A 72,089-nucleotide genomic window follows, 5' to 3' on the forward strand; every position below is an offset into this window, starting at 1 on the left:
AAAGTAAATATAAAAAACATGATAAAACCATTATTAAAAACAATATTAACAACTTTTCAGACGCATTTTTAAATCATTTTAAAAGCAAAATAAATACATTCCTGAAAAAATCCTTGAAAAGTTTAGAAATACCTAAATTTTATAAAATTCATATAATTCATATATTCATATAATTCATATATTCATATAAGGAAATTATACGAAAACTACTTTTTAAAATATGTTAAAAACCAACTGAAAAAATTTATTAATTCCGTACAAAAAAATATGAAAACAATTATAATTTTTTTAAAATAATGTTTAAAATATTATATCCTATGGTTAATTAAGCCCTTTAAAAAATATGGTTTAAAAGTTTTTTGAAGCGTCTTTGTTTCCGAAAGAAAATCAAATGGATGACAAAAATCGTTTGCACTGAACAAAGGAATTCAGATTTAGAAAAGACATGGAACTAACTGTTAAAAACTAATTCGAAATAATGCTAAAAATTTATAAATCAATTTATATTTTAAGAATTATTATAAATTTTAAATATAATGCTTAAAATATTAGACCTTACATTATATTATGAATGGTATATTATGAATGGTTTATAAAACCATACATAATATACCTTTTAAAAAAGTTTTTAACGGAGTAATCATTTCTGAAAAAAATTCAAAAGGAATGTTCAAATTTTAAAAATTATGAAATCTAGTTTTCAATATATGCTAAAAAAAATTTAAAATAATGCTGGAAAATTTATAAATCAGTATTAAAAATTTGAACAGTAATAATTTTTCTTAAAAATAATGTTTAAAAAATTGGACTTCATGGTTTATGAAACAATTCATAATATATATTTCATAAAATGCGTTTTACTATGTACTTATTTTTGAAAAAAATTCAAGTGAATGGCAGAAAAAGGTTACAAGAAACAATCGAAATTCAGAATTAGAAAATATATAAAATCTTCTTTTAAATATGTGTTAAAAACTAATTGAAAATAGTGGTATAAAAATATGAACAATTAAAAGTTTTTTTTAAATAATTTTTAAAATATTACACCCTGTGGTTTATAAAGCAATTCATAATATATCGTTAAAAAAGTTTTTGACAGTGAACTTGTTTCTGAAAGAAACTCAAATGGATGGCAGAAAAAGCTCGCAAGAGACAAAAGAAATTCAGATATCGCCTTTACAAACGTTATCTAATACCACTCGGTGTTAGTATGAAAGAAAAGAAGAAATCAGATTTATTGGAATTCACTTTATACTTTCTTCCACAGTTCGCATCTTTTCCGATCCTTCTCACTTTACTCTTCCCTTACATCTCGCGTATACGAAAGGGAAAAATAAGGAAAAATCGAATTTCTCACAATTTACATAGAAGGAAACATGTCTCCCTTTCCTTTTTGTAGGGGGCCTCCCACCGAATTTATGACCTTTTTCTTTCCTGACGTATACTGATTCGAAAGATTTAGGAAAAGAAAATGTGAGTATACTTCACCTGAAAAGACTTTAAATGTTGTATACGGGCATTCTTATGCCGTTTTTAGGTCAATTTAACTGAAAAATAAAGAATTTTAAATGCTTGAAGAGTTTTTTTTTTTTCCTTTTTAAATGATAGAAAAAAATGTTAGTGTGTCTTTTTTAAGGCTCGTGTAAAAAATCTTTAAGTGAAAATTATGATTTGAAATGCTGTATTTGAACATTTATACTTCTTTTTAGGAACAATTTAACTGAAAAACAACGAATTTAAAATATTTCTTACCAATTTTAAATGAAATAAAACAACGCAGGTATGACGTTTCTAGGAGTTGTATCAATAAAGATTGTTTGAGTAAATGTTGTTAACTTTAAATACTTTAAGCTGGAATTATTAAGAGTATTATTAAGAGTATTCTTATACCATTTTGGCTTCAATTTTATTGAAATTTCAAAATTTTAAATGTTTGAAGAATATTATAACTAATACAAAACATTCTCGTTTGCCAGCTTTTTGGGATGCAAAATGAGTATTCAATAAATATACGCATCACTATAAATACATATATAAAAAAATATTTTGAATATACTTCACGTTAACAGACTTCAAATATTGCATACGGGCATATTTATGGCACTTTTAGGTAAATTTAGCTAAAAATTTAAAATATTTGTAAAGTATTTAATCAATTGATAAAAATTTCTGATGTGATTTTCTTAAGAGTTGCATTTGAAATGTTGTACATGAGCATTTTTCGACCATTTTTTTCATCAATTTAACTGAAAAATAAATAATTTAAGATATTATATAATAATTTTACGTGAAACAAGAAAATCAGGTGTGACGCTGTTAAGAGCTGAATAAATAAAGACTTATTGAATAAATGCTGTAAACTTTAAATGTTATGTACGGGCTTTTAAAAGACTCTAGATGTTGCATAAAAGTATTTTTAAGCCATTTTGGTTAGAACTTGATTGCAAATTAAAATTTTTCAAATGTTTGAAGAATATTTAAACTAATCCAAAAAAAATGCTCGTGTGCCATTTTATCAGATTGTGAAATAGACAATATTTAGTCAATATAAGTTCATTTAATTTAAAACAACTGTTCTTCCCCTTAAATAAGAAAGTAACTTCGCCAAGTAATTGCTAAGAATTGCTTTGAAATTCGCCAAGTAATATCCTGTTGTAAAATGTATTAAATTTTTGTTTGCAGACAATGATATAATTGAGCAGCTATTATCGGAGATAGGCGAGTGGTAGTGAGCAGGGAACAGAGCTATCAAATGTATGTGTATTAAAACAAATGAACCTATTATATATCCGGAATATTAAAGAATAAATTTGTTCAAATACGACGGTAATCCCAAAATTAAGATCTCTTTCTTTTAATAAATTAAAGGATTAGTTTATTTTTAATAATATTGTATAATTTTAATGGCAATATGCCTATATTTCTCAAAATATTTGCCATTGAATTTAGTTACAAAGTTTTGTTTAGTTTAAAAAATACTTAAGCAAAAAGTATCTGGATAACAACAGAGGTTCGAGATAAATTTGAACAATGATAAAAGAACAAAAGTGATTAAAGAACAGGTAAAAGTTAAAACTTTAATTTTTGTACATATGAGCCTAATAACTTTTGAACGCGTCGTCTTGAAATTAATTTAATCCAATCTAATGAAAAGCATAAAATCGAAAACAGTTTGAAAAAATGGTATGCAATTTTCCTTCTAATTAAATTCCCTCCCCCCCCCCCCGCAAAACCAGGAGCTCTAACATTTTATCATTTCCTGTAAGGAGAGACAGTTTGCAGCAATTTAGAACATTTTTTTATATCAGTTGAAAATCCCATACCTACTATACTAGTATGTTTATTCATATAAAGTGCATTTTGTGCCTTGATAAAATAAATTTAAATATTACTTTAAGTAGCTAATTTTTCTGTTTAAAGTATCCCTCGTCAAACCAGTGAAGGATTGCAATTTAGTGTGATTTAAAATCTGCCATTAGAGCGAAAGTTATTCTGGCAACTCCATTTCTTTTATTTTGCATACTGTGTTAAAATTGCTATGTGTTTTGTATACTGTGTGATACTTTATCACCTGAATCTTTTCTCGAAATTTTTAAATAAATATATAATTGAGATGAACGTAAGGTTTAAAGACAAAAATTCAAAGGAGTGCGTACTGTGCAGTAAGTTAAAGCAAATAAATAGATAAAGTTTATACTGCAAATTTATTTTCATAAAATGCAATACATTGGTAAAACAGTACGTACAAAATCAGATGAAACTGTAAATACATTAGAGTTACACAAAATGGGCAAAAATAGTAATCAGAATAGATTAGGGTTATATGATAGGTCAGAAGGTATCTATTTTTTTCATTATATCTATTTTTTGGAACTAAAGCTTGTATTATGGTTTCAAAAATGTAAAATCACATGAATATCAGATTCTTTAAAGAAACAGCTTTCTCCAAAGTATTATTTATAAACAAAAAGTAACCTTTCAGATCATTTTGTATCTCAGTTGCAGGTGTTGAAATATCTTGCAGAGCTGTAAACTTTTCAGATTTACTAAAATTTATTTTATGTTTATTTTTTGCAACTCGTGTTTATCCATGCAATTCTTGCTTTCAACTTATTTTAAATCCTTTGGAGAATGAAGAAATGAAAAATAAAATACAAGGTTTATCCGAATTTACATAAAAAAGCATGTCTTATTTTTCCTTTCTTGGAAAGTCTGAATTTTTTTCTATTCCAACATACACAAATTTAGAAATCTTTCTGAGAGTAAAGTATTAAGACTATTTCGCTTTTAAGAAAAAGTATGTGAAAGATTAGTTGCTTATTTTCACCGAAACTACTAAATAAAAAGTTGCATTTCAGTTATCCGTATACTAATGAAACAACAACAATTAGTACAAAGGAGAGCGTTGTACATTATGACGCATGTACAAACGTGAAACAGTTTATTTTTAAACAGTACAAAGTTTCAATTCATATTAACACAAAAATGGTGATAACTAATTTATAAAGCTGTGTGCAACCGAGGAAAGTTTTTGGTACAGTGGAACACCAAGAATGTTCTTCTACTCGACTTGGTGTAAAGTAGCTACCACTATTTTTGGTATACAAATGGTATTACAATGAAGTATTACAAATGGTATTACAATAAGGTATTACAATTGGCATTACAATAAGGTATTACAAATGGTATTACAATTTGGATTACAATAAGATATGATGCACTTAAGAGACAGTGAAGCCATTTTCTAGTGACCATATCAAACTAGAATCCTTAATTTAGGATGCATATCGCTCATGGGTAGCAATAGCGGCACAACTCAAAAAATCATGTTTTGAGATAAGTGGGTTTAAAGTTTTCATTGCTAAGGAAAATGCATAAGACATGCTTTAGTTTGCTTAAACAAAGATTACCTTCAAGTTGAATTATGAGTTGTGCGAGTATTGCAGCTGAAAAAATGTGTATTTTCATATTCACACCTGTTCTTAGTAGAAAACGAGTGTTTTTTTCATTGGGTCAATATTGCAGCCCATGAGCAACAGATACACAATTAAAATAAAATTAGTTTTTGATCAAGCAATGCGTAGCACTGAGAGAATATTAAGAGAATTAAGCTTAACAGAGCTATTCGAAGCTCTGTTTAGCCTTATTAGCTCTGTTCTGCTCTGCTAAGCTATTCGAATTAGGCTTAACAGAGCAGAAGCGGATAGAAATTATACATTATAAAAATATTTAATGCAAATTTACAGATACTTGAAAAGTAAAATGTGAATATCTTAGCAACACAACTAAATTCACGTATACATATTCTGACATCAAATTTTTATCTCTGTTGATTTATAACAACGAAGACAACAACAAACAAAATTAGATCTCTTTATTGATTATAACACGATACTGGTGATATAAACGTGCTACTCAGCGATTGGCATAAATGTGCGTAAATTTGGAGTAAACTTTTTCCATTGTTAGTGTTTTCATTCTAAATGCACCCTGTTAAATTGTATATGAAAGCTCAGTTTGGTGTTAATGTAAAGAGAAAAAAGATTTCTTTTACACCATTTCTAAGGTTTTTCAGCATTAAATTCGGAGAAATAGTAAAAAACTAAATTTCAGTGTAAAAAACCAGCGTAAACTGCAAAACCAGTGTTTTTGCAGTGTAAAAAACCAGAAGGCAATATCAGGAATAATTTTTATACTTCTAACTATGACCTCAACCAACATCTGATATTAAAGCAAAAGTTAAAATACAAAGCATTAAATTAATGTTTTGGTGATGAAAAGGAAGGCTTAAGTTGAAAATATTCAACGACTTTTGCATTTCCAGTAAGCACTAAGGTGCAATTTTTTTCTTAAATAAATAAGAATTAATTTTAAAAGCAATTGGCAAAAATATTGTTTATTTATTCATAAACATTTTAAAACATGGCAGCTGATCCTTTTTTCAGAACATTTAATAAAAATTAATACGTTACTGAAATAAACTGGTAGATAGGTAGGCATTTTATTTGCGTTGTTCTTGAGCTGCACAATGAACTATTGGCGACAGTCTGGGAAACATCCTTGAGGATGATCCGAAGACATTCCAACACAATTTTGATCCTCAGCAGAGAAGATCTATATCAAACAATCAACCTTAATTTAACATTTTATTTTATTTAATAAGTTTTATTTAAATTAATAGATTTGATTTAAAATTTTTATTTAACGTTGAAACCCTTTGAAACATTAACATTATGTTGAAACACTATTTTTCGTGATTTACTTGTATAAAGAATGTTGAATATTACACAGATACCTTTATCGTGTCATTTAGTTAATCTACTTATAATTTTTTTCATCTAAAAAAATATTTTGCATTAACTACAACTTTTGTGTAGTTTTTTTTAATAATCAACTTATCAAAATATTAAATTTTTTAACATGTTTTATTCTGTTTCATAATGAAATTCAAAATGTAAATATTTTGTTGAATATTGCGTTAGATTGTTTCTATTTACGCTTTCATCCACCTACTTGGTATTTTCTATTTCTATTTCTTTTCTATTTCTGATGCTAAAAATTCGAAATTCGTGTCACATTATTCAAATTTTACCTGATTTTCATATTATTTTCCTTTCTTTTACACTATTCTGCACAAAGACTTAACTTTTAGACTTCCGACTGTTTTCTATTATTCTCAATGGAAAAAACAAGTCAGATAATGGTTTAAGCATTTTTTCGGTTTTTAAATTTATCTAGCGGTTAAAGATAAGAATATTCATAACTCTATATTATTATTAAAAAATTTTTGTGTTATTAGTTACAGATTTACATTTGAACAAAAATTTTAAAGAGAAAAATATGGTTTAGAGACTAAAATTTTCAATAACGTAGTTCATCAAATAGTTTTTTTCATTTTAAATATTTAATGTATTTTTTCCAGTTTTTTTTTTTTTTAGATAATTGATGCAGTTTTTCAAATGTAAAATTTTTATTGTCTTTTTTGTTTGGTTAATAACATAGTTCAAATAAATATTTACTGAAATATTTCGTTGCATTTTGTCTATTTACGCTTTTAAGCACTTATTTATTTTATTTTATTTCTTTTTATATTCTCTTTTTCCTTTTACCTGCTGAAGAAATTTTTAAAATTCGAATCACATTATTCAACTCTTATCTGATTTCCATATTCTCTATCCAATCTTTTTGTCCAATAATATTTTGCCCCAGAGATTTAAATTTAAGATTTTCAACTATTTCTTATTGCTCTCAATGGTGCAAACAAATTATTAAATGGCTTAAGTACTATTTCAATTTGATAAATTTGTCTAGTGGTTAGAGAAAAAGATATTTATAACTTTATATTTTGTATAACTTTATATTTTATATTATAAAGCTTTATATTTATAACTTTATACTGAAGATTTAATACTTTATTTGTTACCAACTTATATTTTATGAAAATTTAAAAATAAGACATGGATCTTAAGATACAAAAATTATAAAAGAGTTTAAGTCATTAAAAATACAGTCGCTATATCTTTTGTTTATCAGTGATTATTTTAATAACAATTTAAAATATTATACTAAATAAATACTTTTGTTTTAATTCCGTAATTCCCGGTAATGTGTTTAGATGATTCGTGGGCGTGGGTTCGAATCCCACTTCTGACACCAAAAAATGGGTTACTAAATAACTGAAACTAACGACCCCTTAAAACTGACATAATTTAATGACGAACACAAAATAAAAACATACACAAAATACTAACACGACAAACACAATACCTATTTGTACGACATTCTAAGGCGAACTAAACTGCATGAAACATTTACTAATCACGTGACATTTTAAATTGAAATATAGATGGCAGCACACAATTCTTTAAACAGAAACAATACGAATATATTTATCTCTCAGTTTTCAAAAAAATAAAAAAACAAGACGAACAAAGGAATAAAAAAGTTTATTATTTTGCAATATCACAATATATTGTCTGAATAATACAAATTGCATGAGACTTTAAGCTCTCCATTGGAAGATTTGAGATTCGATACCCGGTGGTGACTTGATACCCGCCAATATTCAGATGAATCAGTGCACTGTTAAATTTTCATTCAAAAAGTATCGTAAAATAACCGGCATCAGTATGGCCATCCAATTAACTAAAAAGTTTACGATCAAGAGCATTTTTCACCTTTACAGTTTTGAAACCGTTTACTACAAGTATGGTTATAAAGTAGTGAAAACTATACGGTTTTTTAACTATTTACTACCAGAACAACCATACCAAACCAACCAACCAGCGATGAGCGTTTAAATTCTTGTTTTTTGACATAAGCTTCATGTTCCTTGACACGGCACTATGCGGCCTTTCATAAATTTGGCCAAACTAAACGTGCCTTATAGTGCCGTGTCAAGGAACATGAAGCTTATGTCAAAAAACAAGAATTTAAACGCTCATCTATTGCCCAACATTGTTGGGACTCTAATCATAATTTTAATTTTTCCTCCTCTAAAGTCATTCAAAATTGTTCTTCAGTATTCGATTTAGAATTTTACGAGTCTTATCATATTTTCAAAAATTCCAAACTGTTGGTCAATGACCTATCAAGTGTTCCTTATATTTCTCCTGTTTGGAAATCTATGATAAAAACTAACTAACTCTTTGTTTCCTTGCTTCTTATTCGTCGTCTTCCGTTCACCCTCCCCTCCTATTGGCCGTTGCTCTAAACCCTCTTGTGACGTCATCTTTCTATATATATTTACTCTGTTCTCTCATTGTTTTCTGTTGCACTGATGAAGGTTGCCTTTTGAGCATCCGAAACAGCTGTCTGCTTTTAATAATATTTTTGTGCTCTTTAACGTTGTCTGCCTTAGTTTGTATTTTAGCACAAAGGTCGCCCACTTGTGTATTTAATATAGAACTAAGTTGCTTCATAAGGAGGGGGGGGAGTTGGTTTGATAAAATCCTGGTTGTTTAACCGCATTAGGTGAAAGCAGTTACTGAATGGTTTTTCTCACAGTTAACAGTTTTAGTAATTCGACAGTTTTGTTTGAATATGGTAATATAGCATTTAAATCAATTGTTATTTAACCATTTTTTTGAGAAATTTCTTGCAGTTTACTAGCTTGTCTGGGAAGTAAATGTAGCAAGTACGTATTTCTGCCGAAATTTTAACCGTCATGCTGTTCACGAAATTGTAAAATTTTAAGCAGAACTGGTGAGGCACGAAGACGAGTGATTTATTTCAACCATTATTTTATCCTGAATACAAGTATTTTACCGCTTTACCGCTCGATATGCAGATAAGTTTTAGAATTTTTCCATGGTATTTGCAGATATACTGAAGTTTCTACTACTGGAATAGTTTTTATTACTACGTGTTATCTCACGGCATGCATGGCACATTATCACCAAAATCATGATTTTTACGAAAAGTTTTTTTTAAGGATAAATATATTTTAAGATTTATCCTGTAACATACTCTACTTTACTCGAAAATAAATTGTGTACTACTCTAGTGTACATAAGTATGACGTTTACATTCGTGTCTTTATTTTAGTGTAGTTAAGGAAGAGATGAATCAAGAAATGCACCTACGTGAAAATTACCAAATTTGAAGTTTCATGATTTTGATATGGTTTGAACGTAATAAACATTATTCAAAGGTTTTTAAATTTTATTGTTTATTTATTTATTTATTATTTTATTTTTTTGGAAATGAATTAAAAATGAACTTAACCTGATTTCAAGCAATAACAATAATATAATTATATTATTTTAAATTTATTGTTGTTATATAGTTTGATTTATTAATGATAATTCATTTTTACAGATTTGTAATCGGAATACTTTGCATAAGCTAATAAGCTAGAATTAAATAAAATAATCAACAACTTAGTATGATGATTCAGATAAGCAGAAAGATAAATTTGTTATTTGGAAAATGTTTATGTGAGGAAATGAAATGCTGAGAAACAACAAAAAACCTTTATATTTTAATGCTGCCATCTGTTGCTAGAATAATGTACTACATTATTATAATAGTGATAGCATGATAACATTTATGAAAAAAAGCATTTATTTTCCAGTTTATGAGGGTTAAATACATTTTTACATTTTAAATTTAAACAATAGATTCATTTTCGGAACTGTGACAACTGAAAAATATATATTGAACCCTGTGAGACCAACAATCAGCCCTAAATTTCATAAATGAAAATGGAAATTTGTGAAAATATTAGAGAAATGGAAGTATACCTCATAAATGCTGATAATTCAAGGTCGTCAAATCAATAATTATAATCATTATTGTGACTATCAGTCCATGTCTGCAGATTTAACGAAATGCTTTTCCAAATGATGGTCAATTGCTTTAGCATTGTCTGTAAAAGTTTTTTCTTTTTTTATTTACAGCACTTACAAATCGAAACTTACTAACAAATAATTTAATATTTTGCATATCACTTACAAATAATTTAATATTTTGCATATAATGTTAGTCAAAACTGCTTTAATTAAAATAATAAATCAAGAATGAAATGCAAAACTAAAATTTTTGTTATTATTTTAAATTTTGAATAAAAACTGCAACTTGGTAGCTGAGTATACATATATCTTCATATTACAGCATGTCGTGTGGGGCAAAAAATTTTTAAATCATATTTATAAGGAAAGAAAAATAATTTATACAAATCTTTACTATTAAATTAAATTAAAATCATCGGTCAACCAGCGAATGTTGAAAGCATTGCATCTGTGCAATGATTTTATCCTGGCAAGCTCTTCTCTGGGGTTTATAGACTTTTTTTTTCTCAAAAACTTAATAACATTAACTAAAAATTTTATTAACGTCAAAATATTTGTATCATGTAATCATGAACTTCAAAATGAGGAATCGAGCCTTTCAGTAGTCCGAAGTTTACTCATTTTTCTTCCACTGCAAACTGTTGAAGGATCTGCTTTCTCACGTTTATATTAACCCTTCTCTCTTCCAGGAGGTGTTGGGTGAGCCCTGGCCTTCTTCAAATTTTCATTTCCCTCCACTCTATTAGTTATATTTTTTTCCAACCCATGATAGCTACTACCCATTTTTTAAGTAAGAAAATCAATGAACTTATATATCAACCACCCCACTCAAAAAAAAATATGTTTCTTTTTTCTTAAAAAATCGAAATTTTCTCACTTCACAAATGTTAACATAAATTACTGCAATTTCATGATACATTTTGCAAATGCTGTTGGCCTTGTTTTCCGAAGAATAGATTGTACAAATTTTATACTGTAGCCCTTCATTTGAATTATAAAATTTCAATTTTTTAAATTTTTTGCTGTCGATATTTATTTTAAGGATTTGTGTTTTTAAATTTGTATTAGGAATTAAATATATTAAATTCAAATTTCGGAAATCATCCCTTTCACGAAGTAAACTACAGTAGCAGTTATAAGAAATTACAGTCATGCTGACGCCTTTTATGTATTATTTATAAACAAAAAGTAACTTTTCAGATCATTCTGTATTTCAGTTGCAGGTGTTAAAATATCTTGCAAAGCTGTAAACTTTTCAGACTTACTAAAATTTATTTTATGCTTATTTTTTGCAACTCGTATTTATCCATACAATTCTCACTTTCAACTTATTTTAAATCCTTCGAAGTAGGAAGAAATTAAAAATAAAATACAATGTTTATCCGAATTTACATAAAAAAAAGCATGTTTTATTTTTGTCTTAAGAATTAAATATATTAAATTCAAATTTCGGAAATCATCTGTTTCAAGGAGTAAACTGCAGTAGCAGTTATAATAAATTACAGTGATTCTGGCGCCTTTCATGTAGTTTTTAGCCTATATAATTTGCCCTATAATATTATACTATTATTATTATTAATCATACCAAAATCACTCTAACACTTATTAAAATTCAAGAACTGCAAATATTTCACACAAGGCTAATCTCGCTTATTTTAATGACATGAATCTAAATGGATAATATTAGCATCATCCATAAGCGTAATGACTAGCTGGTGGGTATCAAACTATATATTTGCTTTCAAAACTGAAATTAGGGGATAAGTCTTTAAAGGTATTTTAAAGCATGCCATTCTGTCAGCATTAATCTTGAGAGAAGATTTCCCAGGATTTGGGGCTAAAGGAATTTCAATTGACAGATTGGAAATTTACTCTCTAGATAACAATTCTAATCGGAGCTGTTATTTAATATGCCTTAAAGTTTTCCATTAATCTTTTGCTTCTAAATAACACGACATTTATTTTGAATTATGCATGCGACAATTAAATGAACCAATAAATGATCGATTTAGCTTTCAATATCTGGATTTTGCATTTTAATTTAAAATGTTTTAACCTAGACGCTAAGCATACATGAATTTGTTTGAAGTATAAAATGTTTAAATTAGTTTTTAAATTGGATAAAAAAAGTTTTAATTTCTAATTTTTATCCAACTTGCTTAAAACGGAGAAATTAGAGTATAAATTAAAATTTCTTACACTTATATTCTATACTAATTTGATATAATTTTTAAAGGAGATTTGTCCATCAGTGGACTGATCGTCAAGACACGGTTCCCAGCAGATCACTGAAGTCAAGCATCGCTGACTTCGGTCAGTGTGTGGGTGGGTGACCACTTGAATTAGTTTGCGTAAGGACCGAGGGTGTGCGGTATGGGTCCTCGTTAAACTGTTCTACAGTAAAGTGCTCGACTTCGCGTGCAGGTCGTCGAGCTACAGAAGCGGGGGTGCCATTCCCTCTGCAGAGGATCAAAAGGATGCTTCTCAGGGATGCTTCCCAGACCGTCGCCAATAGCCCATTATGCAGCTCTAGTTAGACGTAAATTAACTACAACTAGGACTGGGCGATATTAGAAATTATATATCGTGATGCATCGTCAGTTTTGCATCGCGATATAGCGATGTATCGCGATATAGCATTTTTGAATTTCATTTACTTGTAAGGCAAAGAAAGTCAGATTTCTATCAAAACTTCATACTCTGATTGATTTAAATCAATTTATAAATTTGAAGATATATATGTTTTGTTTAAGAAAGATATTAAATAAATTGACTACAATGTACAAATCTTACTTAAAATATTTATTGAAATGTTTGTTTATAAATTCATAATATGCGTAAAACAAACTGTTAAAAACTTTTTTTAAAGCGTTTTTTACAAATTAATATTTTCTTGTACTATTATGCATAAATAATTACATAATTATTAAGTTCGATCGTAATGTTCAATTTCTAAATGAAACGTTGAAAATTATTTGTATGTTTAAAACAAAGTGCTAAATAAATTTCAGAAAAAAAAAACACTTTTAAAACACTATTTTTTATTATTATCATTTCAGTTATTCTAGTTCTATTCTAGTTCTATTATAGTTCATTTACGTCACACGTAGAGCTGCACAATGGGCTATTGGCGACGGTCTGGGAAACATCCCTGAGGATGATCCGAAGACATGCCATCGCAATTTTGATCCTCTGCTGATGGGATGGCACCCCCGCTTCGGTAGCTCGACGACCTGCGGGCGAAGTCGAGCACTTTACGGTAGAACAGTTTAACGAGGACCAATACCGCACGTCCTCGGTCCCTACGCAGACTGATCCAAGTGGTCACTCACCCGCACACTGGCCGCAGCCAGACGGCAATTTTTTTGTATAAACAAAGTTGATTGACTTATGTCCAAATCCAAATGACAAAAGTAAATTTTGTTTCAACTTTATTTCTAAAAATAAAAACAACAAGATTTATAAATTTAAAATCAGTAATAACTCATTAAATTATTCGAAGTTTCATCCAAAAAGTTTTTAATAAATTAAAAGAAAGTAAAAAAAATAACCTAACAAATTCAATTCTTTATGGGCGCCTAAATTAGATTGCCGATAATTTTCACATTTAAAAATAAAAAGAAGTTTTTTTTTAAAAAAAACTTATCTAATTAATGAAGAAACTCTTCTTTATATATTCTTTTCAATAATAGATTGCCTTCAGAACAAGGTAACATCGGCTATCACGAAGTTAGTCCCACTGAAAATAATCTACAAGAAAAGTCGCGACAAAGAAAAAAAAAAGCTAAGAGGTGCGAAAAGGAACATGCGATATAACGATATGTGTTCTCAAAACTCTGATTCTGATTCCCCAGCCCACCAATCAAGGCCATTTCAACGTAACGAAACAAACATCGTCTTCCACAGCGCGAGTCGACATCGGAACGTAAGAGAAGAGTTTTATATCGCTATATCGTTATCTTATATCCTTGTGTGTCTTATATCGCTATATCGTTTTGCGCTCGTTGTCTTTACTCGACGGCTTAAATCAGATTTCTGATGCATCGCCTTAAATGAAAGTCGCTGTATCGTCTTGCCGATATATGCCTTAAATCGATATGTCCCGATACATCGATTTATAGCCCAGTCCTAACTACAACTAAAGGAGATTTCCCAGATTTCAGCCAGAAGAATTGTAGTTGACAGATTGGAAATTTACTCTCTAAGTAACAATGTTAAAAAGCAGTTATTTAATATTTCTTAAAGCTTTCCATTATTTGTTGCTTGAAAATAATTCAACATTAATTGGAAATTATCAAAGCTAGAACTAAAATCAATTAAATAGTTAACAGCTTCTATATTTTAAACTTTATTTTAAATGCTTTAACCTCAATACTAAGAATACATAAATTGATTTGGATTGTAAACGAATTTTAATTTGCTTTTTTTTTGTTTTTTTAAATGTTGTTTAAGAATTATTATCTTTTTAAGTTGGTTAAAACTTTTCTCTGAAATTTTTAATTTTAATCCAATTTGTTTGAATTGTAAACAAAAATGAAATCATTCTTCAGATTTTTTGAGGTTTATACTCTATATTATTTTCATATAGCCTTGCACTTAGATTTACCGGGATTTAGAGCATAAAGAATTTCAATCGACAGATTGAAAATTGAGTTTTAACCTTCATACTAAATATGCATTGCATACTTTATTTTAAGCCAAAAATCGAGTTCAATTTTTTAAGGTTGTGGAAAAATTATTAAATCTTAATTTTGTTTAAAATTTTTATAATTTTCATTCAATTTGTTTGAAAGGGAGAAATCAATTTTTTTTAAAGATTTTTTGAGTTAAAACATTAAGCAAGTGAATTTTTTACAGTTACTTTAAATTGATGAATATAAAAATAATGATGAATATGGATTGATTAATGTAAAAAATTATGAATATGAAAATGATGATGAATATGGATTGATGAATGTAAAAAATTATGAACATGAAAATGATGAATATAAAAAAAAATTTCGTGCCTAATGCTTCTAGTAAACGAGGAAAAAGTCTGGTAATATTAATATTCTCTGCATATTTCTGGTAAAAAATGAATAAAACCATAATTCTAGTTAGTAAAACCAAAATAAACTGTATTCAAACCCTCCATTTTGTAATTTTTTCGTTTATATGGCGACTGTTTACTGGAAATTTTTATTTACAAAGCTATTCTTCTTCAAATCATACATTCAGTAATACGGTTTTAAATTATTCTAATTTCATGCTTCAATGTGTAAAGATAAAAGTATCAAATCTTACCCAATTTACAAAATCTTATCACCTTTCATTATTTTCTTAATTTTACAGAAACCATTACAAAGCACTTCGCCGAAAATTACAAGCTTTTTGGTGTTCCCATTGAGCCAGAAACACGGTAAGTTTGCGATATTTTGATAGTTTCAGCAATACATTTTCTTTCTCTGAGTACAAAAAGATCGATTTCCTTTCGTTCCTTTCATTTAAAGAATAAAAAAGAACATCATTTTTATTAAATTCTTATGCATTGAAAATGATACAAAAATGCAAGTTCAAAAAAAGTGTATTTAAAATTTCATTTATTTCTTATTCTTCTAAAGAAAAAACAATTACAAATAAGTTAAGATGCAAATTCTTTTCAGGAATTTTTCTAATATACATTAAATGTACGCAAATGGTTATCAGGATTCAAACATTTTTTTCACCTACCGCTTAGCAGAAAATATCAAAATGATAGAAGCGGAAAATTTTAGCAACATTTATCATTGCCTATGAATTTGCAGCTGTGTTTTAAAACAAATCCATGCATTTTAATGTTCTTTACATTGTTGCAATTTTAGAACTAAAACTTATTTGGAGCATATGAATAACAACGTAAATAAATAAAAATAACTTAACCGAACAAATTGACATAGAATAGATTAATATTTCCATATGTTCGTAGACGAGGAAAATTCTTGCCGCAAGCGTATTAAGAATTGAAAATTGTTTGCGTAACACTGATTTTGTAGCGATAATTCTTAACAACCGAATAACAATGTTTGCCAATGAAATGTACTTGCAGGCGATTCGGAAAATTTAATAATGATCTTTGTTTACTTCTCTAATTTTGCTGTCTTCAGTAGTAAGCGTAAATATTTAAATAAATCGCTTTGTTTTGTGGATATATTTAAATACTTAAAAATGTAAAACGTCAAAAATTGATCTATGATTACTTAGTACCTGAATTAATTCTCTACGTTAAGAATATTATGTAAATTTACACAAAAATGTAAGTATGTTAGCTTTATTAATTACAAACTGGAATATCTGTCTTTAGTAAAGTGATAAAAAAAAATTGGTCAAAACTATCAGAATATGGTGGCCGTGTTATTAGTTTTGTAAGAGCAGCAAAACTTTCGTTCTAGTAATGACGTTCAGTAGTTTTGACCGAAGTTCTTTGCTAAGAACTAGGTGAAAATAACAAAAAATACGGTTATATAATATGTAATAAAATTTAGCATATATGATAAAATTTAGTAATTTTATTATGATACCTTAAGAAAATGGCATAAAAACCTTTTATTCTTTTAAATTTACATCCAAGTTTCGTATTTTTTTATGAAGTGAAATTTTGAAAACCAGAATTTCCAGTAAACCGTTATCATATAATTCTACCACAATCATTATCAAAGCGCCCCGGTAAAAATTACCGAGCTTTTATTCTCCTATACAAACAGAAATACTATACATTTTATAATATTCTGGATGTTTGGATCGTATTTTTTTTACATTAATAAGCTGAGCTTTAAATGCCTTTAGACAGATATTAATTATAGATATTAATTTACAAACTCCCCTGAAACATCATTCTCAAATATGGTTGACTTTTATGCAGCTACTTTATTATGTACTTGTTTATTTATTTGGTTAGTAAAGAGCGTATATGACATCTTTTGTCTATTTCGCTTTGGTAACAGTCATATGAACTGTATAAGAAACCTTCCTTGAAAGGAAATTTACTTCATATTGAATTCTTATAAAATTTTCAATGTTGAACAAATGAATGCAGCGTTAATTAGCATCACAAAAATCTAAAACAATAACAGAATATTTCAATTTCTAAGAAAGTAAATTATTTTCAATAACTGGAATAAAATAAGCTAAAAAATTGTTTTTTAACTTTCATTTTCAAATAAAACAAGCTTATAATTCCGCTAGTTTATTTCTCTAAATATTTTCTGATAAAGTTAATTCAAGTGAACTAAGAAGATATTTGTCTGTAATAAGATAATATTTGAATGGATGCCATTAAGAAGAAAAAAAACAGTTTAAATTTCCTTCAACTTATGTTATCATAACTGTTGGCAACATTGGATACATTTTTAACTCAATTGTCTCTCTTGAAATGAATGCCTTGAGGGTACAATAATTTAAGAAAAAAGTAAAGTATATTTAAACTAATTTAATTTCGTGTTGAGTTATGCTTGAAGAGGCAAATAAAAAGGTTTATTTATTAATTTTATTTCGCTGAAAATATCAGTTTCTGATATTTTTTCTGAGTGAGTTTAGTGAAAGAAAGCAAAAGGAGTATATTAACTATACACTCAATATAATTAATATTTTATAGTTGCATTGTTAAAAGTTAAAAGTATGCTTGAAAAAACTGAAAATAATTTTTGATGATAAAGTGTATAGTTGCTGTTGTATGTTAAACATAACTAATGTGATATATATTTCTGATATTAAGTAATTTCCAATATTATTTTAGGAATAAAAAGAAATTAAAGGAAAAGTAAGGAATAAATGGACTGATTTGTATCGTTGAAAAAGTTAATGATTTATTTTGCTGTCCTCATCAGTTTCTGATATTCTTATGAATATCAAAAACCCTTTTTTCTTGGAAGAACACCTGGCGCGGTATCTTTCATCTCACACATGTAAGATGCGATCGTTCTAATGGTCACAACCGTAACACTGGCATTTCCATCAGAAAGTGGGAATGACACTAAAAAAATAATAGATATAACACCTCAACTCTCAAAAATAGGTAATTTCACTTTAACTTTCAAGCACTCGCATAAATATAGAGCGCGAAAGACGCTCATTGCATTCAAATTTTTATAGTATCATCGATAGTGACACTCGGCAAGAAAGTGTATTTTCTTTCTTTCTTCTACAGAATTTATTTTTGATGGCATCGCCATTGTGGCTTCCCCAGATGCTGCAAGTTAGTTCGGCTTGTTAAAAATCATCATTATGTCATTTTCTTCAGCTTTATAAAATAATTTTTGTCTACAATGTTTTCGGCAACTTAGATCCTTCCTAAATTGTCTTACAAGATGTGTCCTTACTTAAATACCTCTTCGCAAGGGACGGCATCCCAACCTTGTGTCTTTTTGTGATGTGATTTATAGCAGAAAATGGAATTTACAGAATGTGTCAGTGCCACTCACTCCAGTTTATCCAAATATCTCCATCTCAACACTGCAATATCCACCACCCAGTTTGTCTTTGATTTCTTTTCGATGCAGTAGTAATGACCGCCAAAATGGTGTTCAGATGTTGTGCCGTTGCAAGCAATCCTCCAAAAATAAAGAATTTTTAGAGATCTACAAAAAGTGTTGTGATTTGACTACTTAAGCTTTCCTTTTGTGCATCAGGGATTATTTTTTAGGTGATCTTATCCCGGCTAAGAGGTATGTTGTAAATTCCATCCCTGCCTTTCTTTTTGATTGCTTTTTTGTAAATTATCATGGGTTATCACAACCGCTTTGTTATAAAACCACTACACACATTTTGATTAATTTTTTTTATTCTAAAATTCAGTTATTTTTATCTCTCTAATATATATTTATTTTTAATACCCAACCAATAAACAGCACAATATATATATATATATATATATATATATATATATATATATATATATATATATATATATGCTATGTTAAACGTTATTCTAAGCTTGAATAAAAAATAGTGTGGTAAATGAAACATGACAATGAAATTGCTGAGTAAGAAGTGCATTATATATTCATAAGCATGTAAATCGAAAGTATTTTCTCATACTGAAGTGTATTATTAGTATTAACTTTTATGCATTAAACCAGCCAGTGGTTCCCAAAATATAGTTGTGTGTGCAAAAATATGTTTGAAAAACATTAAATATATAAGGAACTTGATTATCTAAAGGACTTGGGACCAGACCTACTTCGGATAATAAAAATATTTGAATTATCGAGATAGCATCTCTTTGTTTAATTAACTGCGTGGCTTCAACTCCTGATCCATCTGCTTATCGTCCCTCCTGATAGCATCTCATCAATCTTTACATTTTTAAGTTTTTCTTAAAAAATGATATTTTTCAAAAATAAAAATAATTGTGTTGATGAATTATATAACTATTATAATTTTATGTAAGGACATCAATATATATTACTATTTATATATATATATATATATAAAGATATCCAGAGCAGAGTTAAAATTACTGTTGGATAAAAAAAAGTTCTCACAATATATTCAATTTTAATGACCAGTTTCAGAATATCGCTACTTAAATTTCATGCAAGACCTATTTCTTGAGGAATTTATTTTGATTGTTTCAACATTTATCGAGGGTTAGGACACGCTTATTAATTCCTTCAAAGAATAAAATTTTTTTTCCAAGAATTATTGTCCAATTTAGACTCGCAACCTCACATGGTTAATTTTGCGTCGAATATTGAACAAAATTAAGCTATTAACCAATTTATAAACATGTCTGTTTCTAACAAATAAAACCTAATTTATCTGCTTATCTAAGCTTTCCAAATTCTTGCAAGAGACACATCTTTAAATGAAACATTTAACAATAAATTTCGTGGAACACCATTTGTTCTGTCAAAACTCTTATTTAAACAAATATCAAGATATTTAAAAGATTATACAAAGCTACTGCTTATAATAAAACAATCAATTCATCTTGAAAAACGATCAATACAATTTGTAAAGCCAGCAATTCACCTTGTAATAGGTCAATTGACCTTAAGGAGCAAGCAGTTCTACTTTTAAAAAAATCAATTTGATTTGTAGACTACTTCAATTCCAACTTTTAACCCTACATTGGTAATTTGGTTTTGAAACTTGAGCAAAATTGTGCTACAATCGAATATAAAAATGGGTTTGCACCTAACAAATAAAACATATGTAAACGTGCAACACTTGGAAAATTCATGCACGATATGCATCTTTAAAACAAACATTTAACAGATAATTTCATGGTACATCGTTTGTTCTCTCAAGAATCGCATTCGTACAAAATGTTCAGATATTTAAATGATCACACATAGCTACTTCTTATAATAAATCTTATTTCAGAACACAATATTTAGTTGCTCGTTCAATTGCAAAGAGTAAATTTCAAACAACCATTTACATTGATCTCTTTCCAGAGTAAAGGCCTTAGATAAGAATGCATATTGACAAGTACTTAGCAATACATACTTATTATATGTTTAATGAATTCAAAATAGACTTACCATATTCAGATTCTAAACATTGAATATTAATGAGACAACTCCAAGGAAGTATTAATTTTAGATCTGGAAATTCTATAAACGTCTTTATTATAACGTAGAATAAACGTTAAACCATTTCGTCAGTCTAACTTTAAATTCCATTTGTCTTGTGTCAAGCGATATTTTATCGCGTATTTGAACAGAATGTAAATTCGTTTACAAATCTAGTCTCAAACAAGATATGCCAGGGAATTTCGAGTATTTGTAAAGTATTTGTAAATAACTTAGGAACATTCTGTGTGTTCCTATATGTAAAAATGATTGTAAATAACTTTACTTCAACAAATTATATTTCTGAAATGTTTAATGAAGAGTAGATATTTAAAAATTAGTCGCTTTTCTTTTAGAAATAAGTTAGGAGAGAAAAGTAATTGTAACAAATGCTATTGGAACTTAAGAAATTGCAGTGGTAAATTAGCGTATAAAATAAAAAATATATATAATTGAAAAGTTATCAAAAGTTTAAAACATAACTCATATAAAAACGTTTAACCGTGATAAGAGTTAAGTTTAAAATAATCCACAGTGAACTTTTTAGAGAGAATTTATGTAGTGAAAAAAAATAAGTTATAATTCTAAAAGTTTTCTATTGAAAACTATTTTTTCCAACACAAGGGGCAATGTTCGACATTTATGCTATTAACTGAATGACGCCAACAAAAGTTTTCTGTGTTTTAAAAATTAAAAAAAAAACATAATAAATGTTTAATTGGATGTGTAATTCACACACTGAGAAAAGGTATCGTCAAAACTACTAGGATATGATAAAATTTATCGTGAACTCTATGAAAGCACCGGAAAACTCGTTAATTTTTACCAAGCATTTTTTAGTAAGCTTTAATGAGGAATTTAATATAATTACAGTAGTGGTTTTAAATATGTGACTAAATTCGCTGAATAATTTTAATAACATACCTTAGAGTATGGCGTAAAAGCAACTTTGAAAACCAGGATTTCTGGCAAATGGTTTACCGTATCGTACTGTACTTTAGCACCGTACAGTAGATTGCGTAATTTGTACCGTATCGTAGATAGTGATATTTTATTAATCAAAACTACATTTTTTAACCAGAATTATCATTATCTCACGGTAGGATAATTTTACTAGAATTTCTTCTTTTACAATTGGCATCACTTGATTAGTCAGACTTTTAGAAAAAATAATCTGGAGTTTTGAAGCATGTCCAAATATAACAAATTCGACACAATTCCTAAAAATAATTTTTATGGAATATTTTTGCAAAGAGGTGCCATTTTCTTGAAAGTAGCGAATAGTCCGTGTCTCCTGAAAATCGCAAGGCTGAAAATTTTGCTATTAATTTATTGCTTAAGACACTCTGGTGATCTAAAAATCTATATAAAAAAGTTACTAAAGCGTTTTGAAGCGAATTTTTGAATAGAAAGTCGTTTTAAAAAAGCAACGTTTATTTAGTGCTTATAACCAAAGTATCATTAGAATTCAAAACTAACTTAATTCTTCCTCCTTGCAAAAATTTCAAAACTCAAAACTCTTAATTGCCTTAGAAGTATATGATTAATACTTCCACGCGCTATAGCAATATGTTAAATCAATATGTAAGCTTTTTTTTACATTTTTTAAACTTTGTTTTTTATAATTTTGATGGTTTTGGAAATACGCTTAGTTTCAGTAAATTCATTATTACGAAGGAATTACGATACACTGCAAAAAAATTATGTTATATTACGAAACTTTTTGGCAGCATAATTGCCAAATATTATCCGTGTACTACGGAACAGAAATTTCCAGCAACAAAACAATATAGAAAATTTTTGTATCCGATATTTACCATAGGTCATTACATCAAAGAAATTTGTCATGAAAGTAGTTGTATACCATCCTGTTTGCATAGTGAAATAGATTTCGAAAATTTTTATAAGTTTAATTCCGTTTTCTGGATGACTTTTTGCGATTTTTTAGATATCAAAAACCACCATGTTTAAAAGAACCATCGGAAAATTAATATTCTTTCCATCGTTAAGTTTAGATTTTCCGAAGCGAGATAACTCAGAACCTCCCTGATTTGAGGCCAACTCCTTGACCACCATACATCTCGGTCGGTTTTTGTTTCAATGTATCAAATTATTTGTTGCTGCTTTGGTACCAAAGTTTTTCATATTCAAAACTGAATAATCTGTATACTGCAAATACAATCTGCATCAATGGTAACAGATTTTATTTGTTAACACAAAAAAATTCTCTTTTGAGAAATTACAATGTAGTTTAATAGTAAATTTCTGTCGTTTTAGAGAACAGAAATTTTCTATAGGAAAGCTACAGAATTTTTTTAACAGAAATTCCTTACAGTGTACTTCAGCTAATTTAAGAATTAGTTTGAAACGTAATGTATCTAAAATTAAGTTCTCTAAGTTTTAAGTTCTGCTAATTTTTTTGATTTAAGTTAAATCTTAAATTAATTAGTGCATGTTCTGTGCATGAAAAATCATTGGTAAATTTCAGAATGAATCAAATCAGTTTACTAAATTTGAGAATAATTAATAGTAGTATTATAAATCTGGATATAAATGAAAGCAATTTAGAGAGCATAATCAACTTTAGAACTTTGCGAAAATGTTAAGAGTCTGTATACTGAAAAAAAAAATTCAAACTATAAAACTCATTGTTTGTAGGTGATGATTAAAACAACTTTTCGGATTGATCATTAAAATAAAACATTTATTTAAATAGTATTGTTTAATGAAATAATGTTTTAAACTTGTGTATGAAAATAACATATTTCAGAACTTTGAAAATGAGATATACATATGAGTAACATATTACCATGTAACTTTAGAAACACCCTATACTGAGTGCTTCATATACTGTTTAAAATGCAAGTAAGTACAGAGTGCTTAAAATACACTTTAAGAATCCCTGTTTACCATAAAATCATTAAAGGTGGCATATTAATATTTAAGCAAGTAAAGAACAAAAGGACTATCGAAATCTAGCCAATCACTTCTGAGGTAGGTGGGACGGAAAATATCAAAAACCATTTTGATTGCTAAAGGAATCGAAAGCGTTTTATTGAAAAACTTACAACTTTCATCAGACAATTAAATTAGTTTTGGTGTATTCAGTATCGTATTACTCAGTAATGATTGGTTAGATTTCAAAAGCATTTTCTTCATTAAAAATTTCAATTTGCGTTTCTAAGTGCTTTTACATTTACCAACTTTTTTTTTGGCAAGGATTTCAAAAATATGTATTTTCAAAAATATGCAATTTCAAAAATATATATAAAGGATATTGACTATAAAACACCATATATAGTTCAGCAGTAAATCTAGTTATAAAAAAATTAGAAGCTATAAATAAAGGGCAGTCATTAAATATTGCCCCCAGAAGAAGGGAAAAAATTTGTGAAATTGGGAGTGACAATTGTAAAATTGTAACAAGAAGAAGGAAGAGGGTAAGAAGTGCGACATCCAACAATTTTGTTAAAATAAAAATATATATAAAATCAACAGATTAAATATTTTTTAATGTTCGAATATCAAGGGGGAAGAATGGTTTAAGCCCATTTTTCGCAAAAAAAGCGATTTGATCATCTTTTGTTGTATTCTGAGGATTACTGTGTCTTCACAAATCTATTACGAATAAAATTGGTTATCCCCGAGAGTCATTCCATAATGAACATTGATTGTGTTGGGCAAAAGTAGAAATTCCCTTTTTTTTCCTCCGAATCAGCTTTCCTAGACAAAACTCATTCGTCCAAAAATTGGCAAATTTAATTTGACATTTTGTTTTATGAAACATATCTAATTGTCACTTAAATTGTCACATATCTAATTGTCACAAATGTCACTTAAAGTCATAATTATAATTTAAAAATAAAACTTGAAGTATGAACTATAGTTTGTGTTTTGTTTCGGAACTACTACCATATGTTTATATTATATAGCATGACATGATACATGAGGATTTGGGGAATGGTAAAGTGGAACATTTTTTGCAGAGGGAAGGAGGGGTCGCACACATTTGAAGAAAGTATGGCATCATTTACGAGCGACCCCAATAATATTTATTTAAGAAAATCAATGGTTTTTTCGGTTCAAAACATTGCTTTTAAATAAATAAATAAATATAAATGAAAGCAAAAGTGGAATTATCTGTTCATTACTCCATTAAGAGCTTAAAATAACAAACACTTTACTCAGCAAAGATCTAAAAGAAGTGTTCTTAAATCGTGTATCTATACGAAAACTCATACAATGTAATACCAGAAGCAAAATAACCGAAATAATTTGCAAAGTAAAAGAGATATCATCATCTCCATCTAAAATGTCATTTACACAATAATTCCTATAAGAAATACTCTAAGCAGATGAGTCTCTAGGAGAGCTAGACTTAATTAGTTTCGATTTCTGACTGCAATAACATTTATGAACATGAGAAAGAGAAAACTTGTTTAGGTCGTTTCTATTATTTCGATTGCTTAAGATTAGTTTTTATTTTTGGATGTTATTTTGTATTTGTAATTTCTTCTACTAAATTAATCCGCGTACTTATAAGCAAATAGTTTTTTTTAAAACATATAAGCAGATTACTTAAAATAGAAATACATATTACATGCATGTATATAGTTTTAGATTTGTTTCGTTTAATTTCGAAAGGTTAAAAATTTGAGGATTATTTTTTGTATCGAAATAACAATTGCAGTTTCTTTGGATACCGAAGAAAAATCCATTTTTAAAGTTTTATGTATTGAAGAATGTGTTTTTAATTAACCACAAAGATTATTTCCATGATTATACTGGAAAAAAACGCTTAGTCAAAACAACCAGAATATACAAAAATTTACTGTGTTTCTGGTTCTGTGAAAACCAGAAAGCTCGGAAATTTTTACCGAAGCGTTTTGGTAATGGTTTGGGTAATTAATAATAAAAAGCGGTTTAATAATATATGATAAAATTTGGTAAATGTGGGAAAATTTAGTCATTTTATCATGATAAGTTAGAAAATGGCAGAAAAACCAATTATTCTGTAAAATTTCCTTTTAATTTTGAATTTTTTTTACTGTCTGGTAATTAAAACCAAAATTTTGAAAATCAAAATTCTCATCCAACACTTTCCATATGAACGGAAAAACTACCAAATGAATGGTTTATATATTTTGGTTTCTACCAGAATTATAGATTTCTTCACCCTAAATCTCCTGATCTTACAGTACAGTAATTTTACTAGAGTTTTTTTTTCTGTGCATTTTTACTTCCGTTTGTTTTTGGTCTCTTTGATAAATGTAATCCTTCTAGCAATCCCTGTATTTACTTATTTTTCCTTTTTTCGTAGTGAAGCTTATTTTCTCAATACACATTGACATTAATAGTCATTGCATAAATCTTAAGTATTGATTTTTTGTATGCCTGATATTAAATAAAATCAAATTAACCAAAGAAAATATTGCGTCGTTTAGCTGCAAAACCTTATGACGTTTAGCTGCATCTCCTCAAATATATGTAATGAATTCTTTTTCAATTTTTAAGTTTTTTGTAAACTTTTTTATCAAACTGAAGTAAAAAAAAAGGAAAAGTTTTACTATCCACGTTTCACGTGAACTTTAAAATTACGACTTACTGCACAAAAGGTCAAATCCTTCAGCCACTGAGTTTCAAAACAGTTCATCTTAACATGATCTTAATTGTTCATGTCACTCTCAATCCAGTAAGCTCATAACGGTTACAGAGGCTCATAGGTATAGGGTCACAATGGTTACTATACTTTATATAAACAGAATGGACATATCATGGTTATGTGATACTCCTACTCTCTACGTTTTCTCCTTCAGCTACCATGGTCATGGGCAATCCTTTCTTTTTTCCCCGGCAGTACATTTCAGCAAGAGACTGGAAGAAGCAAGATTTTGCAAAACCATCGTAGCGAGGAGTGATATAGTATAGAGAGTGGGAAAATAATTTAAGGTTGAAACAACTATTTAATTTACTCAGATGAAAGTTGATTAGCGTTATTATTTCCACTTGTGATTCTAATGGATCTTATCGTTTTTTCAATTTCGATTTTCTTAAAAACTGTGTGGCCCAATACATCAAGAAAGGGGAAAATAATCTTATTTCATGGGAAAAAAGACAAATCCAAAGATCCTACATACCATAAAATGTACCATGAGGTATAAAGCAGAAAATTGACTATAAAGAACAAAATACTTATTATGAACAGCAACCATGAGTCTCTAAAATTTTGAGAATACCAAAACTTACAGACAAAAAACTTCAGATTGAATTCGAATACAGTCGTACAGTTATTTTTTCCAAAACATCTTAGAATGAGCAGCTAAAGATGAAAGAAGAAACGAAGAGGGCGAAGAAGCCCTGGATGAAGAAAATTCACAGATAAATCAATACTACGAAAAACATGAAATTTCGGAGGGGGGAAATCTAAAGAGCATGTGATTTCTGAATAGAGATTTTTTTTTGTAAGTTATTAAAATCCTAAGATTTCAAAATCAAAGATAGTCATTTTCCGGACAACTCCAATGCCGTTTTTTCGACAGCTCATTAGCCAGACAAGCACAATTGCCCGACAATTTTTTCGCAACGGATACTTTTGCCCGAGAGGACTAGCATGTAAGGGAAATAAGTGTAGTATTCTTTTTTGGCAATTGTTTAACCTTTTAAATAAGGCTGGTCTAATTATGGCAAGAAAGTACAAACGACATTAAGTGACTTTTTATGTAGTAACTGTTTACATTTCAAACCTTTCCCTCAACTTAATAAAGGACATGGAACCTTCCGGAATTATAGTTAATTATAGGTAGCATTAAAAGCTTGGCAAATGCATAATTGAATGACTGATTTCTCCGGCAAACGAACTTGTCGGGAAAATGCACAGCCGGTTAAACGTACCTGTTTTGAAAATGAGCTGTCGAGCAAGTGCATCTTTCGATGAAATGAGAAATGAGTAGTCAGGAAAACGGAATCGAGCAACAGAACTGTAGGGCAACCAAGAGAATAGATCCTTCTAAATAACATCATTCAATAAGTATTATGCGTCTGGAGAGTTTCAAATTAGTTTTGGAGTTTATTGCGACTTTAGTAGTTGTGATTCATTAGTAAATTTTGTGAAATAAAATTCATATAGTTAACTGCAGTTTAAAAATTAAGTTTTTTAAAGTAAAAATAAAATTTAGTCGAATTAAACAGTTTTGTCAATTTGAATTCCAAAAAAGCTTAGTATTTACGTTAAGCAATAGTAGTATTTTGCGAAAGTTTAGTTTTGATTTATAGAAGATATATACATAGCTCTATGAAGACAAAAATGGATGAAAAGGAGAGAGAAACGAAAAGAATTAATAAGTTTCATTAGCTGCGCATAAGCTGCAAGTACTATATAGAACTCATAAAATAAGTTTAAATATTGAGAAAACAATGAAAATAATAAAGATTATTTAAAAGAGAAGAAGAAAAATAATAAAAATAAAATTATTTTTAAAAAACATTTAAAAATTATTTTATGTATCTTAAAAAAAAGCATTGAAATTCCAGAAAACAAAATAAAGAAAAAAAGATATAACCTCTTCATCAGCTCACACGGTAACATCCACAAAAAAGAGTGCTTTCTAAAAATTTTTGAGTGCTCCCCAAACTATTGTATTGATGTATTTTGCTTTGGCCATATTGATACAATATTAGAAAGCACTCCTTTTTTGTGGATATAAACGTGTGAGTTGATGAAGAGGCTATATCTTTTGTTCTTTATTTTGTTTTCTAGAATTTGGATGTTGTTTTTTCTTAAGAAACAGAAAAAAATTTAATGTTTTTTAAAAATAATTTTATTTTTTTAATTTTTCTTCTTTTTTAATTAGTCTTTATAATTTTCCACGTTTTCTCAATAATTAAACTTATATACATATTGAAAATGAAACAAAAATTATGCATTTTTCGCTTCTTCGTCAGTTTGGTAAGTTCAGAACATGTATTAGGTATCTCAAATTAATATTCACAGGAATAACTATATCGAAACTTTACACGCCTGTTATAAACATTATTTTGCTATCCTAACCTGTTTATTTTTTAATTAATTTTTCCCAATGCCAATAACGGACATCCGAAAATGTCATTGCATACCACTGAGGGTGCATTTAAGTTTTAAGCTGGCTGTTTTTGAGCATCTAAAACAGTAGGTTTTTTTTTAAAAATTATCTCACTAATGTCAAAAGTTTGTTTCAAATTTACCCAAAAGTAGCTGTTTTATCATACTTTCATCATTAAGCGAGATTTGACAAATTCGTTGCTAAATCGCTTTACATTTTAAATTGCTGATTCTGAGTATATTTAAATACAATTCTCGACAATAATTACTAGCAAACGTTAAATGAACATAAATTTATGATTATTTAGTTAAATAAAACTAACGTTTCAAATACGAACGAACAATTCAAAATAGGACGACACGTGGCTTTCAGACATGGGATACACGTGCAAAGTTTCTCTTTCCGATTCAGAAGAACCATACTTCAATTATTTTTTAAATAAAATACAGCGTCTTTCTTTTCTCAGAAATTGAAATGTTTTCAAAATTTCGAAAATTCCTTTCTGTGTTAATTAACCAATATTAAAAAGAAATGATTGATTGTGACTTTTCGAAATATAAAAACTTTAAATGTTCTGTCATTTTCCATTTTAACCACAGAAAAAACTGAAAAAGTCAGCATTAAATTTACAACTAAAAAATATTAATTATTTATTGGGAATTTAAGAACTAATTAGTGAACGACAAAATAAGCTTTTTTTTTCTGAGCAGTTATTTTTAAAGATTTTCTAAGACATATTCACAAGATTAACGGGACTGTCTATGCAGTAATTAAGACTAATTGGTTTCGGTCATTGTTTTTCTATGATTTGTGAACTGTCAGTTTGCAAACTTTCGGAGAAAAAAAAAGTATATAAATCTTTTCCCAAAAAAAGCTAGGTTTCTTGGATTATATAGATGTCTGTCTTTTTTTACGTGGTGCATTTTTTGTTAGCAATTTTTTTCCTTATGTCACCTTAACTCTTTTAAAGGTAGTTTATTTATTTATTTTTTTTTTTGAATGCTCGTGTTGCTCAAAGTTATCTTAAATTATAAAAAAGAAATGGATTATTATTTTTAAAAAAATGTGCTTAGCTTATTTTCTAAACATTCATAAAGCATTAGGGTTTATGTGAGATTTAATAATTGCTAGAAAAATGTGATTTTGAAATCGCAGTTTGTTTTTAAAAATGCGACATAAATATTCCTTCAATTATTATTAAAATTTCATCAAAACTAATATTTTTTTCGTCAGAATGAATATTTTTACCCCTTTCTAAATTATACACTAATTCAAAAAAATAATTGCAGAAATAATTCGTGAAGGGCTGGAAATTGTTTAAAAGCTCTGTTTGGGGTTTAATATCGATATCTGAATTTTGTCCCCTCCCCCGATGTGAGCTTTAATTGTCATCTTAAATTGATTATGAGAAGACCAAAAGGGCAAAACTTAATTATTCCATATTTGAGGCTTTTAAGGGTGTTTTTTTAAACATATATTGGTTATTTTTAAACTTATAGATTTTTTAACTTATATCGTTTTCTATCTTGTTCCGCACCTCGTTACCAAGTTTTCACAACTTCGCTTATAATTTGGACGAGTGGTTTTAGTTTCATTGATTTGCTTGAGCAATGCCTGTATGGTTTGGTAAAACAAACGTCTTAACAGCCATCCAATTAAAATGCTCGAAGAGTCGATGTTTCTAAGTAATGCTAGGTTTGTCAGGAGAAAGTTGCGCTGCCATAACTGATAAGACATTCCAAAACTAATTATCACAATGTTCTTGGTATCTTATTTTTTCAGTTTAGCATCTTTAAATTTGTTTTCCCCTCAGCTTTGATTTCATAAAATATTTTTTTGAAAATTCTCCAAATCCAATGTACCAAAATCATATCCTCAAATTCATATTGTACTTTTTTGACTCGAAATTCCTTTGGCACCGTGCATTTTAAATTACAAAACTCCAAAAGTGGTTACTTATATCTGGAGTTAGTTTCTCTTTGTGTTTCTTTTTTTTAATTTTTAAGACTTCCGAAATTTGTTTTTGAACAAAAAATTTGAAACAATCATGAATCTAAAAATTTTAATATCTTAAATTCAGTCATTTTTTGAACCAAACTGACATTTTCAACAGGTCTCAGTCGCTCCAAATTCATGGGTTTGCGACCATCGCTACCAGAAAATGCGTAATTAACATAATTAGAAGATATTCGTTGCGTTGGTGATGCCTTTTCCAAATTATCGCCACATTTTGGCAACCTATATCTTCACCATTTGATCGTAGACCAGTTTCATCTTGTGGAGAATCTTGTGATTCACAAAATGGAGATTTGAGTTCGTAATTTGTCGTAATGATAAATATTCACCTTGTAACCTGAAGTAACCAGGAATTCAGTAGTATGCTGTTTAAATGAGTTATTATCAGTAGGTGATGGATTTGTGGCGTAACTACCACTACGAAAATTAAACTCCAATTCACTGGTATATAAGACATGCTAACTTGATTCAATCAAGAGGTACCTTTGTTAGATAAAGGTTTGCATGGTCGTTAACCCCGCCCCCACATTGGTGACTTACGGACGTGATATGATCACGCAAATCTTGGCAGTAACGCCAACTTCGATCTGGTAAAGTCTACTTCGTTGGATGATCCACATTGAATAGTTGACTAGCTACTTGTGACTGCAGCATTAACCATTTGACCTCACGCTGTTGCTACTCAGTCTCGTCTCGATTAAACACAACGTCTGCCTGCATACACTCGACTGCTAATGGGACTGCACAGGAGCGACTACGGCAGTGAATTTAATACACCTCTCACATTCAGCACTCAAAATTAAACATCAATTCACTGGTATATAAGACATGCTAACTAAATTCAATCAAGAGGTACCTTTTGAAAGATGAAGGTTGGCATGGTCGTTAACCCCGTCCCCACAGATTTATAATTTTTTGAGCTGTTAATGCATCTTCCATTTCATCTGATAAGAATTTAATAAACTCCATAAAATTAAGATTAGAAATCATGTTTTGTTTAGCGTGGATAACTCATTGGTCACAATTGTCACTCTAGTAAAATCTTTGACACTGAGATCCGGCCAAATGAATCGAAATTCTCTCCTGATGAATCTAAAGTTTGAAATCTCCTATTGTTTTCTATATTATAATTAAAAGTAAAAAGGGGAATGATTTTGTATTGGCGTTAAGTTATCAAAGTAGTCAAAATAGGCTTGATTTATTCTTTCTTTATTACCATAGTTTTCAATTAGAATATTAGTTTCGTACGTACTAGTAATGAAACTTATTCCATCTACTAATCATTTTTGTTCACCTTTTAAATAACTTTTCAAGAAAGCATGCTTATCAATTTTAAATACATTTGAATTCTCGTCGATGGAAGATTTAAACTGTTCCCAAAACACTGCGAAGTATCGATGCCACCTCGAAATGGATCTAGCTTTCTTGTATGTAGTTTCATTACGTAAAATTGAGTAATAGATTTTGTAATAGTGTACTTTAAATTCGTCGACAAATTCCTTTATGCTAGGCAGCAAGGTTATTCATTGTTGAAGATAATTTACTTGGATTAATTTAGGTCTTTAAAATTGGGAGTTATGTAGTATCCATATAGCTCTCATACTGTGTAAAATCGACGTATTTATATATTTATCACAAAATAAACTTTCAATTTTGCTATCATTTCATTTAAGGCACTTGTTAGATGATTAAAAATATATACTATGTCTTCAAATAAAGAATCATGAAGTGGATCCTAGAATAGTCCACGCAGTGGAGATTTTTTGAAATCTCGCCAAACTAGGTTTCACTGTGGTTTATTGGCATATGTTTTGTCGAGTGGTATGTAAGGGAAATATCAGTGTAAATGAAAGTTATTTATTATTTTATTTCATAAAAAATATTTAAATAAATTTGTTGTAATTTTTAAAAAAAAATTAATAATAAAGAAAGCAATGTTGATCGAAATAATTATTACCAACTTGGCGAGATTTCAAAAAGTCGCCAAGGGGTGGGCTATTCGAGGATTTTACCAAATCATCTTTTAAATTACTGACATTAGTAGAAATACGAGTGATATTACATGTGATGGTCTTTCGCTTCTGTTTGAGTATCAAAATATTATCATTCAACTAGTATAAATTTATTAAGTAATAAGAAACTTATTTTTTCTTTGTTTTATAAAAAAGTTAAGAACAGTCTCACGTTCGAAAAAAGGAAGGAAAAAAAACGTCATAGATGCTATTTTTATCCTTTACTCAAGAGGAGTGCTTATGCACTCCTCACATTGTTGACTTTCGACAAAGCTTTCTCCAATTAAAGTTAGAATACTTGCAAACTGTTTAAAATATACGAGATATTAGAAATTAACTATGTCCCGAGAAATTCGGTATCATAAGGTTCTAAAGCGTTGCAGAAGATTTAAGAGCTTATATAAGGCTTCTTCATGGATTAAAGTCTCAGACTTCTTTAATTTTATGCAAAAGTTTCTGCTTTTGAAATTTGAATTACTCCGTATTGAATTATTTCAGTAGAAAATTAAGGATATAGAGCATCGGTAATAGAGTAAAAGAGTCAGAAACTAAGCAAAAAAGTAGGAAAAGCTTTAAGAAAAATTGCTAAACATTAAATATTTTTAACAATAATTTAAGTATTATTTATAAATTTTCTAAATACCGCATATTTTATTTTCTGATTAAGATATAAACATACATAAATGACATTATTTACGCAAAAAGCAGGAATTCTATTTTTCTTGTGATGGAAAACAAATATTGCATAAATATTCTTCATTAACTATCCTTGTACCGATATCATGCAGTAATGACATGGCAACTATTAAATAATGAACAATATCAGTCAATTTCCTACGTAACTGAAGTTTTTATATATAAAAGCCTCAGTTTTTTTTTTAAAAAAAATCTCCTCTACTTATTGCTCTATAGCAAAATCTACGGGTGAATCTGCAGCAAAATCTTCATAAATCCAAATTTGTTTGTGACCTCTACGCACGCAGGCAGAGAAATGTAGCTTACTCTATACTAATAATATACTATACTAATAATATATGTACCAAAATGTTTGCAAAAAGTAGATCCATAAACATAAATTCATACTGTTTAAATTTAGCTAGAATTTTATTTAATGAAAATAAAAGAAATTGGAAGAAATCTCAATATCGTTAAGCCTATAAATAATAATTTTTTGTTCCTTGCAATGTTCTCACAATTCTACTTTTCAATTTGATTTCAAACATATTTTAAAAAGAAATTTCAGCAATTTCCTCATTTTCTTTTAACTTTTTTTAAAAAAAAACATAAAAGAAAATTTGATAAAAATTATCTGCAGAACCTGTTTCCGCGCAGGAGAAGGGTTACCGGGCTTACGAGGATGGTACACGAAGTGCCACTTGCAAATCAAGCTAAATCTTTTGATACAGGTAAACAATACATTTAGGTAAATAAAACGTTTTCATCTATTTCGCCTTAGTTTCGAAGTTATAAATAATTAAAAATTCAAGTCTGGGTAAAACAATTTGCAAAGAATAGCGTACATTTCGCCAAACATGCGATTAAGATTCACTTTTCAGATAAGTAAAATCTTATAAATTTCAAACGTTTTTGGATTGCTATTCAATAAATAGATTTTTTCTCTTTAAAAATTTGTAAAATAATATTTTAATTTTTTTACTTTTAAATTTAAATTTTAATACATTAAGTCTTCAGTTTCCTTATTAAAATTTCCTCAGTAAGGAAATGTCATAATTTGCTTGAAAAAGAATCATGATATCATGCGATATTTCTTTTAAGTGCATCAGAGCTTTAAATAATGGCAATAAATTTGACTTTCACTTAAAAATATTTAATTTGGACGAATATAAGCTCACAATTTTGATTTATTTTTTTAAATAATTAATTAATTGTGCTGATTCATTAATTTTTAATTATTTTCAATTATTAAATTAAAGTGTTAGATATTTTAAAAGGGGTTTTTGATCATTAAACAATATTCATTAAACAATATTCATTAAACTTAAATTTGTTTCGTTCAATCAAAGCCTGATTCTTGTCTCTTAAAACAATTTAGCTCGAATGTTTTACAATCACCGTGTATTGATAAGCCTATATGAATGATATTGCGTTTTCTTCATTTCAAAGCAATAAATTAAATAAATAACCTACTAAATGCATAAAGAAATTTAAATTTCTTTTTTTGATTTGCGCTGTTTTATTATTTTTTTATTAATCAAATCATAGAGTTATATTTTTTATTTAATTTTACATTATTTCTTATTTAATTTTACATTATTTCTTATTTAATTTTACATTATTTCTTATTCTATTTTACATTAATTTTATCTTCAAATTGTCATTATCTTTTATTTTTTATATTATTATCTTTTCATATCCTTTATATTATTATTTTTTCATGTCATTTATTATCTTTTCATATATTTTGTAATTACTATTTTTTTATGTATATAAGTAAAGAACTCACTGCATTTATTTATTACGAATAATAAAGTTATTACAAATAAGAATAAAGAATAATAATCTGAGGTTAATGACATTTTATATTAAATGTACATTGATGACCTCATTCATGAACATTCTTGACCTCAAAATATTAATAAATAAAATAAATAATTTAACGAGATAGGTGGAAAATGTTCGAACGATTTTTCTTGAATTTGTCTTTACATTTTTTGTCTGTGAAATGTCTTAATTTTTTAATTATGTCTTAATATTTAATTAATTTTTTTCTTTTTTAGTTATATAGATGAGGTTTAACTTTGAATTATTTCTATCTCTCAGTTATTGACTTATATGTTTTCCTAATTGTTTTATTAATTATTTTAATATTTCAATTACTTTAATATTTTAATTACTTTAATATTTTAATTATTTTAATATTTTAATTATTTTTGATTTTCGGATTTTTTTCTTTCACACAAAAGAATGCAGAAATCGATGTTATGGAGAAAAAAAAGAATTTGTTTCTTCTTTCACACATAAAATAAAATTTTAAAGACAGCCCACATATGAGCAGGAAGTGTAATCATTAATGATAATAAAGAATAAGATTGTTTAATTTCATTTTATTTCAATAAATTTTAGACAGCTTCATTATTTTTTAGCTTTATTTTTAAAAAAATTATCTTCTTCTCGAATGTCAAAAATTTTGTCTCTGAAGTTCCCTAAGAAATCTCGCTTTCTTCAATGAAAAGTTGACGGTATATACAACTGATATCTGGGATTAAAGCTTGTTATTAATAGAAACTGATTGTTGTACCTATCGCTGTATGGAATTATTTCTCAAAATCAGAGTTTTTGATTTTATTTCAAAACATAAAAGTAAAGAGCATTTTCTCGATGTCAGAAACAATCTCGACTCCGAAAACTTCCATTGTTGCGATAAAATGACTTTATTTCGTTTCTAACTATTCTGAAAGTTTATTTCGATAAAACATGATTTGTAGAAGAAAATGTCTAATTTTTAGTTACATTAATTTATCTATTTGCATAAATTGTATGCAAAACAAATCAAGAAGTGCTGCTATAATCATTACCGTAAAATGTATTTAGTACTATTCATGTAAATTACAAACTAAAGCTACGTTAATGTAGCTTTAGTTTTCTCCACTATCACATCCGACTGTCTAATATTTTTCTCCAATCCAAATCCATGGTACCGAAGTTGGTGCGTTAGCATTTTACAGAATCTGGGGTATAAAGTATTCGGTGAAAAAAAGTTCAAAGTTGATAATCCAATCAAATACTTTTACGATAGTTATTAAATTTACAATAAAAGTACAGTATTCTTGAGTACTGGTTTGTTTTATTATAAACTTTCAGGATTTCTTTACCTTTGCATTGCTATTTTTTCTCAATTATTTTGACTAAAATCAGGTTTGTCAATCCGCTATGACATCCGACTGTCTAATATTTTTTCGCCAATCCAAATCCATGGTACCGAAGTTGGTGCGTTAGCTTTTTATAGAATCTGTGGCATAAAGTATTTGGTGAGGAGAAAGTTCAGAGTTGTTAATTCAATCAAATACTTTTACAATATTTATTAAATTTACAATAAAAGTACAGAATTACGGTTACGGTACGAATACGATACAGAATTACAGAGTACCGGTTTGTTTTATTATAAACTTTCAGGATTTCTTTTTTTTTTACATTACTATTTTATCTCGATTATTTTTCCTAAAATCCGGTTTGTTTTACTTTAGGATTAAATCCGAAAAGCAGTGAGAATTAATTTCGTAGGCGAAAATAATAATGATAAAACACTTGAACTAATTTAAGGCTAATAAATAATCCTAAATGACAGCAGGGAACTTCGTTATGGTGCTAGTGTACTAAAGTGATTTGTACTAATTACGGTACTTATGTACTTAGGTACTAATGTGATTCCTCAGAGATACGTTTAGAATCCCCATTGATAATCACTTGTATAACAAACAAATTACATATGACTTTATCTTTGAATAAATTACGCATAACCTTAAATCGATTGATATGTGTTCATATTGTTTATGATACGTTCTCATAACATGCAAGAATAAAATGCTTTAATAAGTGGTAATATAAACCTACACATTTGTACTTTTCTGAAAGTAAACAAAACCATAACTTAAGTTCGTTGTAAACCATTTTTATATGAAATTCTTTGCAAAAATAAATTCTTACGTTTTTTAACGTCACAAAAAAAATTTGTCTCATAAATTTGCTGTATTTTTTCTTATTTTAAAATTTATTTAGTGATAAGATACTTGAGCAGAATATTTTAGATACGGGTTATCTTTAAATGCTTAAAATATTACAATAAATATTTTTGAACACTTAAAGTTTTGATTTCATAAAGCTGTAAAAATTTATTTTCCACCTCCAACATATTTAAAACACGAATTTAATAACCTAAAACTAACAGTGTAGAAAAATCTTGACCTTTTGAATAATAAATGGTGGTTACTTAAAAAATCAAGGATTCCTTGTTTCAAAAATAAATAAATCAGTAAAAACTTATTATCAAACTATTTACTTTCAAATTTATTGTTAAAAAATTTAATTTTTACATTTCAGGTGTGAAAAAAAAACAATTCTGAAATCTCTTGAAACTACGTGCTTTTTGATGTAAAAAAAGAAAGATTTAAAAATCAAGTATATTTTTTACTTTTTTGCGTTTTGTCATAAGTGTGATATATTTAAATCCATCTTCTTTATCGTCATACAATGTTCTTACTTTTCACTATCTCAAAAATTGATTTTGCCCTATAAACTGATGATACGGCTACATAATTACTTGAAACTAATTAATAAATACTTTTTAGTGTAGTTAAACTTTCAGAAATGTAATAGAAGGAGGTTTTAATTTGTGGTAGTAATAAAGTAACCATTTTTAAATTTTAGGGACTACAACCACACTGGGAGAAAAAATATGGTGAAAATTACCTAAATATGGTAAAATTTACCCTGCTTCTGGCTTTACGGAGGCACCAAGAAACTCGGTAATTTTTACTGAAGCACTTTTGTAATGATTTTAATAAAATTAACAATAAAGTATTGTTTTAAAATATGTGATGAAATTCGGAAAATGTGGTAAAATTCGGTGAATATTTATTTGATTAAATTTAATAATCAGTTGTGGCAGAGTGGTAAAAAGAGCAGCAATTTTGATAATCAGAATTTTTGGTAAACCATTACCATATGAACGAAAAATTACCAAATTAGGAATTCCGTATTTTTTTTGCTTCATTAACCAGAATTATGTCCTTTTTGTCTACCAGAAATGTCATTACAAAGCAGAACGATCATTTAACCAGATTTTTTGGTGTAAAACATCCCCAAAAAATATAACGAACTAGTCTTTTTACATTTTCAAGCTTTTTTTTTTTGTACTGCATCTATATTAACTTTCCAATTCGACTTAAAATATGTCTTTTGATATTGTTTGATAAATAAATACTTAAATTTTGTTTCATTTTATCTCTTTGATTGATAAAAATTAAGGAATTTTCTGATGAGTATTTTCTAAAGTGCTACTTATTACCCAAATTACATTGCTTTTAAAGGTTCGCCTTTTTGCGCAGTAATGACTTTAGAGCTTTTAACTGAATTATTCAGAAATGATAAATTGATTTTCAACACTTGCGTAACAAAGGAAAATGGACAAGACGGAAGTTAACTATTCCCTCATTATTTTCTAGATTAAAAGCATTGAAAAGGCAATTTAATTCTTTAGTATAATAGACATTTAGTTCAAAGAATGGAAAGCAATTATGGTATTTCCCCTTAAAATGAAGTGAATTTTAAAACGTTTTGAATCATTGCCAGCTTTAAACTTCATCAGAACGCTTTATTCATTATAAGTCAACTGCTTAAGGAAGAGCTAGAATCTTGATTCATGATTAATTCAAATTAAGATTTCACATTTGCATGTGCTATTCAACTTCATGAGCAAAAACAAAACCATGGTTTTTTTTTATTACACGTATCTTTCCACAGACATAAAAAAGAAATATGCGATTTAGTTAGGAGAAAAACAGAATTTTGTCTAAAATGTGTATTCGATGATGTGTATTGTCTAAAATGTGCATTTTGGGATGTAATTATAAAAATAGCTCGTGTAATAATTTAATATTGACGAATATGTATATATGTTTTTATTTCTGACATGATAAGCTAAGAAATCTCAGGAAAATTATTTTTTTATTCACATGGAATTAATATGATTCAAATCATAAATAATTAAAAAATAATTAAAAAATTAAAGCTATGCTCTGGAATATATATATATATATATATATATATATATATATATATATATATATATATATATATATATATTTTCTAGAGTGCTATTCTAGATTTTTCCATGTGCAAATCCATTTCGGGCAAATCCAAGGTTAAAATTATTTACTAAAAAAAATTTTCTTTTCTTTGTTAATTTATATAATTTTTCCATGTGCAAATCCATTTCGGGCAAGTCCGTGGCTAAAATTATGTGCAAAACAGGCAATTCATGTTTCTTTCTCTTTTTTATTTTGTATTTTTTTCTTAAATAAATATTTATTTCCTGAAATTATTTATATTTTATTTTTATTTTATAACCGTTGTTGAACAGCCGACCCAATTTCATGGGTTTACGACTACTAACGTTCAACTCCGTAGCCTTGTAATTTTGAACCAATCCAGAAGACAAGGAAACTCCTGGATCAGTACCCCCAGAGGTATTGATTTGTTGTGGGAACATGGAGGACTTTGAGACTCGACAGATTTAACGTGCATCAGTCACCATTTACTACACGGGGAGTCTTCGGCCGGCGAGGATCGAACCCACGACCTCTTGGATATGGGCCCAGCGCCCTACCGACCAGGCTATCCCGGCCTTGAAATTATTTATAGTGAACTACTTTAAATTATCCAGTATAATATTACCTTGCGCACATCCATTTTCTGGCCCATCCTTGGTAACTGACAAATCAAACGCACTTCAGTAATGCAACAAGAACGCACTTTAAAACAAAACTCCTCTAGTTAAGCTCAGTTTGAGCTTTTGTTTTCATATTTTGCAATCTGGCAATCTTGCGACGAAAATATTTTAAATCATTCTTGAAAAAATTCCCGTACATGTAAGTTCATTTGAATTCGCTACTCGATTTACAGATTAAGTTTTACGTTTTATTCTGTTCTTTCCTTACCTTCTGTTTTTTTTCTGTTATTACGTGTTATTTTTACTTATTGTGTTCTATTTTATTTGTTGTAATTTCTGTAAAATTCTTTTGAGTGCTCCTCACACTACTGTATTGATATATTTTGCTTTGGCTATATTGATGCAATATTAGAAAACACTCTTTTCTGCAGATATAATCGTGTGGGCTGATGAAAGGATTATATCTTTTATTTTCCGGATTTTTTAAAAAAAATTAATCCCTTTTTTTTCGAAACTAATTTTTCTTTTCTTTCCCCAGTTGTTTGTTATTTTTATTATTATTTTTTTTTCTTTTTCCCCCTTTTTTCATATGTCTGTAATTTACCTTCGTTTTATCTTCATTTTGATATTATCTTATGAGTTCTATTTACTTGCAGCTTATGCGCAATAAATGATACTCATTGTTTTTCTTTTTTTTTCGTGTTTTTTTGTATTTATTTTTTTTGATATATATATATATGTATATATATATATATATATATATATATATATATATGACGCCCGGTGGCTGAGCGGTAGCGCTTCGCGCTGCCGTGCCACAGGTCCCTGGTTCGATCCTCGGGCCGGGCAAGGTTCACTCAGCCTTTCATCCCTTCAGTGGGTCGATAAAATGAGTACCAAGCATGCTTGGGAGCTAACACTGGGGGTTCCGCGTTCGGCTGACCACCTGACCGGAACATATGCTCCTGCACCCCAGAGCCCAAAGGTCAAGAAAACTGAGATGGGCACAGTCGGCCTTGGCCCTCTTAATGGGCTGTCGCGCCACTGAGTTATATATATATATATATATATATATATATATATATATATATATATATATATATATATATATATATATATATATATATATATATATATATATATATATATATATATATATATATATATATATATATATATATATCAAAATAAATAAATACAAAAAAACAAGAAAAATAAGAACGCAACAAGATTCATACACCATTAAATATATGTATATATATATTTAATGGTGTATGAATATATTTAATAAATTTAATAAATTGAATATATTTAAATATTCCGTCTATAAAATCACTTTAAACTGAATTGGTTAAAACTAGAATCAAGTAACTACGATTCTAAATATTCTTATAAAAATAAAATGCAGAAGATATGCCAGAGTTGGACTCAAAATGCGGAAGAGTTGGCAAAGTTGGCCACAAGCTGCGGAAGACATTGCAGTTATTTCTGGAAATCACTATTTGAACAGATAGAGAAGTTGCTGCTTGTGCTAATATTGTTATTGCCAACCAGTATATATAGTTTATCTACAATTAATGCGAGGCCAAAATGGAAAGATGAAGCAGGCAAAAATACTGGGATATATATATATATATATATATATATATATATATATATATATATATATATATATATATATATATATATATATATATATATATATATATATATATATATATATAGACATATATATATATATAGATCTTATATATATATATATATATATATATATAGATCTTATATATATATATATATATATATATATATATATATATATATATATATATATATATATATATATATAGATCTTATATATATATATAAGATACATAAGATATAAGGTTACAAACGCAAGGTTGGAAGGAATTTCATTTTCAAATTACTTGTGACCCATATGAGCCTACGTGTGCTCTCACGTGTGCATATAACCCACGTTTTCCACGTGGGTAAGATGTATAGCACTCGGAAAAATACCGTGAAAGAAGGTTTGGAGTGGTTTTTGTTTATTGACCTTCTGTACAAGCATTAGTAAAATTTGAAACCTCCTTTAGAGACTCCATATCGCACTCGCGACTTTATGCCGTAGGGCGTGTGTGTGTTGTTTAACTTTCTTATATGATTTTTATTTTTGCTCCGTTATGCTCTGTATGTCTTATACTAAACACATAGAAACAAAAACAATAAACCCTTTTCCGATCATTTCAGGGTTTTTTTGTTTAGTTAGTTATTTTTTTTTTTAGTAAAATTTGGTTGGAAACATTTGTTCACTTTTCTTAGAAGCTCTTTGGAGCGATTACCACCATAGATAAGAAGTGTATCATTTATTTTGGAGATTTCGAAAGAAGCTTAACTTGGAATCACAGCCATGTGGCAAACTAAAATATAATGTGACCGACTAATCTATGAAAATCTGGATTCATATCCGCTTTGCGTGTTTCAAAATGTAGCATCAATTAAGGTGCAAATGAGTTAAATGATTTCAATATTATGTCTCTGTGCGCAAACCATACTGAGCTATTTCGTAAGTAAACTGTATTGTCTATGTTGATCTATCTCTATTGTTTGAGATTCACTCTGAAAATTAGAAAATATATTCTTTAGGTGTAACTAATAAAAAAAGTTAAGTAAAGGGAGATATCCTCGCAATAGCCGGTTGTAGGCCAGGGGTCAAAGAATTTTGAATCCAACAATTTTGTGCCTAACGACATGATAGTGGCAATGTGATCAGCATTTCCCATCAACTGTTTCCTCTTCCCAGACAAGCTGGTTTTATTGATGTAAACTTAGGTGGTTTTCAAACCACCACTGGGGATCAAACTTCAGTTCTTTTCAATGACAGCTCAGTGCTTTAACCAGTGAACCAACACACTTTATTAAAAGGAAATAAAAACATTTTAGCTCTCCTACTAGACAATGTATTTATTCAAAACAAAGTAGCTCTCTTCGAGTAGAAAGAAAATTTCTAAAACTAAGTAAAAAAACATATTAAAAGAAAAAAAATACATAAAATGATATATGTTTAATGACAGGCTCTTATGTTTCTAAAACAGTAAATTTGACGATAAAAGGAAAAGGAAAAAAACAATGTGTGATAATTTGCTGACACAGCTGAGTATATATTTGCTTTTAAAAAAGAAATTCTTTATTTTTCTCAACAGCTTGTGACACAATACATTAAAGTTCCTGACACTTAGCTTGATTAAAATCAGGACATCGTTACTGATCAAGATCTTATTTCTTTTCATTGTTTGCTGCATAGTTTCTGTCGCGAATTTTTTCTTTCTTTTCTTTTCTAGAAAGCGTATCATTTATTTTATAACTGACGTATTTTTTAAGGAACTGAAAAGAATTTTTGTTTGTGTTTCTATGTTCTTTGATACACGTTATCTTTGTTCGGAACATTGTACCAATAAACATGATATATGTTTCCTTTTGTTATATTAAAGGTGACTCTCAATATTTGTAAAAAACAATTTTAACATTTTGATAACTTATCAATGAAATTACATACAGAATGAGAATATATCTTTAAATATTTAAATAAAAAAAAATTTAATTCCTTAATTTAAGCCTATACAGTATTCTTAAACTAAGATGATCAAAAAAGTAGTGAAAAATATTTATATACGTAGTAGAATATGTTTTAACATATTTGTTTCCCTTGCACAGTGAACCAACACCTAAGGTTTCGTGGCCAAAATTAGCTTTTCGATAAAATTTGTTTCAAAATTTGTATTTAGGGGTTTTTTTGTGCAGGTAAATTGAATTCATAGTTGAAATTTTGAAATACACTAGAAATGACCAAAAAAAAACAAAATGGCGGCTGAAATATAGCATGCAAAAATAAAAAAACAATATAGTACATTTAAATAATTAAATATAGCAATGAAAATACAATAATTTTCGTAATTTTACATTAAAAATGAAAAGCAAATTATATTTCCGAAGTAATATTACCAAATAACGTGAATTAATTACTAAATAACGCGAAAACATGAAAACGAAACATAATTTTTGTTTTTCGGTATATTTAGTCCACCTTTGCAATATGGGCAAAATGGGGCAGATTTTTTCGAAAGAAGGAGCATCAAAGAAGACAGCAAAAAAAAGTTTAGCTAATTACCTCGTGGAACTTTTTGGAACTAATTTTTGAAAGTCATTCAAACATTGTAAAATGTCAAATGATAAGATATAAACTATAAGTTTGTCAAGAGTATTAACTGATCCAACAAATTGAAAAATTTTACTATAATTTAGCACTAATTACTCTGATAAAAATGTAACAGTAAGGTGAAAGTCCCATATATGTATTTCTGAAATAAAAATTTAAAAGTTACATTTAAAACAATAAAACATATTTTTCATTAAATTGTACTCTCGTTGGTCCAAAAAGTAAATTATAATGTTTGGAATGATTATGAATACTTAATTTGGGCTATATTGAAACTGCCTACACATATTTTAGTTGAAAAATTAATTTTTTACTTTCGGCCAAAGATCATAGTCTTCTGGCCCATAGTTTAATGTGAATGTTTCATGCTTGTTTAAAATAAATATACTATGCATTATGGGTATTTTTCCGATGAAAACTTAACACACTTTATGCTGTTTAGAATTAAACTGGATAGCTAATACGTTCAGCAATACATATATTTTTATCACCATCAATGAAAGATTAATTTAAATAGTGGGTTTACAGTAATAAATGTCCTGCAAGTAATGTTCTAGAACTAGATCCAAAAACTAGAACACTCCATAATGAAATATCGAAAAAATCACCACTTTTACTGATAAACTGACTTTTATTTGAATGGCTTGGTGCCTTGCGCCTGAGGATCCGCTTTGTTTGACGCTCGTGCTGGGTCGGGTGCCATCGTGCGTCTATGATGATATCTGGCGAACGGCCCCTACCGGCCTGGTTCACCGTAATTTATACCTTTTATTTGAGTGGTTTGAAAAAGCGTCCTAATAGCGAAGAAACTCTACTACATAAGTGGCAATTTTGAATTTTTTAAGTAAACACTATGTGTATCAATTAGTAACACCTTAATAAGAAAAGGGGATTTTTGTACACATGAAAAGATAATCATTTTATCATTGAAGCGAAAATCAGTTGTTTTTTTTTTATCTTCATCTAAATAATTATAATTTAAGTATCCTTCTCAAAAGTTTCGGGCCCAAATTCAATCTATTTTTAATACTATAAAAAGTTTTCGATTATTAATAATCCTTTAAAAAATTGTTGGTTTTTACTTCTAGAGAGATTAATTTATTCTGACTTTTATTTTTTGTCCAGCAATGTTTGTAACTCAAATTCTCTATTTTGTCCTGTACATAACTATTTTGGCCTATAGCTCGCTATTTCAGCCTCCATTTCATAACTGAGTTGTTGAGCCAAATAAATGTCCAATGGCTATTCTATAATCACTAATATTTTCCGATATTTTCGTAGAAACAATTGGAAATTGCATTTTACTGTTATTGCTACCTTAATGAAATAATAATTGACTTTCATATCAAAATCAGTAAAAATATTCACATTTTTTCCCTTCTTAAAAGTGAACTTTTTAAAATTTGTTGATAGTGCTTCTAATAAATGCTCGATTCAATTGTTCAACAATTTCCACTACATTAAAAAATGTTGATTGTTATCCTTATAAAAACGGCTGATTAATTATTTTCTCTTCATTGAAATACATAGCACTGGGAAATAAATTTTTATTGCATTTATACAAAAGCTTGATCTTGAGTTATTGTGGTATATGGATTTCAAATCAGAAACCACTTAGCTCCTCATTTTTTTTCACTGATGCTTTTAGTTTATTTTAGTCGATATGCACAAGTTAAAAAAACATTATATATAACATGGGTCATGTAAATGTTGCACCAAACCAGAATTAAAATTTCATAGGAACTCATGTCTGTGTTAATTGCATAGGAATGCTGTCGTACGCGGCTAAGAGTGCTTTCCCATTATTACCAGTGAGGAAGCAAACTAAAAAATTCATTATACGTGCCCTAGAAGCGCATGATGACATTCCCAGGAGCAAATTTGAAATCCAGTGTTCCCTAGTGGCGTAAGATGACATTCCCGCGCGCAAATTTGCATTTTTGGAAATTTTCCTCTTTGCTGTATGTGATGGTAATTATAATCTAGACTTTTAATTATTGTAATTTCTTTTCTTAACTAAATAAAAGTACAAGAATCAAGTTCTTTTTTTAAGCAATGCCAAACAATTGGGCGGGCCATTAAATGCCACTAGATTGGGAAATCACTTCGTGGGCATAAGTTTATATGCAATTTTGTTGTTGCTGTTGTTTTCGTATGCCTGTTAAGGCAGAGGAGTGCGATTGCTCTTGTTTTCCAGTGGCGCCATCTATGGTCAAGAATTTGACTTCTGTCATACCCATTTATTGGGCGGACTCATTCATACATCCATTCATTCATCCACAGATCGTAATTTTGACCTGAATCAGAGAACGATCAATCTCACATTCAGTACCCCCCAGAGGTATTGATTTGTTATGGGAGCATGAAGGACTTTGCGACGCGACAGATTTAACGTGAATCAGTCACCATTTTACAAGGATCTTCGGAAGGCGATGTTTGAACCCACGGCTCTCGGACATGAACCCAGCGCCCTACTGACCTGGCTATCCCGGCCCATGTACAATTTAAATTCTGATATTGCGCCCTAACTCCCTTAGAAGTCTTTTGCAACATTTGTGCGACTTACTCTTTCATATACCGTTTCTAAACGTGTACATTTTGACAAAAAAAAGACTAAAACTGTCATTTTAAGGAAACTGTAGCTTTCAAAGAAAAACCGTTTGCGGATTTGAAATCAATTAAAAAAATCTCATGAAACAGAACACAAGTGAAAAATTGTACCCCAGTGTAACTATTGCTTTCTATACTCAAAAGTTTGAAATTTAAGTTAACTATATTGAACAACTCCAGTGATTCAAAATATTTCAGAAGATAGTGCTTTTTTAATGTGTAAGAACTTGAACTAACCTCCATTTCTCAATACCTCTGTGGAGCAATTGAAGTTTGAGTCACGTGGAAAGAAAAACATTTTTCTAAACCATATTCATAAAATTATTAACTAAACTATTATTCCCAACATATCAGATTAAATATTATATTAGAAAAAAACATCTGTTTCGACTAACTATTATTTTTTTTTCTTCATTCGAGACTTGAAACTATTCTTCAAAGAAGATGGCTCTTACATTGAAGAAAGAGTCTATGAAGAGTAAAATGAGACTCGTTTCAACTGAAAGGTAGACTGATATTTATTTTCCGTTTTCCTTCTTTTCCTTTTTTTTCCTCTTTTACAATCGCCCTCTCAAGCAAAGGAGATCCTGTGCAATAAGAAGGTAGTAAACAGAAATACCCGAGATATTCGATGACTTCCCAATTTCAGGTTCACTCCTTTCAAGTAGTGGGCGTTCGAGGAGGAAAAAAAGTAGGGCATAGAAATATTTATTTTCCGTTTTTTTCATTCTTTATATAGACACTGATATTCCTGGAATGATATAAGATAACTGTTTCGATATCACTGCCATATCAATTTTTTTTATATCGTGACGGAACTGGAAATGTCCTAAGACATAATAGAATTTGGATTTCATAATATATCCGTCTATATACTTTAAAGTAAAGATACAATATATATATATATATATATATATATATATATATATATATATATATATATATATATATATATATATATATATATATATATATATATATATATATATATATATATATATATATATATATATATATATATATATATTGAGTAAAATGGTTCAAAACGCTAAGCTATTGCAAATAATCTGAATTGTTAAAGCGTTTACAATAGTTACCGTACTTTGAAAGTTACAAAAAGTTTAATCAATTTTAATCTTAGACAAAAGAATGAAGATATTCCTTTCTTTTTTGTAAAAAAAAAAAACGTTTAAAAAATGTTTTTGTGTTAAATAAAACGTTTTATTATTATACAAATGTTTTAATAACAAACTTTTATTAATAGGAAATATTATTAATAGAAATATTTGTAAATCTTGCTTTTTGCCTACAATAGTTAATACTGTAATTTTTTTCATTAAATTGAAAATTATTTTGAATATGCCTTGGAAAATTGCGAATCTGATTGATGCAATTAAAGCAGATTAATTGGAAAAAATTGAATAAAAATTTTCTGTAAGTGTGTGGAAATCATAAACTGCATATTATTAGTTGTTTAAATTAAATCAATCTTCCCTCTAGTCTAATTAATTCTACATCTAATCTAAATAAATCTACATCCTAAATCCATCTCGAATATCCTCTGGAAGAAAAAAATATGTTTTTCATGGCAAAAAACTATTTAAGATAAATACAGATGTTGTCTGCTTTTAACCGTTACCCGCAAGCTGCAATTTTTTACAGATTTTCTGCGCATATTTAATGGTTGAAATCCGTTTTTTACAAAACGGTTTTTGTCTGTTTTCCACTCTTATCATGTCCGGATAAAAACTGTCATTTCAAACTCCAGTTTTCAATCATTTGTGAAATTTCAAATCATTTTATGATCATTTCCTAGACTTCCAAAAGCATTTAGAGATTAATTTATAGTTTTGAATATCGTATAAATAAAATTGCTATTTGACTTTATTAAGTTGATACTCTACCTGATTATTATCTGGCATTAGATATAATATTTCGTTAAGTTTAATTGCCAGGCACTTTTATGGGGAGTGCCGCTTTTGAAGAGTTTTACACTTAAATATGATATATTTTTAAGGTAAATAACCAAACAGTACAGCTGGCATGGATCAGAACAAAGAGCGATTGTTTCTTCATGGGATGATCGAGTTGGTATCTCGGCGTTGACTGGTGGCACAAAAAATTTCGTTTATTTTAAAATTCGCTTTCTCAGGAACTATTCGACCAATTTCGCTTTTATTTTGTATTTTGCCATGTAAAATAACGTACTTTAAGAAGATGTAAAAAAATATTATTCCTTACTGTTAAAAATTTTTTTGACTATTATTAAATAAAATAATAAAAAAATAGATATTAATTAAAATTTATTTTTTGCATTTAATTATCTCTCAATAAACAAATTTTATAATTGTGTTCAAAAAATTTTCGATTCACTTAAAAAGTTCCCGAAATATGGGGAAATACACAAAGAGTAAAATTAACAATAAGGGGTCCAAACTTTGGATCGCTCTTCTGATCAAGCTATGGAGACCATATAACCAGATTGCGGCTAAATTCGATTGCGTTGAAAAAAGGTATGTTTATTCAAAGGAAATACGTTTTTGTGTCTTATTTTGTAACTTAAAATATTGTCTATACTATTCAAATAACATATTTGAGGTCACCTCCTCGAACCATTAAGATTGAGTCCTAGAACGTAAAGATCCGATCATGAGATCCAAAGTTACTCAGGATAGCCCACTTTTGTTTCAGTTTTCGTTTTTTGGTGCTCTGTACATTAATCGAATGAGCATTATAGAATAACTTAAGTGTCAAATAATTTAAAACAATGATAACAGAAATGGGACAAATGCAATAATATAATTACACGAAATTTTCGCAATAAGAAATTAATTCCATGAAGAAAATGGTTGGTGTTTTTATGATTTGAAATGGAAAGCGTATTTTATTCCTTTCAGTGAATGATCTCTATTTCTGAAATACTCAAATCTATTATTCAATATTCTAATTAAGTTCTCGCAGGCAAAATAAAGTAATAATAAATTTTCTAATTTGAAAATTAGAAGAGAATAAAAAAAGTTTAGATTAGAAGCAGCATAATTGAATAATAGATCCCTTGAGTAGTTATTGGCTTGCAATAAAAGTAATTTAATTTGTATCATTTCGAATTTTAACGAGCTTTTTTCCATTATTAAACGGTGTTTCCTCAATTTACGACAGTTCGACTTTGACCAGCGTAATTGAAATTTCGAATTAAATAAAGTATTATAAAAAAATTTTTTTAGATATAACAAAAATAAGAGTGAATAAGAATTAGATATAAACTAAAAGAAATACTGACATTAGAGAACAAATAATTTAATATTTATATTTACTTTCCAAATTTATTTTAACATAAATAATTAAATTTTTGCTATAGAATTGCATGTTCACAATATTTCCTATTTAATTTTATTTTCCCACTTGAAGATTTTGGTTACTTTACTCTTTTCATTTATTTTATTATTTTTGCTCAACAACTATACAATTGAAATTGGAGTTCTTAACTAAGCAAATTTTCAAATTAAATACTTAATTTTAAATTGTAGTTTTACTGATACAAAATTACAAAAAAAGGATCAAGTAGTACTTTAAGAAGTAAACACTTACAGAGGAAATTCTGAAAGTCATTTTTAAAGTAAGTAAATATACCACTCCACGCAAATATCCGTAAGCATTATTTCCATTAGAACGACAAAATCGAATGTATAGTTACTTTTATTTTTGAAAAATTTTGTACTTCTGAAGTTAAATATAGTTCACTAATTATTTGCTGACATCTAATATCTTTTTTAAATTATTTAACTTAAGGACACATAATACTCGAAATTCAACAAGTTGAAATAATTAAGTGACTATAAACAAAACTATCTAGAAAATAAGCTTGTTTCGAATAAAAGACAAATAACGTGTTTAGGATTATTTTAGATATGTTTGTATCCAAACATCAGTACTTATGATAAGCATAAATTTTCTTGTTTTAATAAATTAAAAACATTTTTCTTTAAGAACAAACATTGACGGTTCTGAAACTACGCTTTCAGTAGCATAACTTATTAAAAAAATTTAAAACTTCGTAAATTTTGTATTTTTAATCATGATAATATTTAAAAAAATATTTTTGATCATTCGTTTCTTAGCAATTTAATCTTGTTAAAGGATGCAATTAATCTACTAGTATATTCTATGTCATTGAAAAAGCAGAATTAACTAACTCAATCTCCCTATTAATCATGTTATTACTGCAAAAATGCTTTAAACAATGAATTGTTATTAAATTTATTTTAATAAATATATATTTAAACCTTCTCTCAGCCAATAATCTGTATTGACAGTTACGTAATTGGCAAATAGAGAATAAAATTCCGGTAAAACTACTGTAATGTATAATAGCATTTCTGGTAAGAAAAAAAAGAACAAACAAAAACCAATGTATTCTGGTTATAAAAACCAAAGTATACGATACTTAAACTATCCCTTTGGTACTTTTCACTTATATGTTATAAAATTTCTGGTTATCAAAATAATAGTTCTCATTACCACACCATTAGTGTAAAATACAAAACTGAAAGGTAAATTTAACCGAATAAATAATTTTTAATGCCATTCTCAAAAATGTCATGATGAAATGACCGAATGTTACCACATTTACCAAATATTATCACATATTATAAAAGCATGTTTGATGGTTAATTTTACCAAATCGTCTCCGTAAAAATTATCCCATAGCTATAGAAGCACGATAAATTTCACCATATGTTAATAGTTTTGACGGTATTTTTTTTCGAAGTACTATTAATCAATTTAATTTTGTTAAGAAATTATCATGCACTGTTTACAAAGTTAAGAATATAAATTTTATTTCAAAAAAATTATTTAGTTGCTCTTCATCGAACTCAGTAGTTCGTCTTTGAAATCAATCATGAACAGTGACACCAACACTCCTCGCGCGGCACAAATGCCATGAGCAAAATAGTCAAAAACGGTGTTTTTCTCACCTTGACGTTCCATTTTATGTAACTCAAAATGAATTAATTAATTATCCAAAAATTAATTACCTAATTATCTGAAAATTAATTAATTATCTGGAAATTAACAAATAGATTATCTGAAAATTAATTAATCAATTATCTGAAAATTAATTAATTATTTGAAAATTAATTAATTATTATCTGAAAATTAATTAATTAATTATCTAAAAATTAATTATTTAATTATCTGAAAATTAATTATCAGAAAATTAATTAATTAACGTTCTGAAAAAAAAAATTTAGCTACCTGAAAATTAATTAATAATCTGAAAATTAGTTAATTATCTGAAAATTAATTATTAACATATATAAACTTTGACAAAAGAAATATAAATTACTGTAGAGAAGCAAAGAAATTTTACATCCATCCAATCGACACTCCTCTTAGACTAAGACTGGCTGAATTTACGGAGTCCTTGCACTCCACTTCTTCATCTGTAATAAAGCCCTTTGACTACTGTGGTACTGAGGTTAGTAGTGCCACTCCTCTTACCTACCTAGGATAGTTCTTTAAAAAAATAATATACTTTTACTGATAGCTTCCAGCAAATAAATTTTCAATTTATCTGAAATTTAACTTCTCCCACTTGATTTGCGTAAAAATTTATTTATTAAGCAAGCAAAGAAAGTGTTTTTTCGAATGATCTTAAACACTTTGCCTAAAATATTTAATGCCCAGCGGAATGTAAGAACTTTAGAAGCTGCAAGAGTTTAGTTGCCAATTCAATTTTTATGTAAAAATAAATTGAGTATATACAATACAAATGTTATAAAACAGCATGTAATAAATTCAAATATTGTTCTACTATTTATAAATGCTCTCTAATATTTTATATTAAAAATATAATTCATCTAAGTGTTAATTATATCCTTCTGATGTTTTTTTTTTCTAAATGCTTCTGATAATTTTTCATTCAAAAACTAAAATCAATCTTAAATCCTTGAGTTTCAATTAATTATTTGCTTTCTACTATCCATTATTGTTATTGTCTTAATGTTTTTAAAGCTTTTCTGATAGTAGCAAACTCTTAAAAATGAAGTATGGAAATGTTTTCAATTCACTGTAAAAAAATCGAGTTCAATTTACGGTTTTAAGCCGACAGCAGTGTTGGTTGTTTAAAACCGTAAAATAACCGGAAACCGTTGAAGTAAATCCGTAGCCACAACGTTTTATAACCATTCAAGAACAATTTTTTTATAACAAAATAAGTTTCTGCAACTAAAATAAACCCGTTGGCTCAACTGACTTTTACTAAATGGGAACAAGTTTTCTCCGTGAATGTCGCAAGGTCGAGTTGCAATGTTGCGAGTAAAGCAAGAATGTTTCATTACTCGCATCAGATGTGAATATTTAAACGGCAGAAATTGTATTGACGAGTCATCACTGGGATACGAACCGGGGTCACTTCGTTGGAAGGCGAGGGCTCAGTCCCCTGAGCCACTGCGCTTTAAATGTTTTATTAATGCGCTTTAATTGTTCTTAAATTGCGTTAATGAGAATTTCGCCTAAATATTGTGTGAATTTAACAATAGAGTCGAATCGCAGTTTCATTTATACTATGTACAAACCATAAAGTAACGGCAAATACGGAAACTAATCCTAAAATGATTGGAGAAAAAGTAAAGTTATATTACAGAACGCAAAACTGCATGGCAAAAACTAGAATTTCAACTGACGGTTTTAATACGTTTATGATTAAAGTGAGAAACCCGTATGACGACAAAACGGCTTTAAACCGTTAAATATACAGAGAAATTCCTAAAAAAAACAGATACAGGTATTTTTTACCATGTGGATTCACCGTGCAAAATTTGTTTATCGAAAACATTTTAGGAAATTATATCATTGCTCAAACACCAAATTAAATTCGACAAATTGAATTAAATTTGAGTGTTATAAGCTATAATAAAGTATGTAAATAAAAATACAGTATATAAATAAATTTACAATCTAGTATATAGAGTATAATTAAAAGTATAATATCTAATACAGTTTATAAATAAAAACATCATATCTAATACAGATTTCTAAATAAAAACATCATATCTAATACACTATATATATTTAACTTTTTTTTTCTTTTTACTTTTTATAACCGCTTTCTAACACTATCTATTAAAATATAGAACATATTTGAATGTTTATTCGAAAACATCTTTAAGACATCTTTTTAATCAAGAACGAAAATATATTTTAAATCCCTAAGCTTCAATTAATGACTTGCTTTTTATCATTTATTAATGTTACTATTTTATTATATTCAAAACTTTTCAGATAGTGCGAAATATTAAAGATTAAATAAGGGCATATTTCAGGGGATTAATTTATGTAAAATTTGTTACTCGATAACAGTAAATAAGATTACATTCTTATTCAAGCGTGAAATTAAATCAAATTTGAGTATTACTGTTGAGAATATTTGCATAATTAGTAAATATTTATCAGCCGTCAGGTGCGTTGTTAAAATATGAAATTATAATTGTCCTTAGATAATGATATTTTGTGATCCTTCAACGTTAATGACTAAAGTTTTAAAAGATTTAAATGACTTTTGAGCAATGTGCTATTTATTTATTGAAACTTTCACGGTTCGTAAATCGACGTAATTAGCTTTTTGATTATTAAACTGATGTATTTAAATACATTAAATGTTCCGTCTCTAAAATTGTATGTTCCTTAAAAATGATCATTTTAGAACGATTTTAAAAAAAAATTTTAATTATTTATTTGAAATAAATAGCTGTTTTTAGTCAATAATATCATAATACCTTATTTGGAACTATCTTAGATTTGTATTAAATATTTTCTTTTCAAACTAGGATCAAATACCTTTAATAATAGACACCTTGCAATGTGCACACAGCTTCCAGGAACTAAGTGACTTCACTAGGTGGGCCTTGTCGGTGAGATAAAATTCTGGTTGTTTAACGGCATTAAGCGAAAGCAGTTAAAAAGCGGTTTTCGTCACAGTTAAACATTTAAATACTATCTTATTTGTGGTGATTTGACTGTTTTATTCGAATGATGTAAAATAACAATTAAATAAATCGTCATTTGACCATTTTACAGAGAAATTTATAACAGTGTAATCACACATATAAAACAAGAAAATATCTCAGAAAATAATAAGAACTAGTAAAAGATAGTTTAATGAAGGAAAATAGTAAAATAAAAAAATGGTTTCGTGATTGTTTGTTCTTAAATTTTGATCTCACAGGCACGAGAACCTTCATCGGAATTCAATTCTATTCATTACTCAAAGTCTCAAAAATGGGGATGTGATTCAAACTTACTTTTTATCCGATCATATTGAAAGTAAACAAAAGATTCAAAGGCACAACATCCCGAATTGTTTCCACGTTTTATCCGTTCATGCAGTCAAAGGTCTTCTGTCGTGAGATTCATCTTTCGTTGACTCTCTTCCTTCTATGAATGACTTGAAACCACACAATTAAAAATTTCTCGGAAAAAATGGTTGAATAACAATTTATTCATTTACTATTTTACCATATTCAAACAAAACAGTAAAATAGCCATGAATAAAATGGAATTCAAACCGTTAACTGTAAGAAAAACTGTTTATTAAATACTTTCAACTAATACGGTTAAACAACCAGAATTTTTATTGCGTCAACTAAGCTCACCTAAGGAAACAGCTTTGTGCCTTGAAGCTAGGTATATATTATAGCCGATAGGACTAATCTATCAACCTTTGAAAAAGGTTTAAAATTTCAGTGTTGATTCCGCCATATTTCCTCCATTCCGTTCAACAAGAGTTTCTAGTAGAACTCCCAGATTTGTGTCCCACGATTATTAGAATACGATACACTTATTCATTCATAGATGGCAGCACCCTAAACGCTTAGCACAAAAAGTATATTATTTCCTATTTCTTACTATAGATAAAACAATCAGATAAAGTAATTGAACCACATTCTACGGTTCATTTGAAAAAACACACCTCAACCACAACCTAAGTTCTATGCTCATTACCTAAAGAAAAGCCTAACTCCAATGTCCAATTAAATGTCTTTTTTACTGTTTAGAAACCATGCTAATTGCAGAAGGTTAAATAAACAGTAAAGTTTTGCATTCATGGTTTTTTAACCATACTAGTTGTAAACGGTTTCGAAACCGTAAAGGTAAAAAAAAAATTTCTTTACCGTAAACGATTCATTGGATGGACAGACTGCTGCCGGCTATTTTACCGACATTTTAAAGGCAATACCTTACAGTGCACTACTTGATAAGAAACTGTGATCCTGGTATTATACTGTCTTTGTAATTTCACGAACCTTCTAGCTGTCTAAGTCTAAAGCAAACCCTGGTAGCCCGCCGTCGAACATTATTAATGTCACCCATTTTTAGAAGTCTTACAAAGACTGTTTTTTATAACAATGATTACTGCTGATAAGCCAGTGACCTCTATTATTGCTGGAATGCTAATTCCAAGCTCCGAGCTTGAGTTGAGAAGAAGCCAGATGAGTTGAAGCATAGAGAATCTAGCATAGGAGAAAGAATAGGGAATCATGATTTTCGCTGTTAAATCATCAGCTTTTTTTTAGTTTTTAGTTTTACTAATAGCATACACGGATACTTTTAAAAAGTAAAGTAGAAAGTAAAATAAAACATAAAGTAAGGTATGCAAATTAAAGTAGCATAAAATGTAAAGTAAAATAAAGTAAAATGTAACGTAAAGTATAAAGAAAAGCGTATAGGGGTCTAGTGCGTTGTCTGTTAGGACCATTTTATCATCATAATAAAACTATGGCTGAAAGTGTTTTAACTGCAATTCAGTTTAATATCCTCAAATAAATAATAAAATTAAATAATTAATTTCAAATCTATTGAATTGTGTTTAAAATCTCTTTTTTAGAACAGTAAAACGTTCTATTACATAGAAGTATTTTAAGAATTATTATTTCTCAATATTTTTCTTCAATAAGGCTTAGACTGAAAATGATTTCATTTTATTTTTAAATATACTTTTCTAGGTTGAGAACAAATTACTGCTAAGTTAACAAATTTGTCCACACTAACTCCATAGTTTATCAACTTATGGAGGAAAAAACGGCTGTTTTAAAAAACATTAGGAAAAAACTAAACAACTTACCAATTCCAGAAGAGAACTATAATGCAGGTAATCATTAAAATTTATGTTAAAAAATACTTCATAAGTAAAAGAAATTGTATAAATATAGTTATTTGACAAATTTGTAAAAAAATACTAGCCATACTACTTGCCAATACACGCACACACACACACACACATATATATATATATATATATATATATATATATAGTTATTAAACCAAATATAGTAATTTTTATCACCCATTGAAATAAATGCGCAAATAATTCATAATACGTTTGCAAAACTTCTATATTTGCAAGATTTAGAAAGATATTAATAGTTTCAATAATTTCTAAATACTTCGGTGAAATATTGACTCTCTAAAACCTAATACTCTAATAGAATACATCAGAAAATAACATTTAACAAGACTAATGAAATGGTCTTCTGAGCTCGACAAAATGTCTCTCCATTTACATCCTGTCCAAATAACGGCAATCCGGACACTGCATCAAAAGTTCTAAAACTAATACCATCTTGAAGTTACTCCATTAATATTCAAAGTTCAGATTGTGTCTATATTGAAGTTATTAAATACGAAATACGAGAGAATTTATAAATGCGAAATGTCTTAAGATTTCCTTTATTGGGATGTACCCGCTTTAAGGCATTTGCTTTAAACCGATGTTTGCAATATTTATTTTTCAACTCATATTAAAGTTGGAGTTCGTTCTTTTGGAATGGGTTTTATTGAATTCAATAAGACTTTAGCGTTAATTTAAGCAATGTTTACTAAACTTTATCGAGCTGAAGAAAATGCTATTTAAACTCCATATGAAATGGTTCGATATAGTTTAAACTGCATACACAAAGAAATATTTCGTAAAGAAATGTAAAGTGTAAATATAATTTCAAAGTTTTTATTATGCATTTAAATGTCTAATGCAAAAAATAACGTTAATAAAGCAGAAATTAAAGTATATAAGTGGACATCATATAAATTCAGTTCCATATACAAGAACCTTCGTTGGTGTCAAAAGTTCAGACACTGTCAGTTAGTTAGACACTGAGGAAAGTTCTTGTTCATAAAACTAGTACTATAAAAAATCCATTTCTGTACTTTTATTTGTACTTTATTCACTTTGTTTTCTGCTTAGTCTACATAGCACAAAGTAGACCCTATGAGTTGTTGGAAATTTAAACATATTTTTTCATTCCATTAGCATAGCTTTTTTTATCTAGAAACAAAATATCCCTGAAGAATTTTTTTTTAATTTTATCTTATTATTCTTCTATGATAATGATATCGCATAAAAACTAATTACAAATAATAATTATTAATTTTTTTAATTGATGATTATTATTTGCAATTATTAATTTTTTAAATTATTTATTATTTTTTTTAAATTATGTACTTTCATTTGTACTTTATTCACTTTGTTTTTACTTAGTCTACATAGCACAAATTAAACGCTATCCGTTGCTGGAAATTTAAGTGTATTTTTTCATTCCATTAGCATAATTTTTATAGAGAAACAAAATATCCCTAAAGAATTTTTTTTTTAATTTTATCTTATTATTCTACCATGCTAATAGTATCGCATAAAAACTAATTACAAATAATAATTATTAATTTTTTTAATTAATGATTATTACTTGTAATTACTAATTTTTTAAATTATTTATTATTTTTTTTAAATTACGTACTTCATTTGTACTTTATTCACTTTGTTTCTGCTTAGTCTACATAGCACAAATTAAACGCTATCCGTTGCTGGAAATTTAAGTGTATTTTTTCATTCCAATAGCATAATTTTTATAGAGAAACAAAATATCCCTAAAGAATTTTTTTTAATTTTATCTTATTATTCTACCATGCTAGTAGTATCGCATAAAAACTAATTATAAATAATAATTATTAATTTTTTAAACGGTGATGCATCATCAAACTAAAACAAACATCTATAAATTGCTTATTCCCACAAAATTGCTTAAGTCATATTTTTAATTTTAATTCCACTAAAGATCCATTCATACTTGTCAAATTACTAAAAACTTTCGAAGCTGAAACTTTATCATCTCAATGTTTTTGTATCCATTAAGCAATATGTATTACGAGAATGAAAACGATGCCATTTCTTAAAAGTATGACAAAACGCATTTCTGAAGTTTGTTTTTTATATCAGTCAATCTAAGCTTTTATCGTTTAATTAATATATTAAAAAAGGAAATATTATTATTTTTTCTTTATTTATTTTATTATTTTCTAACCATTTATTTCCTAAAATTTTTAAATTATATATCATTTGTTTAAAATCGTCCTAGTATTTTAAAACTGAAAATTCTTACGTATTTATTTTTTGCTTTTTAAATATAAAGAATTAACTGCATTAAAATCTAGCCAGTTTATACACAATAACTTTTTGAACAGGAACAAACTAACTAGAATAAAATATTTTTGTATGAAAATAGTATAGTTTACCGTATTTTTCACATAGTACTACACATACATTAGAAATATAATGGAAATAATCATTGGTTTGCGTTGTTACAACTGATTTTATAATTTTCAGAAATTTTAAAATATGATAAATGTTTAAATTCTACTTTTAAAGCATTTAATTAAGAAATATTTAATGTTGAATCAATAAAAATTCTTTTTAAAAGTCTTACTTATTATAATTATGTAAAAAGTAAAAAATTGCAATACAATTTTTTGAAGACTTAGTCTTAGCAATTAGAAAAGAGCATATATATATACATATATATATATATATATGTTTTACTTATTTATTCCATTTTCCTTGTATTTTAAATCAAAACTTCAACTATCTTGTTTGGGACCATTTTAAAAATATAACAAGCAAATTTGAGATGGTATTTTATCGTATATTTTGTTTAAAAGTGAAAAAATTATTTACAAATCCTCATGAGGTTCCTTATAATTGCTACTTTATTACGCTACGCAACAGATAATACTCATATTTTTTTTTTACAATTTTTCGAAATTGAGATTAGAAAGACTCTTTTACTGAATCCTTTTTCTCCTCTAATTCTAAATATTTCCTAATCCTCTTTTACAAAAGGATGATCACTGCTCTTAAATTTAACAAGCATTTAAAACAGTATAAATGTAAAATTCCTCTAAAATTTTCTTCAGAATTTATTACTAAAATAAAATACTTGCGTTTATTCTGAGAATTGTTACTAAAAGCAGAAAGATTTAATTTGTTACAGCATACTTTAGTTTTCTTAAAATAGCCGGCAAATTAGTGGAATTATAGAATTGACTTCATTTTGCATTTGAAAAGAAATTTTAAAAGTCAAAAACTATACGCAATATAGTGTAGAATTTTATCAATAACAAAATAATTATATTTTATTTATCTCAAAATAAATATTGTGGAATAGCAAATTTTATTTAAAATGGCTTTAGATGATTCTAAAAATACATTATTTATGCATGAAAAGAAGAGCAATTATTGAAAATGCGGACGCATATTTGGAAGGCTTATTATCTACCTAATTTCTAGGAATGATATATTATCATATTTTTAAACGCTCACCACTTAATAAAGCAAAACAACGTGAAAAAAGTGCAACAAAAACAACTGAAATGGACAAACTATAGCTTATCTATAAACAAGTAAGTTCCTCATTGTCTTAAAACAAAATGATAATAGGAAAGTAACGAGACAAATATTTAGTAATAAAAGCGTGGCTTATCAAGTGGGAAGAAATGAACAAAAGCTAAATATAAGGGAAATAAGAAACAGTGGTTATGTGAGAACCCCAGGGACCAAAATGTGGAAGTTAAATTACAAGAGACTTTCAAACATTGAGAAAGAACGGAATACTAGAAAGGTCTTTAACAAAATTGTTAGAATTTTGGTCAATTCCTAGATGTCAAAGTTTGTAGAGTAAGAAGTTTTTTTAAAATTGAACCAAAACTATGTATGTTCAATAAGGCATCTTTCTCACGTTATTCAGTTCATTTCTGTATCTTTATTCAGTTCATTTCAATTCTGTACCTTTTTGTGCCTTATTCACGTTATTTTTATTATATTCATACATAGCCAAAACTCTGTCTTATCCTAAGTTTGGTATTCAAGTGCAAACTCAACCCTGTTTAAGTTACGTGTTATAAATAATTTTTAGAGCTAATTAAAAATAAATTAGTTTACTAAGAATCAACACGTATTGTTTTTTAACATGTTATGAAGAGAAAAGCTAATCCAACGGAGAGTTTTAATTCCACAAATTAATTTACCTTGCATGAAATTTAATAAATAAGAATTTTATTTGTCTTTTAAAAATGTGCATACAGTTTGAAAGTTTTAATTTGCTAATTTCATATAAAAAAATCTCAACTGAGCAGCAAAGTAACACGAACATTTTAATTACATTTTAAAGTTATTTTCAATCGTTGAACACTTTTTAGAATTGTGCAGAGAGTGCTTTAACAAAAATGCTTTTGTACAGAAATTCTGATTAAAAGTAATACACAATTCCCTAACATAACATAACATAATAAAGAACAGCAAATTTTGAGAATGTGGGTAAAAAAGGCGGGATTTCGGCAGTTATTGTGATAAGCTTGGAGGGATATTTTTATATTATTTAAAAGAGTGTTTTTCGTAGTAAACACCATGATTTCCGTGTAAGTAATAAGACATTTCTGTGCATTTTTCGACTACTTATTGTATGTTCCAGAAATTTGCAAATCACTTATCTGGAAATAATATTAATTAATAGTTTGGTGTAAAACGACTGCGTCTAAAAAAATATCACAATACCGTGTTGTTTTTTTACTTTAAATGAGTCAACAAGAAAAATCAGTTCACAAATGTTAAGCATTATAGTACTCTTCCATGTACTAACCATTTAATATGTTCCAGAATAATAATGTTTGAACATGAGATGTGTCGATGTATATTAGAGTAAAAAATACATACACATTTATTTCGTTTCATAATTATGAAAAACCATGTAAAACTGACTATTTTGCAAAATTACTCAAGATAAAAGTCAAATCTCTTTTGCAGCCATAAGCAAAATTTTTTTAAGCATCATCAATTCACCATAAAATAAGCAAACATTTAAAAACTGAGTAAAATCAAAAATTGTAAGATATATGCAGAATTTATAACACATCCTGCCTAATTTAATTTTTTCATTCTATTTTAAAAGAGTGGCATAACAAATCTAGATTTCTTTTATAACCAGGACTTTTCTGACAAAATTAATGAGCATTTTTTTGGCGAGATTTCTGTTCCGTAATTGAGACTAATTAGTTTCTGTCAATGATTCGCTACGTGCCTTGATTCTCCATTCAAGTTTGGTAGTTAATAAAGATTAATATAAAAAATTCTTGCATAGATCTTTCCCTTGGCAACCATAAGAAGTTTTTTTAGGATTAGATGAATGCTAGCACCTTTTTTTATTGCAAGACATTTAAGATGTTTTTTTTTCACTTATGGTTTTTCCATAATCATTTTCTGGATACATCTGATAATATAATCTATCTTTAGTTTCTTCAAATTGACGGAGAGAGAAAACAAATTAAAATAAAGATAGTTTAAACGAGATAAAAGAAATGTACTTAAGTTTTAAATGACATAGAAATTCGTGTTTTTTTGTTTGATTCTATATTTCATTTAAAAGAAATACTTCAATGTATGCATATATATATATATATATATATATATATATATATATATATATATATATATATATATATATATATATATATATATATATATATATATATATATATATATATATATATATATATATATATATATATATATATATATATATATATATATATATATATATACATAATGAAAAAAGCTCTGCACAAAAAAAAAATATATATATATAAGTATATATATAGATTTTTTTTACAGAGATTCTTTTATTGTGTAATATAATTCAAAAGCTACATTGATTTACACAGATAATAGAGTGAATTAAATAGTAGTCTTTCTTGTCTCATAGTTTTTATCATATTATTCATAGATTTTGCAGTTTGTTTATTAACAGATAATTTCATTTTTGAGAATTTTCCTTTTGATTATAGATTTATAACTTTATTATATATTTAACAAATGAGAAACAAAATAATTAATAATTTTTCATCCTAAAAGAAATTTATTTAACCAGCGTTGTTCAGATTATTCATGGACAGGATTATCATATGCTCAAGACCAGACCTCGCATTGTCGAACCCAAAAGACTGAGAACTTCAGAAAATAAAATATATCTTTGAGAACTGATGTAAAAAATACTTATCCTATATATTGATCCTAACAGTATTTTTATTATGTGAAATTAGCTGTTTTATACAGGCATTGCAAATGAGAGTTTTTTCCAGAAATTTAACAGATTTTTATTTTACAGTGTAAAAAATATTTTTCCTGAAATTGTATAGTTTTTTTGTTTGTTTGTTTCTCTTAGAGCTCCTATCTCTATTTCAAAAATTCTCAGATAGATTGCTCTAAAAGACCCTTTTATTATTTTTTATGCTATGTTCAATTTAAGAATTTCATTATTTGATTTCGGCAGATAATCTTTACTAATAGTGGCCAATTTTCGTAAAATTTCCAAGGGTGGTTTAGAGACTGAAGTGAAAACTTTCAGACGTGTTATTCATTTAATGAAGTTTTATAATATATTTAGATTCGCCACTAACAGGTTCCATATTAATTTTACAAATAAAATGATTAATGCACAAAATATTTAATTAAATACTTGAAACTCATAAATATCTGAATGTGCCGATAATTTAAGTTAATTATATATAACCAGTAAATTGTTATTAAGAGTATTTCTTGATTTTCTTCGTTTGAGATATTTACGTACTATTGGCAGATAAATTTTATAGTATAATTTTTATACGTAATTTTATATTCTAGTTTTTCTTTTCTTTTGAAACCTTAGAATTTTAATCATCCATTGAATGATAAGATTGGAAAAGATTACTTGTATCTACTTATAAGAGATGGGATAACCTCATGAAATTTTTTACTTGAAAAAACAGTTAGATACCTAAAAAATTTAAATTGCAGCAAATTTATGTTACCAAGCATATTTTTTTCAAAGAGCTTAAAATTTTCGACAATTTTGGCTTTTTTTTTAACTGTTTTTCCAAGTTTCGTTTAACGTATAGCAATTTCCTTATACGATTTAAATAAGCTATTTTTGCTCATGACGGGAAGATCAAAAATATAGAAATATCGTAATAATATTCTCTTTCTTTGAAAAATATCTCAGGATATTTTTTTTTTAATTTTATTTAAAGTTTTTATTCTTGTGACGCCATCTGTTGAGAGTTGTTTAAACAAAGTACTAGAACTTCCGGTGTAAATTTCCCGTCACAGGAATTTTTTTTTCTTTTGGAATTATTTTCTTAACTATTTTATTATTAAAAATTTTTAAGCACCATCATTTTAATTTGAGACTACCTATGTCAACTGCATTGTGACCCCTAATCAAAAATAATTAAGAATCAAAATTTCGTCTGATACTGTGCAGTAGAAAAAAAATTGTCTAGGTTAGCATAAGAGTATAGCTTAAATAATTCAAGCCAAGTTCAATGCAAGTAAAAAAGAGATAAATAGTAGTTCATGTAAAAAAAATATGGAAGAAAACTAATTTTTTCAGGCTCAATATTACAAATATAAAGGTATTTTTCATCAGCACTGTATTTTAATAGAGTTTATGTTTAGATTATGGCCTAAAAAGTAAAGATTGTCTTTAAATATTACATTGCAATTTATCTGGAAATAATAAAAGAAACACACACACTGAGAATAAAAGTTAACTCCCTCATACATACATAAAAATGAATTAACTGATTTGAATGAATACACATCAAGGCACAAAGCAAAAATAAATGTTTCAGTATAAATTATTTTTTCTCCAGCAATATAATTCATCGTTTAAACGATCTTTTCACAAAAGAGATAAAGATTTAAAGAACATTCAGATGTCTTATGATAATGCAGTGATTTACGAGCATGCATAAAGCTTTCCAAGAAAATGCTTTATTGTCTTGAAAAGATATTCGTTGTAAACGTTTTATTACAAGATTATGTCTTACTCGAAAACATGTCTAAAATCCATTAACAGTTCATTCAGAAATTTAGATTCATTTGTCCTAAATGTAATGGAAATTGCGAATTTTAAATATTTCGTTATATTTTTTTTTGAAAAATCTAAGAAATAAAAGATAAATAATGGAAATATTTATGTCAGATAAGAATGGAGATATTTTTTTATCATTATGAATAGATTTCTATGAATAGTGAAAATAATATAATAAATGGTTTTAATAAATAGTTTTAATAAATAATGAGAAGCAGAATTTTAAAACTAGTAATCTAAATAAATATTGGGTCTTATTTAACTTAAATCTGCTTTCATATTGTTTGAATTCAGGTATACTAACATGCTGTTTATGTTATGTTATGTTATATATATATATATATATATATATATATATATATATATATATATATATATATATATATATATATATATATATATATATATATATATATATATATACATATATATATATATATATATATATATGTATATATTATTGTAAATATTGTAAATACATTTGCTAAGAACTTGAGAATTTTATATATTTTTTATTTAAAAATATAATTTATATTTTTTTTTTAGTTTTTATTCTTAGAAACAAAATGTAATAGTAAAAGATTGAAAGATAAAAAAATAATATTTTAGCGAAAATTTTGCATTTTTGAAAGTAAAACGCTTGTTTAAAAGGTTTACCATAGAAAGATATTTTAAAATTATTATTAAAATGAGATGTTGAAATACATTTTGCTCTGTTTGGATAGTAGTTTTCCTCCTCTTTTTTGATTTAGGCTTGATTTCGAAAACTTTATTATATGTGTGTTATTAAATATTTAGGAATTATATAATGCCTAAAATTATAAATTAAACTATGAAAATACTTTAATCCTTCAATAAAGAGAATTATTAAAAAAAAGTCTTTGAGATCAATTTCAGAAAGTGCCTTAAGATTTATTTCCATCTTAAATATATGTGAACAAATTTTTTTATGAAAATTTAATTTCGAAATAAATATCAGTTTTGAGAAGGAATCGGAAAATTTCCAATTTTTAATCATAGGAAATTTCGATTTCATTATTTGTTAAAAGAAATTACGTGAAACAGTAAACTTCAATTATTGTACTCGTATTTCTGAGAATTTACTATTCTAATTAAATTTCATATTATTCTGACTTTGATAAAACTTAAATTCTTTTTAAATTTCAAAAGATTTTACTTCATTTTTCAATTACTTTTAAAAACAAGTTTAATAAAAAAATATTTCCAATTTAAATTTAGCACTAGCTTTCTAGATTAAATTTGTAACTAGTTTTCCAATGCTTTAAAAATGATAATAAACGATAAAATAAGATAAAACTTGCAATGAATGTTTATTAAAATACTGAATACCCTTTAGAATAATTTGTCAAACGTTTTTAAATGAAATTTAAACATCTCAAGGGATAAAAACGCACACTATGCAGAACCAGCTTTTTATCATTTCTTACAATATAAAATAGGATTTGATTACTATTTCGTAAAAGAAGGAAAGAAAAATTGTCCATATATATATATATATATATATATATATATATGGACAATATTTATATATTTATATATATATATATATATATATATATATGGACAATATTTATATATTTATATATATATATATATATATATATATATATATGGACAATATTTATATATTTATATATATATATATATATATATATATATATATATATATATATATATATATATATATATATATATATATATATATATATATATATATATATATATATATATATATATATATATATATATATATATAAATATATATATATATATATATATATATATATATATATATATATATATATATATATGGGTCTGGTTCATTTCATCGACAATCATTTCATCGACAGGCCATTTCATCGACACCACTTCATCGACAGGCCATTTCACCGACTAGGTCATTTCGTCGACAGGCCGTTTCCTCGACAGGGTTGTTTCGTCGACAGGCCATTTCGTCGACAGGGTCATTTCGTCGACAAGTCATTTCGTCGACAGGGTCATTTCGTCGACAGGGTCATTTCGTCGACAGGGTCATTTTGTCGACAGGGTCATTTCGTCGACAGGGTCATTTCGTCGACGAGTCATTTCGTCGACAGGGTCATTTCGTCGACAGGGTCATTTCGTCGACATGGTCATTTTGTCGACAGGGTCATTTCGTCGACAAGTCATTTCGTCGATATGATCGTTTCGTCGACATGATTGTTTCCTCGACAGGGTCATTTCATCGACAAATCATTTCGTCGACAGGGTTATTTCGTCGACAGGGTCATTTCGTCGATAGGGTCATTTCGTCGACAGGGTAGTTTTGTCGACAGGGTCATTTCGTCGGCAGGGTCATTTTGAAGACAGGGTCATTTTGTCAACAGGGGTCATTTCGTCGACAATATTAAGAAAAGATTATTTTGTAGGCAAAGCCATGCGTAATTTTGAAACAAGTCTTATGATTTTTTACATTGGACGTTATGCCCCTTGCACTTCTTTGTAATTTAGTATATTTCTGATGAAATTTTTTAATCCTATCCTGATGCAAAATCTTAATAGTATGTTGAAATTGCCGGAAAAAAGCTTCTTATTTGAAAATTGCCTACTCCTCTATTCACATCACGTTGCAAAAACGAAATATTACTTGTATTTTACTCATTTAAGTTGTATATTACACAATTTTTTTCTAGTCATAATTAACACATTTGTTTCTAAGATTAATTTTTAATGTACATTATTGTAGATTATCATCGCAAAAGCAATTGAGTATATATTTTAAAGAGGTATATATTTTAAAATATATTGAGAGTATATATTTTAAAGGCGAGCAATAAGTCCTTTAGAAAGTGTAATCGGAAATGGAAATGTTTTTAAATATCATGTTTGATATGTGTTCTGAAAAAGAAATGTGAATTTTTGTTACCAAAACGAAAAAAGTGGAATTTTGAATGTTGATAGAATATTTTGTGAAATTTTGCCCTTGTGGTTTTCGCTATGTGTGAAAATGTTCATAATTATTTTTTCTCATTTGTAGTCTACTGAACAAATTTGATATTTTAAATATATATGCATTTTTTATATTCATTTTTTCTGCATTTTAGTTTTGAGCCTCCTGGCTTGTTCAGGCAGAAAATAATCAAAATTTTGATTGGCGATAAGTCGTGCTAATAGTTGTCAGTAAGTGTTTGAAAATTGTGTTTTCATCCTGTGCAGAAAATCAGTTAAAAATTTATACTATTAAAAAATTGGTCAAATTTTAATTGCAAGATTTTTTTTTCTTTTTCGTAAAGTAAGGGTTACTTATTCTTACGTTTAAATTCCAGGCTTGACTTTTTGTTAATTTTCTTTTAAACAAAATGCGTCTAATTTAAATCCTGCAAATAAAAAATGAACTAATTCATCATTTACTTACTACTATTATTATTCCTATTAAATTATACTATTATTATTTAATTATAATAATAGTATAATTCAAAAATAGTATAATTTGATAATATTAGATTAGAATTGAATAATTAATACTATTATTAAATCCACTATTCATAGAAAAAACACATTTTGAGAAGAGCAAACACTAACACGCTTGCAACATTACGCCCGTGCTTCTAAACATTTTTGGTAAGGTGAGTAGCACTTTAAATATTGTGGGAATCTACAAACGCCTCGGTAAATACCTAAACATCAAGTTTGTGTTCCTATAGTTCTTCGAAATCTTTAATAGTAGTAACGAAACTAAGACTCAGTTCGATTGTTCGAATAAGCATATTCCTCTCCTAATGTTAACGATGCTGTACAAAAAGTTTAAAATTGCAATTAAAGTGAACATTAAGAAATTACTTTTCCATCATAAAAAACCTAGAATTTTTTTTCTGTTGTTGTTGTTCATTTACGTCGCACTAGAGCTGCACAATGGGCTATTGGCGACGGTCTGGGAACATCCCTCAGGATGATCCGAAGACATGCCATCACGATTTTAATCCTCTGCAGAGGGGATGGCACCCCCGCTTCAGTAGCCCGACGACCTGCACGCGAAGTCGAGCACTTTACGGTAGAACAGTTTAACGAGGACCGATATCGCACACCCTCGGTCCCTACGCAGACTGATCCAAGTGGTCACCCACTCGCACACTGACCGCAGCCAGTGATGCTTGACTTCGGTGATCTGCTGGGAACCGTGTCTTAACGATCAGTCAACTGCGGGACGATTTTTTTTCTACTTATGCAAATATAATAATTAGGTCTATGATTATTTTCATTTCTGTGAGAATTCGACTGAAGTCTATGTTTTTGTTAAAATTTATGTAAAAATGTTAAAAATTTTTACAGCAATAAATTTAGCTTTCCCCTGCTTGAAATAGTGTCTAAATTTTCAATGTAATATATTTTTATTACTTTTAATTCTAAAAATATATTTTATTAATTTGATTTATTAAAAACAATTTGATTGTTAACGTCACACTATATTAACTGGTGACCACGGTCCGGATATCATGCTTGGTAATGTTCTGAAGACAATCCTTACCTATCCAGAAAATAAGTGTCGAGCTATTACGATTTAGATGTAGAAATGTAGATTTCGATACATCAACCGTTTAAACGCTTCTCAACTACCTATTAATTAATTTAAAAAGCGAACTTCTTTTAGTGCAATTGGAACAATAAACAGCCATTAAGAATTTTACTTTAGTATAAGATTAAATAAGTGCATTTTTCTTATTAATAATAGAAATATTTAGATTAAATCTCTGAAATAGTTTCAGAATTACGCATGACGAACTATCAACGAAACTATCAACGAAATGACCCTGTCGACGAAGTAACTTGTCGAAGAAATGGCCCTGTCGAAGAAATGACTTGTCGACGAAATGACTTGTCGAAGAAATGACTTGTCGACGAAATGACTTGTCGACGAAATGACCCTGTCGACGAAATGACCCTGTCGAGGAAATGACCCTGTCAATGAAAAGACCCTGTCGAAGAAATCAATTGCCGAAGAAATGACCCTGTCGACGAAATCACTTGTCGACGAAATGACCCTGTCGATGAAATGACCTTGTCGATGAGATGACTTGTCGACGAAATGACCCTGTCGACGAAATGATCCTGTCGACGAAATGACCATGTCAATGAAAAGACCCTGTCGACGAAATCACTTGTCGACGAAATGACCCTGTCGATGAAATGATCCTGTCGACGAAATCACTTGTCGACGAAATGACCCTGTCAATGAAATGACCTTGTCGATGAGATGACTTGTCGACGAAATGACCCTGTCGACGAAATGATCCTGTCGACGAAATGACCATGTCAATGAAAAGACCCTGTCGACGAAATCACTTGTCGACGAAATGACCCTGTCGATGAAATGATCCTGTCGACGAAATCACTTGTCGACGAAATGACCCTGTCAATGAAATGACCTTGTCGATGAGATGCCTTGTCGACGAAATGACCCTGTCGACGAAATGATCCTGTCGACGAAATGATCATGTCAATGAAAAGACCCTGTCGACGAAATCACTTGTCGACGAAATGACCCTAACGTTGAAATGATCCTGTCGACGAAATCACTTGTCGACGAAATGACCCTGTCGATGAAATGACCTTGTCGATGAATTGACTTGTCGACGAAATGACCCTGTAGACGAAATGACCCTGTCGACGAAGTGACCCTGTCGATGAATTGACCCTGTCGACGAAATGACCCTGTCGACGAAATGGCCTGTCGACGAAATGACCTTGTCGACGAAATGACCTTGTCGACGAACTGACCCTGTCGATGAAATGACCCTGTCGACGAAATGACCCTGTCGACGAAATGATCCTGTCGACGAAATGACCCTGTCGACGAAATGACCCTGTCGACGAAATGACCCTGTCGACGAAATGACTTGTCGACGAAATGACCCTGTCGACGAAATGACTTGTCGACGAAATGACCCTGTCGACGAAATGGCCTGTCGACGAAACAACCCTGTCGAGGAAACGGCCTGTCGACGAAATGACCTAGTCGATGAAACGGCCTGTCGATGAAGTGGTGTCGATGGAATGGCCTGTCGATAAAGTGATTGTCGATGAAATGAATGCGACCCTATATATATATATATATATATATATATATATATATATATATATATATATATATATATATATATATATATATATATATATATATATATATATATATATATATATATATATACGAGGGTTGCTATTTATATTTCTGGCCTTGGCAACAGTAAGTGTGACGATTTCAATCGAAAGTTTGATATTTTTAAACATAAATTCAGCAGACGATTTACCATTATAGCTTCATTTGTGTTGTTGACAGTAAATTGAAAAGTTCTTCTCTTTCAAAAAATGGAATTGAATCGTGAACATTTTCGTGCCATTATTTTTCCTAACTTTCGACGTGGATTGTCAAGACAAGAGTGCTTCGATGAACTTAATTCTTTATTCAGCGATAAAGCGCCCTCCTACAGCACTGTAAAAAAATGGTATAACGAATTTTCGTGGTCGATGTTCGATCCAGGACGAATCCCGTGCAGGTCGTCCAAAATTCGTTGTTGTGCCAAAAAAGATCGATGCTGTGCGTGAACTGATAAAGCAAGATCGTCATGAGACATACCGTGAGATAGAGGCGTCTTTGGACATTAGTATGACTAGCATCAATGAAATATTGCATGAACATT

This window comes from Parasteatoda tepidariorum, chromosome 5 (genome assembly GCF_982258835.1).
Source record: "Parasteatoda tepidariorum strain Cologne lab strain chromosome 5, Ptep-v5.0, whole genome shotgun sequence".
NCBI classification, from domain to species: Eukaryota; Metazoa; Arthropoda; class Arachnida; order Araneae; family Theridiidae; genus Parasteatoda; species Parasteatoda tepidariorum.